General features: G+C 32.8%; 5 protein-coding genes, 1 long non-coding RNA gene and 1 pseudogene across 10 annotated transcripts in view; 2 read left to right on the top strand and 5 right to left on the bottom strand.

Annotated features, from left to right (window-relative positions):
• Positions 1–16,776: 16,776 nt before the first annotated feature.
• On the top strand, positions 16,777–23,354 carry LOC112707011 (homeobox-leucine zipper protein HDG2). 2 transcript variants are annotated; one of them, XM_025758555.3, is made up of 12 exons: positions 16,777–17,272; positions 17,946–18,276; positions 18,785–19,071; positions 19,145–19,262; positions 19,331–19,519; positions 20,009–20,464; positions 20,547–20,648; positions 20,718–21,093; positions 21,184–21,455; positions 21,541–21,636; positions 21,712–22,089; positions 22,869–23,354. In XM_025758555.3, the coding sequence occupies exons 2-11, from the start codon at positions 18,151–18,153 to the stop codon at positions 22,075–22,077; spliced, it is 2,388 nt and encodes a 795-aa protein (XP_025614340.1). In that variant the 5' UTR covers positions 16,777–17,272; positions 17,946–18,150; the 3' UTR covers positions 22,078–22,089; positions 22,869–23,354. The 2 variants fall into 2 exon arrangements, with proteins under 2 accessions (XP_025614340.1, XP_072057205.1); XM_072201104.1 differs by having other exon boundaries at positions 16,798–17,272; positions 17,946–18,288.
• Positions 20,636–27,178, bottom strand: LOC140174834 (uncharacterized). The gene is made up of 2 exons (XR_011864776.1): positions 26,911–27,178; positions 20,636–22,084 (listed from the first exon to the last, which is right to left on the bottom strand). It is a non-coding gene; the product is annotated as an uncharacterized lncRNA (long non-coding RNA).
• Positions 27,179–39,089: 11,911 nt separating this feature from the next.
• On the top strand, positions 39,090–40,780 carry LOC112707010 (uncharacterized). Its single transcript, XM_025758554.2, has 3 exons — positions 39,090–39,397; positions 39,922–40,001; positions 40,335–40,780. The coding sequence occupies exons 1-3, from the start codon at positions 39,284–39,286 to the stop codon at positions 40,411–40,413; spliced, it is 273 nt and encodes a 90-aa protein (XP_025614339.1). The 5' UTR covers positions 39,090–39,283; the 3' UTR covers positions 40,414–40,780.
• Positions 40,781–43,105: 2,325 nt separating this feature from the next.
• On the bottom strand, positions 43,106–46,137 carry LOC112705255 (glutamate receptor 3.4-like; annotated as a pseudogene).
• A 1,545-nt stretch (positions 46,138–47,682) lies between these two features.
• Positions 47,683–52,547, bottom strand: LOC112707008 (glutamate receptor 3.4). Of its 4 annotated transcripts, XM_072201101.1 has the most exons (9): positions 52,138–52,409; positions 51,847–51,911; positions 51,716–51,747; positions 51,251–51,581; positions 49,444–50,780; positions 49,057–49,334; positions 48,925–48,956; positions 48,385–48,794; positions 47,683–48,265 (listed from the first exon to the last, which is right to left on the bottom strand). In XM_072201101.1, the coding sequence occupies exons 4-9, from the start codon at positions 51,567–51,569 to the stop codon at positions 47,822–47,824; spliced, it is 2,820 nt and encodes a 939-aa protein (XP_072057202.1). In that variant the 5' UTR covers positions 51,570–51,581; positions 51,716–51,747; positions 51,847–51,911; positions 52,138–52,409; the 3' UTR covers positions 47,683–47,821. The 4 variants fall into 4 exon arrangements, with proteins under 4 accessions (XP_072057202.1, XP_025614338.1, XP_025614336.1 ...); XM_025758553.3 differs by having other exon boundaries at positions 49,444–50,772; positions 51,716–52,547; XM_025758551.3 differs by lacking the exons at positions 51,716–51,747; positions 51,847–51,911 and having other exon boundaries at positions 52,138–52,542.
• Positions 52,548–62,185: 9,638 nt separating this feature from the next.
• On the bottom strand, positions 62,186–66,972 carry LOC112707007 (glutamate receptor 3.7). The gene is made up of 6 exons (XM_025758549.3): positions 66,074–66,972; positions 64,196–65,538; positions 63,806–64,083; positions 63,578–63,609; positions 62,968–63,374; positions 62,186–62,760 (listed from the first exon to the last, which is right to left on the bottom strand). The coding sequence occupies exons 1-6, from the start codon at positions 66,321–66,323 to the stop codon at positions 62,338–62,340; spliced, it is 2,733 nt and encodes a 910-aa protein (XP_025614334.1). The 5' UTR covers positions 66,324–66,972; the 3' UTR covers positions 62,186–62,337.
• A 3,671-nt stretch (positions 66,973–70,643) lies between these two features.
• LOC112707006 (protein DETOXIFICATION 40) overlaps positions 70,644–72,089 on the bottom strand; it is a 4,671-nt gene continuing 3,225 nt past the window's right edge. The window contains exons 3-5 of the mRNA XM_025758548.3: positions 71,847–71,903; positions 71,110–71,554; positions 70,644–71,009 (exon numbers count right to left, since the gene is read on the bottom strand). Of these exons, the coding sequence (XP_025614333.1) occupies positions 70,944–71,009; positions 71,110–71,554; positions 71,847–71,903 (568 nt within the window). The 3' untranslated portion in view covers positions 70,644–70,943. The remainder of the gene's footprint in view (positions 71,010–71,109; positions 71,555–71,846; positions 71,904–72,089) is intronic.

Here is a 72,089-nt window from a genome sequence, read left to right as displayed (position 1 = left end):
CAGTCCGGTGGCCCAGTCATCATACACAATTAATATTTTGTGTTATTAGTGATAGATGATGACTATTCTTATGTGGAATTTAAGTACTGTAAACCTTAATATTTTGTGTTATTAGTTATTATAAGACTATAAGTTAATGTTTTATGTTTAAAATGCATAAGATTTTAGACTAATACATAATATTGTATTATTTGTATTGATTTAAATATTTGGTGCTATTAGACAATATTAGTATTGATTATAGTTATGCTTTAATTTTAGAGAAGAGTTGGTTCTTGTTATATTTTTCTAGGTGAATTTTACCATGTCAAATAATGGTTGGAGTCTTGAAAACCTGGATATTTTCACATGCTAGCTTATAAGAAGGTATCAAGGTAATGTAATGTTAACTGCCCGGTTTCACCCAATTTTTATCCGGTATAATCGTGGCCCGAAAGTGTATAGACTTCATTGGGTCTATGATCGGATTCGGGTCTAATAACTAGGCTCGGTATATATTTCGGGTCGGATCTGAGTCACATCAAACATGATTTCACCCAACTCATGTACACCTCTAGTATAAAGCATTGCCTATATAAAGGCACATATGCCTTATGTATTTTGTGTGTTCAAAAATAATAAAAAATATGTTATGAGAATTGAAAGGTGTTCTTTGATTTTTTATTCTATAAGTGTTAGTGATTCTGAGAAATAAAAAGATATAATAGCGTTATTTATATGAGTGAGTAATTATAAAATAATCAATATAATGTAGGTATTATACTTACAATAACATACAAACATATAGTATTACAAAAATTTGTTTGGCCAATTGTTTTGTATATTGGAACATTGGCATAGAAATATTGAGTTTTGATTTTAAAGTTACTTTTAAAAAGTTTTTATAATGTTAATTCTATCCTTTTAAATTCTTCTAAATTTAACCTAAATTTTTGGATCACTATTTTTAAAATAATTTAAACAACAAATTTGTTATCTACAACCTTCTTTTCTCAATACTACTGTAATAAAGTCCTCCTCACCTTAGCATCTGATCATTTTCTTCCTCGTCTTGCATCATTTCCTCCTCTTCTTCATTCTTACTTCGTTTTCTTCACACAAATCCAATGAAAATCTGAAATCGCAAAGATTTTATGTCTTTATTTTTTTATATCTACTCTTATATTTTTTTTTTAAATTTATGTTATTAATAAAAAAACAAATTTAATAAATGATCAAAAGACAAATTGACCTACTCACTTTCACGGTCACTATCATCCACTACTACATCTTAATGACAGAAATGGATTGCACTATAAAAAACTTTTAAAATAACAGATAATTTTAGCTAGTAATGAGACATCGATTGTTATTGATATCTAATAGCAACTAATTTTGTGATTGACCAAAATTTTATGTAACCTAAAAAAGTTGGTCGCTAAATAGATTGCTAAATTTATTTAACAATTGATTTAGCAACCAAAATCAAAGTCACCATAATCAAATGCTAAATCGGTTATTAAATAAGAAAATAGTAACAAATTTGGCGATAAAAAAAAGAGTTAGACACTGAAATTTGATGTTGCTAAATCGATGGCTAATTTTATTTGTGATTGATTTAGAGACCAAAAAAAAAATAGACTATAAAAATTATTGATTGTTGAATTTATCGCTAATTTTATTTTTAGTGGTTGATTTAGCAACTAATAAAAAAATCAAGTTATGAAAATTGTTGATCATTAAATTAATTATTAATTTTATTAGCAGCAACATGGGTAGTGACTAACAGAAAAATCATCCTATAAAAATTGCTTGTTGCTAAATCAGTTACTAATTTGACTATCAATAATCAATTTAGCGGTCACTACAAAAATTAGACTATTTTTTTTATTAACAACGGGGATAAACGCCCAAAAAGGAGAAAACTAACCAGAAACTATTCTGGAGTGAACCGTTCCTACAGCATCAGTAAAGAAATGCAAGGAAATACAAGGTGGCAATGAAAAAAAGAAATGACAACCATAGCTTAAACTATGACCAAAAAATCCAATTTATCGGCACAAGAGTTTGCTTCCCTGAATTCATGGTGAAGAGTCCAGCTGCTGAGTCTGTTGCACCTGATTTTTATTACTGATACAAGAGTTCCTACCGAATGTAGGTTACCCAAATCCTGAGAACATAGCTACACTGCTACTGCTGAATCAACCTCAATTTCAACATGGGAATGTCCCAAGTTAATGATTAGTTCAAGGCCGAAGAGTATTCCCCAAAACTCAGCTGCAGTCACAGTGCATGCACCCAAATTCGCACTATAGCAAGCTAAGAACTGACCATTGCTGTCTCTAAGGATACCACCACAAGCTGCTCTGCCATCCTTACTAACTGAGCCATCCGAATTCAGCTTGATAAAAGGAGGAGGAGGTGGCTGCCACTTAATAAGCTTCTCTGCAAAAGTCCCCACTCTTTTCCTAGATCGCATAGACTCAGAATGCGCCCTGTGATAGTCCTGTGCCATATACCAGGCTATTTCATGAATCTTGCTTTCATCTGGGACTCTATCATTATCAAAGACAAAAGTGTTCCTTAAAAACCACAGGAAGTTTAAGGTACTAGTATCAAAATGTTATTGATTTTATTATCTAAAAATGTTATTTATATATCAAAATTAGTTACTAAAATAATTCATTAATGTATTTGTGTATAAATACATGTGTGGTTTAATTTATTTTTAATGTATATTTATATTCCAACATGTATTTTATATTAGTGACTAATTTTAGTATACATATAACATTACTCTTTATTATTAACAATTAATTTAGCGTCAATGAGTAATATCTCAAATGACATAGTCTTCCCGTACTTAATTAAGAGGTTGCGGGTTTGAGTCTCCTATCTTTGATAAAAAAAAAACAATTAATTTAGCGATTAATATAAAAATTAAGATATAAAAATTAGTTGGTCCCACTTATAAAATCAATAGTGAGAGATCACATTTTACTCTTTAAAGTAAAATTCAAACTTTAGAGAATCCAAATCGAAAAATGATTGGTCGTCAAATTGGATACAAAACGACCAACACAAAAATTATAATATGAAACTTTTGGCTCTAAATCGGTGACCAATATCATAATTAATGACTGATTAAGAAAGTAATTGGTTCACCAGCGAAATATTCGACATTGGCCGTCACTAGATCATTGACTATGGTTAATTAGATACCTTAGTCATTAAATATAGAATTAGACTTTATTTTTGACATTCCTTCGACTAAATACTATTCTAAAAAAGTTTATATAATTTAATTTGTCCGTTTTTAAATATGACCGCCAACTCGCCCTTAATTGAAAATCATCGGTCACTGGTAATTATAATTAGGGACTGAAAATCAATTTAAATGACAAAAAATATTTTTCCTACCATCTAACTTCTTTATAATTTTTTTGGTTGCTGAATCAGATGTTTTCTTATTTAAATGACAGCATAATATGATTTTGATGTTGCAGTGATCGTTAAATCGATTTCTAAGAAAATTTAGCAATCAATATTTTTTCGATTCCTATGATTTTGTTATTTATTTTGTTGGTATTATAAATGAAAGAGATACCATAATGACTTTGAACAAGGCAAACGAAGTAACAAACAAAATCTAAAAATATATATTTTTAAGGATGTTATACACATCCATGTAACCATGTAACCAAGTTGGTTCAACACTAAAAAAATTCAATATCATTGAATGAAACGTGAAATACATGCACCCAACACAAACAAAATTGCTCTTGCCCAACGCTTCTTCTCCTTCACGCTTCTTCTTCTTCTTCTTCTTCTTCTTCTTCTTCTTCTTCTTCTTTTCACGCTCGTTTACACACGGAGCGTCTTCTTCTTCATCGCCTTCTTCTTTGTGTTCCTCCTTCTCCTCCTTCTCGCGTTCCTTCTTCTTCACGTATTTTCTCCTTATCGTCATTCTTTTGTTGTTGTTGCTGCTGTATTTTTTGTCTTTTCCTCCTTCTCTCTCTGGTGAAGAAGCAGTAAAAGGTGAGGAAGAAGAGTTTCGAATAATGCAGAATGAACCAAACACAATACTCATGATGAACCGAACACAATACTCATGGTGAACCGAACATAGTACTCATAATGAACCGAACACAATACAATTGTATAATATTGAGTGAACGAACCTTAAATGCTAAACCCTAAACCCTGAACCCTACCGTAAACCCTAAAACCATGAACCCTAAACCCTAGACCCCTAAACCCTCAACCATGAACACGGTGAACCAAAATTAATACACAGGGCGAACCGAAAGTTTGAAACACGCTGAATCCCTGTACACTGAACCCTGAACCCATAAACCCTAAAACCCTAAACCTTGAAATCATATCGTCATTCTTTTGTTGTTGTTGCTACTGTATTTTTTGTCTTTTCCTCTTTCTCTCTCTGGTGAATAAGCAGTAGAAGGTGAGGAAGAAGAGTTTTGAATAGTGCAGAATAAATCGAACACAGTATCCATGGTAACTGAACACAGTACTCAGGATAAACCAAACATAGTACTCATGGTGAATCGAACACAATACAATTGTATAGTATTGAGTGAACGAAACATAATCCATTATATAAAATCAAATTCAAACAGCTTTCTGCAAAATGAACTGAACTCAGTACTCATGGTGAACCGAACACAGTACTCATGGTGAAACAATTGTATAGTACTGAGTGAATGAAACATAAGTCATTATATAAAATCAAATTCAAATAACTCTGCATACAATTTACATATTATCAATTCAATTCAATTCAATTTAATTTAGTACACCTCCTTCCATTTAATTCAATTCAAATTAGCAATTGCAATCCATTCAATTCGATTCAAAATTGAATAATCCAAACTTTGTCAGTTTGATTCGTTTCAGAAGAGTAATCCAAATCGCTCTCCTGATTTGAAGGTGCAGATCGAAGAAGAAAACGAAGAAAAATAGGAAGAAGATAAATGCAACGTAAGCAGATCGAAATAAGAAAACGAGAAGATAAGCGCGACCAGAGGAGAACGACGAAGGCAATGCAGATCAATAAGGAAGAACGCGAGCAGAGAAAAAGAAGAAGGAGGAGGAGGAGGATGAGGAGGTTTACGTTGCAGCAGATGGTTTACGTTGAGCAAAACTTTAGGTTGCAGCACGTTATATATAGCGCGTGTATGACAACCGAGTGAGGGGTGGGAAATGCGCTTGTGAAGGAAATTACTTGGTTAACAACTATGTAAAAAATACATGGATACAGAACTTTTCCGAGCGATATACTTTTAAAAAGGTGAAAATCAAGTGAAGTCGACTTCACATGAAGTTGGTATTTCAGAGTCATTAGATGAAAATTTAGTCAAATAAATTAAATTATCTAACAGTTTTCAATATAAACTTTACATGAAGTTAACTGCAATTGAGTTTTCACATTCTAAAAATACATAAATGAGTAAATATACTATTTATTTTACTTAAAAAAATTCCCGAACTCAAGTTCCCTTAATAATCGAAAGAAGGCCTGTCATTCTAGAACATTTTATGTTTGTCTTTTCCACTGCATAAGATTTGTTTTCTAAAATCCAAAATTTGATTTAATAAGTATAATAGTAGCAATTTTGCTATGGTTGTTACGTGAGAATAAAAGAGTAAAGTGGCAAATAAATTTTTAAAAATTTATATTTAGATAAATTAATTTTTAAAAAAAGGATATCAATAAAATTTTATAAAATAATAAATATAAATATATTATATTTAAATTAATTTTTATGATTAAAATAAAAAAAATTAATTTAAATTAATTTGTTCATATTATTATTTTTAAAAAATTATTAATATTTTTTTAGAGACTAATTTATTAAAAAATAAATTACCAAAAATGTATTTATCATTTTATTTAAACAAAAAGAAAAAAAAAAGAAAATATTAATTTTGGTGAAGGGGGTTTGACCTAAGTCCTAAGCAGCGTTTTGTAGGGTCCCAAGTGGCAAGCATCATCAAGTGTGAAGTGTGAAGAGAGCAGAGTGGTGCAGCTAACAGTTAGGCCAACGCCATTAAGTTGGAGGACCCACATTTCCCATTGGGACTGCGTCCTGCCCTCTCTCTGCGTTCACATTTATTTACCCAACTAAACGCACCCTTTGACTTTCTCTCAAGTAAAACCTTTTCTTTTTATTATTTCCTAAGTAAACCTTGCTTACCACTTCAAATATCAAAACCATTTATTTCCATCTACACTCTACTCTTCAAATAAATTAACATAAAAAATAAAATACAAATATACTATCATATTGGTATCTTTAATTTTATATATCCATGTATTACGCCCATTGTAGCCAAGGAGGGACCATTTCATCACAAGATCAAACCTACGCCTAGACCCCACACCGTTTCACTCTCTTCAATAAAAACCTTCCTTTTCTATTTTCTAGTCCCTTTTAACGGTATATGTGGGTTCGGATATTTCTTCTTTGTAATTTAAAAAGAAAAAAGTAAAACATAGAATCCGGAATTAAAAATAGAGAATAGATGGTGAAGAGGTGCAGGATAAACATGAACGTAGTAAATGGGGGGTTTGAGTTTGGCATGGCAGAGCCAGCTTGCGTGGCTCAGAGGCATTAATATAAGGAAGCAATTTTGCAGGCAAAGAGCGTGTGCTGTGTGATTTCATTTCCATGTCTCTCTTGCCTCTCAATATCAATGGGAATCTTATGATGATTAGGATCACGTTGTAAATTTTACATACATATTCTATCATACCATATGTATTAGATAAATATTATTTATATACTAAAATTAACTGTTAATGTATTTATGCGAGCATAAATAAATATATATATATTATTTAATTTATTTTTAATTAATATTTATTTATATTTTAATATATATTTTATATTAATAATAAATTTTAATAATTAATTTTAATATATATTTAATATAATTATATATGCTAATACTAATATTACTATATTTAAATGAATTTAAAATATTAAAGTCTATAATTATATATAAAAAAATCAACAATAAATTAAGATTATTTTTGTCCTATCTGACTCAATAAATAAAATAGACTATTTTATCTAATTGGATATCAATTCGAATTTCTTGATCTAACTTAAAGAGCAAGTAAATAACTATTTATTATTTCTTATATTAATAACAAAATTTTTTGAACAATGAAGATATTAGCTCTTCTAAACTTTATATAAACAAATTAGTAGATCTGTATTATAGAATATAGCTATCTCAATTAGTTAAAATTTGGGTTAAGTAATCTAAGGTAGGAAAATTGAAATTTTTTTTCGTTCCAACCTTCTTTTTGTTTATAAAATCATTTCTAAGGTTTAACTTACTTTTAAAATCATCATTTTTATCAAAATTTTATTTTTTTATCAAATTATTCTTAATTAAAAAAATATAAAATTAAAAAAAAAAGAAAACGGATTAAAGAGCTCGGGAAGGAAATTACGTTGGGGAAAGGAGGCTTTCAGGGAAGAAGTGGGGGTAAGGAAAAGAGAAGGGAATCCACCGTTGCTACTCCTCGTCATTCGGACTTTGCCGCTACTCCTCGTCGTTCGGTCCTTGTCGCTGTTCCTCAACATCGACGCCAGCAGATCTGTAAGGGTGGACGTCGTGCGCCGCTCGTTGTTTCTGTTTTTCCTCCTCGCTCGGTCGCCGGTCGTCGCTGCTTCTCACTGGTCGCAGCAGCTCCTCGTCCTTCTCGCTGGTCACTCGTCGTTGTTATTGTTCTTTTGCTTCTATTTTTGTTTCTATTATGTTGTTGATTTTATTTCCATTATGCTTCTACTTCTGCTTTTATTATGTTATTGATTTTTTATTATGATTCTTTTATATTGTGGCTTCTAGTTGCTTCTACTTCTGTTTTTGGTTGATTATATTGTTTTATTGTTGTTGTTGCTCTTTTGCTTTTGTTTCTGCTTCTTTCTATGCTTTTGGTTGATTACATTGTTTTATTATTTATTATACAGATTTATTGATCCATTATCTATTTTTTTTTTAATGTTTACTTATTTTATTGTTGTTGCATCTTCTGCTTCTGGTTGATTTTGGAGAAAAAGAGAAAGAATATTTTAGTCCGAAGGACGATTTTAAAACTAAGTTAAACCTTAAGAACAATTTTACAAGCAAAACAAAGTTAAAAACGAAAAAAATTTATAACCAACCAAAATCATACTTAACCTTTAAAATTTTATACTAACAATTCAATAACTTGTGTTCAACTCTCCCTTCTTTCGTTCACTCTAATCTCATGCATCCAAAAGAATAACTTCCCAACATGTAAAACTGTCTAGAGTCACAGGAAAATAAATGCAGTGTTCTAGTGCAGAATTCCCATTATCAACTAATCTGTTATACTAATATCTTTATAAATATCACACACTTCAAATAACATAATTATTCAATTTTTACTTACACTTTATTAAGTACTTGTTAAACGTCGTTTAGTTGAAAAAAAATATTTTTTATTTTTTTAATATGTTTAATAAATTTTTAATAATAAAAATAAAAATACTAAAAAATTAAATTTTTTAAAAAAATTTATAATTTATATTTTTTAAATTTTGTTTAAAAAATATTTTTTACATAATAAATAAACAAAAAATATTTTTATATTATTATACTTAAATATAATTGATAAATAAAAAAATCTTTTTTATAAGATATTCAAATATAAAATTACTTTTATTTTTTGATAAAAATAAAAAAAAACTCAAATTTTTTTCTTATAAACTCAATGAAACAAACTCTAAATATTTACTGACTTTGATATCAAAATCTTTTACAAATATTTTCAACTACCGTCCAAAGACATAGGAAGGAACAACTTCAGACGTTTGGATCATAAATAATCCAAGCCCAATATTTGCATCTCTATTTTATGTAACACTTCAGAACAACTACTATGTTAACAAAATAAATGAACTAATTATCATATATCATTTTTGTTTCCAAACTTTTTTATCCGATCGCATTTTTTATTTACTTTTGTTATCTGTGTGTATGAGTTTTCTTAAGTAATATACGTTCTAGTTTTATTAACATACGTTCTAATTTAGACGTTATACTAATACATATACTCTCAAATATAATTCATGATGATATAGCTTTCATCATCGTGAAGACGCTGACTTAAAGCAAAAAGATCGAATACAATCTTATGTCATATAGCAATTAGGATATGTATTATATTAGCAAATCATTAAAAATGTTTAACTTGTTGTTTTATATACACAATGAATCATAAAGTTAAGTTATACACAACATGCATATCATTACTATGTTCTTATTAATAACAATGCTTCAATATCAGTAGGTAGATACATATATATTGAGAATTAGCTCGAACAACATTCATAAAGTTGGAGATGCTAACACTGATTTGCACCCTAGTTGGGTGTCATGTATGTTTTCCTTGGATTTATATTTATCTTGAATGCCTTTCAACTTTCTTATTTCCAATAAATGCATTATATATACATGTACGTGTTAAGCAATTACTATGTGTTAAGCTCTATATATATACATACACTACAAATGCGTTTCCTCTTTGTTTTTAAATTGAAAACGATATTATATATTGACATATATAGTTGTAATTTAATACCAAAATCATTATTATTTATGGCCAACTTTGAATGTTTGGCTCATTTATTTCACCAAATATATGTCTATAATTATACGTATGATACATTATACTCATATAAGATCAGACACAACATGATGTACATTTTATTATATCTAATTCTTGTCTTAAATTTGGTCACAATAATAAATGTAAAAGTATCATCTTCAATGGCGGATTGACGACATTTATGATGTAATGCAAATATAACACATTAGCATATTGTTAAGTCATGGACATTGGCCCTAGGAAAACTCTCATCTATTTTCTTTTGGATATGTCCGAGTCAAAAAATTCCTCATTGTCATTACTAATTAAATTTCCCAATATTGTTATCCTTTGAAAAAACGTGTATAGAACGATTGAATCTTAAATGCTACTAGTCGGAAGGTTAATTGACACCATCTTTTTATTATTCATGTCGAGAAAATAGAGAGAACTAATTTAATTAATATTAATTAATTTTTTTAATTCTAAGAGTTCTCATCAGTTTGTCGAAGATCTAAGGTTTAAGATTTATAATTTAAAATTTAAAATAAATAAAATAATTTTTAAAAAAATTAACTAATATTAACTGATCTCCTAAACATTACTCTTTCATGTCATATTTCAAGGGATAAGTACTCAACAAGAATGAAAGAGAGGTGAAATGCTACTATATATAAGAGGTCATTTTTTTCCACATAGAATGTGCAGGACAATGAACATGATGGGCAACATGTCTAATTCTAATCGGTAATGCTAGGGAAACAAAAAAAATAGTTAAAATTTGTTTTATTTAGTATTTATTAATTATCGCAATAATTAATGAATGTTAAATAAGATAAGTTATGACTGTTTTTTGGTTGATTTTTTTTTTGTTACCAAACATTTCTGAATTCTAACATAGTTTTAATCACTCTGTCATAAATGCATGTTTTATCCGTTGTTGATTTCCTTTTTACATTTCTTCTTTTCCAAATTTAATAAATAAGATAGTGATGTTGATAATAACAAAAAGTTATAGATTATTTGATTTCTGTTTTTATTTTCTATCATTTTCATATTTTTTAAAAACATTTTTATGAAGTAAATAATGAAAGCATTAAATATTATAAAAAGTAGTGAAGATGAGGTGACATATGGTTAGCTTGCTGAGGTCCCGTTAGCTTTATTATTTTCCTATTTTATAGACTCTTGTGTCTTTTTATTTTCTCTTAATATAAATATTAAAAAAAAGAGTTTTCTCTTTCTGTTTCTTTCATTTTCCATTGTTTGTTATCACCCATCATACAAGCAAAGAGTAAATTATTGAAAACATAGGGTATGTTTGGTTTATATTTATATATTTTATTTTTATTTTTAATATTTTATGTTTCTAAAATTTTATAAAATTTTGTGAAAAAATACAGTAAAAATAATAAAATTTTATTTTATATTTTTATTTCTTATTTTTTTTAAAAACTATAAAAACAAAACTACTAGAATCAAAATAAAAAACAAAAATGCAAACTAAATGTATCCTTGGAAATTGGCCACAAGAATGCATTGTACAATACTTGGATATTTACTTGAAATTAAACATGTTTTAATAATGTGTATTTAAGAAAATAATTCTAGTTATTTTTTATTTATAATAATGTTTAGATTAAAAGTTATATATATATATATATATATATATATATATATATTAAATTTTGGGAAATTAAATGATTATTCATTTTCAAAATTTTACCTTTTCACAAATATTTTTTATTTAAAAAATTTAAACAGTATTACTTTTTAATATTTTTTCCCTTATTCGATAAAAATGTTATGAGTTTGAGACTCGGGAATGTTAGGGCAATTTTATGCTAACAACTTTTAGGTCATTTCAAGCTAAATCACTAGATCCAAAAAATTAACCATTACATATAATATCTATCTAAATGAGGCTGAATATAGAAAAAAAAAGTTCGGAAAAATAATTGGGACAACAATTAAGAAAGAATGAGAAGAGTAACTACTAGTTTAATATTAAGGATGATAAAAAGTTCTTCAATCAAATAAAGTTTCCGACGGTGTGTCATGCATTCATACATGACTCATCACTGTGCGTGTTCAAAGTCAAGGGGTCAATGCTTAATTATATTATTACGTTCACACATGCAAATAAATTCAATTTTACCGCGCAAATTAAAAGATGGCTGATACTATGCAATAATAAAGATTCCTTTAATATAACTAACTTAGATTAATAGTGTGTTCATCACTCGTCCGTTTAAATAAGTGTTGAGAGTTTAAATTTAATTTTGTATATATAGTAATTCATTGGCAAACGACAAATCCTTAAATAGAATTCAGATCTGCAACAAATTAGTCTTTAACCTGTCGAATTCAGAAATAGCTAAACAATAAAAAAATATTTAATATACAGTAATACAAAAGAAATTCCATCTTCCATAAAAATGTAGCAGTACTAATTAACCAGATTTAAACTGATAAGATAAAATGAAAATAAACTTTTTAAGGATGTATACTATTATGTGACAGAAAAATTGTACTGTTTCAATACATAAACTTTTTCATGCATCTAAGATATGTGTACAAAGCTAAATTGGGAGAAACTCTCACGGAGGTCTAGTCAAACAAAAAAAGTGATAGTAAGGTAAATAACACTTAAGAGACAGATTAAGAAAAGAGAGTGGAATAATTAGGGGAGGACAAAATTATTATACTGATTCCAAGCATAGAACAGAGGATCATCAAGAGAAGGTGGAGGTATATATTGTACCAATAAAAAAAAAACTATATTTGTTTTTTGAAATGACTACTATAAAAATGAATCGAGACCATTGGTAATTGTTTATAGTTAGGGTAGGTGTGATAAAGATTAAAATTGGACTCTTAATTAGATGGATATAAAAAGGACTAGTAGAATCTTGAATAATTTTGTGTGGAAAATCTTGTATGGTGATAGAAACAGAAAATGAAGGTGAGAATTGATTATTTGTATTAGTTGATTTTACTATGAGGGATAGCAACTTTAATTCGTGTGAAATAACTATATTGTGTGTTTTTCGTTATACTTCCAATGATTAGAAAAATTTAACATATGCAAGAGGATTTTTGCACAGATCACCAAATATATCCTAACTATTTCAAATCCACAAAAAATTTCTACAACCAATAGAAAGAAAATTGTGTAGTGAACCATAATTTCTGGAAGAATATAAAAAGAATCTATGCATTGTTGTTAAATTTGTGAGAACTTCCGTACAACTTTATAAATTTAGGTTTTTACGAATTTAGGTAGCAAAATCGAATTAATTCGGATACAAACCTTTTTTTAATATAAATTCGGGTAGACTTGGTTGGACTCGCATAAACTCAATCAAAATTACGAGTTTGAACTTGAGTTAGCGAGTTTGCTTTGGGTGTCTTTTGTCTAAAAAATCGTCGTTTTAGTCTAAAATAAAAGAAGAATAACAATCCAGTTCTAATTGGCTCGTCACTTAGATTTCTCTCCCTCTCTGTCGTTCTCTCACTCTCACTTTCTCTATCTATCTCTCTTATTGTCGTGACCTCTGTCCGTCTGTCGTCCGTCGTTCGTCACCACTCGTCTGCGTCTCCAATGTGCCCATGTTGCTCTCTACTCTCTGCCTGAGTTTGCTCTGCTTCTCCTTATTCTCGCTCTCTGTTATGTTATGCTTTGATGCACGTGGAGGTGGAGTATCTATCGTATGCCGCGCTGTCATTGTTTATTGCATTGCCACCATTCGCCGTGTCTTTTGTCCTATCGCATTGTCGTCGTTTGTTTATGCACAACCGCCGGTTGTTTATCTGCACAACTATGTCTGGCTTCTCTATTCCATTAAGGTATTTAAAAGAAAAATTATAGTTATGTATTGAGTTACTATATTTTTTAGTTGTTAATCTATATTACTGTAATTTCATAGTTTTTCTGATATTTTAAAGTTTGAAAACTATAACTTTGTAGTTATTAATTGTTAATGATGTTTTATTGTAATTTTATGGTGAATATAATGATGTTAATGCTATAAAAAATTGAAGATATTGGAGGATTTTAGTTTTAGATTTTTAATTTATTAGAATAGAGGATTTTAGTGTTAAATTTTTAGTTTATTAGAATATTTAATTATTATTTTATTTTTTTATTTTTTTGGTTGTATTATATAAAGGGCTTATTTATGTGTGTTTTATGTTGAACTAAATGCATTATGATAAAAAAATTTAATATTGTAATTGTTGTACTAATGTATCATTTTAATTATTATATGTTTTGAGATTAAAATAGTTAAATTTAAATGTTTATATATATATATATGTATTAAAAAATTCATAACAATTATAAATTTATGAATCGAGTTTAGGCCAATTTCACAAATTTATTTAGACACATGAGTTTGACCACCTTAAATGTATGTAAAATAGAAGAAATACAGTAAGAGAAAGAAGAAGAAAAATCTAATTTGTTTGGACCTTTGTATTTGCTCAGACTTTCTTCTATTGGGTTTTACTTATATATAGTGTTGGGTCTGTTATATATATGGGGAGTGTTAGGGGAACAATGATTATCTTGAACAACATGAACAACCACCAATCAAATACAAGTACATTATACCCTAATTTAATGCTACTCATTAAATTTACTCTTTTAATTCTATTAATTCACATTGTTCACACATTGTTCAAGAATGTTATTAGTTACCTATACTTTTCCTATATGTATAATGAACTTTAATTTTAAGGGGAAACGAGGAGGGGGAGGGGGAAGGAAAAAGGATGCGGGGTGGGGGTGGGGGAAGGGGAGACGGGGAGGGGGAAGGGACGTGGGGTGGGGGTGGGGGTGGGGGTGAGGGCAAGGGGAGGCAGGGAGGGGGAGGGGGAAGGGGAAAGGAGAGAGTGGGAGGACGGCGGCGTTGGTGGTGGTGTTGGTGGTGGTGGTGGTGCTGGTGGTGGTGTTGGTAGAGGTTGTGGCGGTGGTGTTGGTGTTGGTGGTGGTGGTGGTGAAGGAAGTAATTGTGTTGGTAGTAGTGAAGGTATTTTTGTCCAAAAAAATAAAAAGGACGATTTTAATACGAAAAAAACATTAGTCAAATAATCATAAATTATTTATTTATATGCTTAAATAAGTTTTAGGAATTCTAAGGTAAAAAAAAATATAGTCTCGCTATACATACAATTTTTTTTGGCAAAAAAGGTTTAAATAAATTAACCCTAATTTAACAAAATTCACTTACATAATGCACCTGTGAGCCATTTTTCTTCGTATTCCTCCTTCAACTTTTGTATTCCGTATTCCTCCTCCTCCCCCTCCTCCTTTTTCTTTACGTTTCTCCTCATTTTTTTCGTGTTCTTTTTTCTTTGCGTGTTTCATCCTCATCGTCATTCTTTTTATTGTTGCTGTTGTTGCTATATTTTTTTCTCATTCTCTTTCTATTGATTTTGCAACATTATGTATTTTTTTTGTTTGATTTAATTTTGAGAAAATAAAATAAAAAGATGAAAAAAATTAGCAGTAGAAGATGAGGAGGAAAAAGAAAAAGGATTTTAAATTATGCAGAACTTATCAAAATACAAATACATTGAAAAAATTCCAAAATATACCAAAAATTTTTTAAAATACACAGAAAATTTTTCAAAATACACCAAAACGAGAATGGAACAGATTCATCACAATAATAATTCAAATTCAAAACTCCTACACAAAAATTTTGCTACAATGCACAAAAATATTTTTTTAATGCATTTTTTCTTTTTTTTTTTATTTCTTTCTTTCTTTTAGTTGAATGAATGTAGGTTCATTATTTTTCAATTAATTTTACAACATTATGTATTTCTTATTTTTTTATTTAATTTTTTGTTTTTATTTTTGTTAAGAGAGTAAAACAAAAAGAAACTTGAGAAGGTAAAACAAGAAGAAAAAGATGAATAAGAAAAAAAGAAGAAGAAGATGATGATGATAAAAAAGAAGAAGAAGTAGCAGCAGAAAATGAAGAAGAGGAAGCGGAAATATTTTGAATTATTTAAAACTTATCAGATTACAAATACACCGAACAAGTTTTAAAATACACCGAAAGATTTTTAAAATACACCAAAAGTTTTTTAAAATACACCAAAACGAGAATGAAACAGATTCATCAGAATAATAATTCAAATTCAGAGCTTCTACACCAATTTTGCTACAAATGCACAAAAATATTTTCTTTAATGCATTTTTTCTTCTTTTTTTTTTTCTTATATCTTTCTTTTTTTAGTTGAATGAATGTAGGTTCATCTTCTTTCAAGTAATTTTATAGCATTGTGTATTTCTTCTTCTTCTTTGTTTGATTTTTTTGTTGTTATTCTTGTTAAGAGGGTAAAACAAGAAGAAACTTGATAAGGTAAAAGAAAAAGATGAATAAGAAAAAGAAGAAGAAGAAGGTGATGATGATGATGATGATGATGAAAAAGAAGAAGAAGTAGTAGTAAAAGATGAGGAGAGAGAAGAGAAAGAGTTTTAAATTATGTAGAACTTATCAAAATAAAAATACACCGAAATTTTTTAATAATAACACATAAATTTCTTTTTTTTTATACTAAAATTCTGTTACTAATACACCAAAATATTTTTTTAATGATTACGACACAAAACATCACACAAAAATGACTGAATTATCAATAGAAATGTATCCAAAATCAATTTTGGATCAGACAATGTCATCAATATGGTAAAAATTCTACGATAATGATAATAATAACGGTGATAATGAAAACGATAACAACGATACGTATAAAAAGAAGATGACGATATTGACTATAATAATGATAATCATGATAATAAAGATGATAGAGAAGAAGAAGAAAAATAAAAGAAAAAAATTTTAATAAAAAAAAGAGAAAGAAAAAGAGGAGGTGTTGGTGATATTAGTGAATATTAAAGACTTGTTAAATTTATTTTGATTAATTAACTTATATGTAGAGATTTATTAAAAAAAAAAAATAACCCCCAACAACATGGAGAGAACGTATATCATATCATATAGTAGATCATGCGAAAAAGTGAATTCAATATAGAATGGAAGCTAAGTTAAAAAAAAAAAAAAAAAAAAAAAACTAACTGGTTTGGTAGCCGTCATTGGTTGCTCTATCAACTCTCTCCCAATGCCCAAATACATAAAAATAAAAAAAAATAAAAAATAAATATGGGTTCTCTCTCTCTCTCTCTTTCACTTTCTCTCACTAGTCACTAGCAAATTACTACACACCTCTTTCGCACCACCATTTAATGCAATTGCACCATCTCAATACGCTCAGCAATAACTCATCGCTGCCACATTTTTCTCCATCCCCCTCTTTCTCCTCTCTTTCTTCCATCCTTCAATTCAATTCCTTTGTCCTCACTCTTTCTCTCTTCTCCTTCCTCCATGTGAACATCATCTTTTTTTTTCTTCTTCTTCTTTTTCCTACCTTCAACCTTTCTTCACTGCTTACCCTATAACCAACCCTTTTCCATAACTCTCCTCAAAACAACCTTTGTTATCCCTCAAAAGGCTCCCTTTTAAGGCAACAAGCTTCTGCTTATACCCCAAAAGCAGATCTAAATTAACTGCCTTTATCTTCTTATTATACATATATAGCTATAGCTTCCCCAGCAACTACCACACCTCACTGGTAAGTGAGAGTTTCAGATCATTCATTATTATTTTTTCTTCAAACCAAATCGGTGCTGCTGTCTTTGAAATCTTCCTTTTGATTTTTTTTATTTTTTTATTTTTGAGTGAGTTGGTTTCACTCTTGCATATATAGCTAGGGTTGCTAGAATGTGAAAAGGAAACGGTAGGTTTGCTTAAATATAAAGGGAAGCAAGAACTATCCTTGGATTTTTTTTATTTTTTTTTCCCTAGATCTTCGTTGGCCTTATATATTCCCCTTTTTTTTTCTTGTTTTCTTAAACAAAAAGAAATTATTACTGTATTTTCATATCCTGATATGATCCTTTGTGAGTTGATTTTTGTAGTTTCAGAAAATTGTCAACAATAGTACACTTTTCTTCTCTGCATTTTCAGTCACTTATATATATGTCATATATTACATCACATTTCTTTCGGAAATCCTTAGAAACACTCAGAAAAAATTTTAGTCCAACCCTCCTCTACTATCATTAATTTTTCTTCCTTACACATAATTCTCTCACTCTGAAAAAATAGTATAATAAGAAGCCCTTAATTAATACGTCAACGTTTTCTAATTTGCCTAAATTTTATTTTATTTGATCACGTTGCTTATTATTATATATGTTATACATGTTAATATGTTATTATGTTAACTTCATTTTTATCTGTAGTGACGTACGCACATTAGCCTTGCCACACCGCCGTACCAGCTGCAAGAATCTAAAGAGAAATTAAAGGATTCAAACTTGGATCGGAAGCTGAATTCATCGAATTAGTAAAAGGGTCTAAGAAAATCTAACTCTCTAAGCCAATAACAAAATTGTTATTACTATTATTATTGTTGTTGTGTGTTGTTTTGGGGGGTTGTGGAGAAATATGCCAGCCGGTATTATGATTCCGGCGAGAAACATGATGTCATCGATGATCGGAAGGACCAACAATGGAAACAGCCTTGGGGGTGGGTTTGGATCTTCGTCTTCCTCTGGACTCTCTCTTGGCCAGGTTAATTAATTGGTGCGCTTCAATTTTAAATTAATTTAATTAATTAATTAATTAATTAGTCGCTTAATTATTAATTTCAACATCCTTATTCAAAATTTTCGTAACAATTTTCTTGTTCTTGTTTCCCATATTTGATGCTAATTTGACTAGCTACTTGTCTATGTATTATGTCTGGATTCATCACAGTCTACAGCGCCATTTTATTTTCTTTTTTAATTTTTTTTACCAGTTGCAAAATAAACATCCTTCTCGATATTCGTAAAGCGCGTTATCCTTTTCGATTTTCACTGTTTGGAAGCTCAGTTGCTTACCTCAAAAACATAAATCTAGTACTCTAGTCAAACCCCACTCACCACCCAAGTTTTCAGCACAACCATAAACCCTTTTTCACCATTTTTCAACACTAACAAAATAGATAAAGAAAAATAGTAACATTAAAAAAGAAATTAATAAAAGAATAATGACTTAGTGTACTTGTACTATAAACCTCGTATTCTGTTGATGTTAGATTGAGAACCACAACAAGGGTTCGGAGACACATCACCAAAGATCCATGGATATGTTTCAAGCCAACATGATGGAAGGTGGTCAATTGCACCACCACGGCCTCGAGATGGGTCAGAACACGCCGGAGAGCGACGTCCCTAGAATCCGAGAGGACGAGTTCGACAGCGCCACCAAGTCCGGCAGCGAGAACCAAGAAGGTGGCGCCTCCGGCGAGGACCAAGACCCCCGCCCTAACAAGAAGAAGCGTTACCACCGCCACACCCAGCACCAGATCCAGGAAATGGAAGCGTAAGCAGCTGTAAACGATAATCAATTTTATATTCACATTTTTGGATTTATTTATTTATTTTGGTTCCTTTAGATTCTTTAAGGAGTGTCCGCACCCAGATGACAAGCAAAGGAAGGAACTGAGCCGTGAGTTAGGGTTAGAGCCATTGCAAGTGAAGTTTTGGTTCCAGAACAAGCGCACTCAAATGAAGGTAACCACTAACCACGCACTTTCTTTCAAAAGACACGCAAATAAATATACATGTTAATATCCGTGCAGACGCAACATGAGAGGCACGAGAACACGCAGCTAAGGACAGAGAACGAGAAGCTGAGAGCGGATAACATGAGGTATAGGGAGGCTCTTAGCAATGCCTCTTGCCCCAACTGTGGTGGACCAACCGCCATTGGAGAAATGTCTTTTGATGAGCATCACTTGAGGCTTGAAAATGCCAGGCTAAGGGAAGAGGTATACTACATACAATATGCACCTTACCAACAATAACAATCTTCTCTCTGTTTCTTGCTACTTACTATTTGCCAAATAATAATTGTGAAAAACGTGTAATCAAAGTTGAAACCAACAGTTTCCCACTAATTTATCGTGTTAAATTAGTCTGACACGGGAATAAGTGCCTTGCTCTAAATATATACTACACTAGCCACAAGCACAAAGTTATAAACTCGTTTAGAATGGTTAAAAGAACATATTAAATTATCTAACAGTATTTTTTACTTATCAATCTTAGATGAATACAACTGTACATAATTGCATGTAAGTTTACACTTTAAATTAAATAAATTGTTAGTAATTTTAAACACTTGCAATTACAGTATATATTGGTAACAAAACAACATTTCCCCCTCTATCCGACAAACCCTAGATTCAAGAATATATGTAGTTGAAGTTGATGAGACTTGAAGTGTTTAATTTGTGTTTGTTACTTTTGATGTTCAGATTGATCGGATTTCTGCCATTGCTGCAAAGTACGTGGGGAAGCCAGTGGTGAACTACCCACTCCTTTCATCATCCTCAGTTCCAGCACGTCCGTTAGAACTCGGCATTGGTGGTTTCGGTGGGCAAGCGGGCATGGGTGGCGGCGACATGTACGGAGGAGGTGGAGCCGGAGATCTTCTGAGGCCAATAAGTGGGCCCACTGAAGCAGACAAGCCAATGATAATAGAGCTGGCCGTAGCGGCCATGGAGGAGCTGATTGGGATGGCACAGATGGGTGAGCCTCTTTGGTTGACCACACTTGATGGTGCCACCACTGTGCTTAACGAGGATGAATATGTCAGATCTTTCCCCCGTGGAATCGGACCCAAACCTAATGGATTCAAATGTGAGGCTTCACGAGAAACCGCTGTTGTCATCATGAACCATGTTAACCTTGTTGAGATTCTCATGGATGTGGTAATAATACTAATCAATTGCATGTTGAGATTTCTGTCAAGATGCATGATAATAAAAAAAATATTTGTTTTTGTTTGATCAGAACCAATGGTCGACGGTTTTCTCTGGAATAGTTTCAAGAGCGGTGACTCTAGAAGTTCTATCAACAGGGGTAGCAGGAAACTATAACGGTGCCTTGCAAGTGGTATGTGTATATATACATGGATTGAGAGGAGCATGAATGCATATTGTTAATTAATATGTACTGATGCAGATGACGGCGGAGTTACAAGTGCCTTCGCCGCTGGTGCCAACAAGAGAGAGCTATTTCGTAAGGTATTGTAAGCAGCACGCGGACGGCACGTGGGCAGTGGTGGACGTGTCGTTGGACAATTTGCGGCCTAGTCCTTCGGCCAGGTGCAGGAGAAGGCCTTCTGGTTGCTTGATTCAAGAAATGCCCAACGGCTACTCCAAGGTCATATGGGTTGAGCACGTTGAAGTTGATGACAGAGGCGTTCATAGTCTCTATAAGCAGCTTGTTAGCTCTGGTCACGCCTTCGGTGCCAAACGCTGGATTGCAACCTTGGATCGCCAGTGTGAAAGGCTCGCTAGTGCCATGGCAACTAACATTCCCACCGTTGATGTTGGAGGTACGCAAATAATTAATTACAATAATTAAGCCTACATCTACTATTAATAAATAACTTCCTTTTTTTCTTTATTTTTTTGAGAACTAACAGTGATAACAAATCAAGAAGGGAGGAAGAGCATGCTGAAACTGGCGGAGAGAATGGTGATAAGCTTTTGTGCTGGAGTGAGTGCTTCAACGGCGCACACGTGGACAACGCTTTCTGGAACGGGTGCGGATGACGTCAGAGTCATGACACGTAAGAGTGTGGATGACCCTGGAAGGCCACCTGGCATTGTTCTCAGTGCTGCTACTTCTTTCTGGCTCCCAGTACCTCCTAAAAGGGTCTTTGAATTCCTCCGTGACGAGAATTCCAGAAGCGAGGTCACCGTTTTTAACTATCAAATTCAGTTAAAATCTTTCTTCTACTCTTCATGTATGTCTAACTAGCTTTGGAAAAATCAAACAGTGGGACATCCTTTCCAATGGTGGAGTTGTTCAAGAAATGGCACATATTGCTAATGGAAGAGATACTGGAAATTGTGTCTCTCTCCTTCGAGTCAACGTATGTTACGTACTTTGACCTACAATTTACTTTATTTAGTATATATATATTGAAAAATGCTTTTCTTTGTTTCAGAGTGCGAATTCAAGCCAGAGTAACATGTTGATATTGCAAGAGAGTTGCACGGATTCAACTGGGTCATTTGTGATCTATGCCCCAGTGGACATTGTTGCCATGAATGTGGTTCTGAATGGAGGAGATCCTGACTATGTGGCGCTTCTTCCTTCTGGCTTCGCTATTCTTCCGGACGGGACAACGCCGGACGGAGGCAGCGAAGCCGGTGGACATGGTGGTTCTCTCTTAACTGTTGCGTTTCAAATACTGGTTGATTCCGTTCCAACCGCCAAGCTGTCTCTTGGTTCTGTTGCCACTGTTAACAACCTTATTGCTTGCACTGTTGAGAGAATTAAGGCTTCTTTATCTGGAGAAGCTCCTTCATAAAGAAAACCTATGGTATGAACTTGCATTATATTTCTCACCTAATTGACGCCACATAATAAAAATAAAATCACAATCTTTTCTAGAATTTTTGGTACATAATTTGACCATTTCTGATCCATGTTATTTCTTATATCATTTTTGTCCTATTTTCTAAATTCGCCACTAATATGATCAACAAAACATTGATGAAACCTAATTCATGATTTATACGGTTCATTCTTGGTGTTATTGTCCCTTTTTGGTGCTGGAAACTAGGGTTTGAGTGAGAAATATTATGCTCATATGCTAAATTTAAGGTCTATGTGTATATAATATAATAATGGGTTATGTTAGGTAACTAATGATTTTTTTTTAAACAGCTCTAAAATTAGCCCAATCCAAGTAAAACACATCACATTTTCAAATTACTCACCTAAATTTTAATGGAAAAGTCTAAGGACCAACAACTTTTTGTGTTTTTTGGCTAGTATTTAACCATAAAAAAAAAGTGAGTGATTTCTCATCATTGGATGTAATTTCATACCATTAAAAATACTATTGATGACCAATTGATGGTTACAAAATACCAAAGTTGCTGGCCCCTAGCATTCCTCAATCTTAATATTAGAATAACTATCCATACACCTAGTGAATTGAACATCCAAAATATCCATTGTTCAAATTGTTTAATATTTTCATTATCTACATGTACTTTTCCTATAATAATAAACACTTACATTTTCTAATAATGTACATGATCTAACAAATTGGAAGCGTGAATTAATGTCTTTGGTTTAAACCTTGATATGCAGTTGTATTAGAAGAAGGAAAATGGGGGGTGCATTGCATTTTGGAGAAATGATGGAGGAAGGTGTATGTTTGGGAAGTTCGGCTTATACACAAAACAAGCTAAGGAAATGGGGGGAGAAGTCAAGAGCGCACCTTATTGCATGAACCCTTCTTTGCACATCGATCATCACCAACTTTATATGATCAGTGCTTAGAGGATTAAGGTTCGGGAATTGACTTCCCTTGAATATTATTATACCAAACAAGCTATATATCGAGCTAAGAGGCTTCGATTAAGACCTTAATTACTACTTCATTCTCTTCTTCGTTCATCACCTTCTCAAGACAAAACAACATAATTAATATTTTATTCTTAGCTAGGGTTTAATTTTTATTGTTGTTCTTAGCTTTTTTGGATATGTAACTGGCGTCTAGCTTTAACGTACCCCCTCTTATGTTCTTCCTTCTTCACTTGTGCTAATCAATTAATATTATTATTGTTGTTGTTATTTGTGTTTTAGCACTTGCAAGTTTAATGGAAAGCTTGCACCACTACTAAACGGTGGCTAATTTAATTTCTCACATCAATTTCTTCACCTCATTCATATTTTTCTTATTTTATATATATATGGATTTTGAGATGTATGTTGCATTGTTGCTTTCATTAATTTTCCTGGTGTCATGATATTAGTTTCTTAAAAAATATAAACTAATAAAAGCAGACAACATATATAATTAAGTAAGAGTTTTTTTTTTGTTTAATTTTTGGATAAGTCTTTTTTCTCTTTGTTTTATGCTATTTTTTTTTATTTTTAGTGTTTACCAAAAATTAAATTCTAAATCTTTTGGATATAAAATTTTGATGTCATGATACCATTTTTTCTAGAAGTTTAGGTTGATAAATAAAAAATTTCATCATGACTTATTTATCTATTTAATTTTTTAATCCTATGTATATATGGCATATAAACATGTTTAATGTCATATCCCACATCTAGGTGTTGATTTAGAGGCACAAAAGAAAATGTTTAAAGTGTTTTCTTGTAGTGTCAATCTCTCTAACGTAACAGCAGTAAAAGGAGCAAGCTCCCATAAATATGAAAGTATGGGTTGGTTATCAATTTCAACATCAAAATATCAAATGTTCAAATTGACTTGTCTCTGCTTCATATATAATACTGATATTTGCTCCTAAAATGTAGTATGATCCTAGCTTTGTCCATAGATTTTACATCAAGGGAAATGAATAATGTTTCTTTTTTCTATTTTTTTTTATCGTTTGAAAACTGCGTCTAATTTTGTCAAAATTGATTATTGTTATCCAGTAATTGGGAATTGAATTACTTTATTATTTTTCTATATATGTCGCAATAATCAAGCTTATTACTTATATGATTAATTTCTATAAGTAACGTACTTTGATTTGATCGAGATTTTAGGTTCTAGTTGTTTATAAAGATATAGGACACTAAAATAAAAATATAGAAACATAAAATCACGTTTAATAGATTAGATATAAATAGAAATAATATATTTAGACACTGAATTAATGTATTTTGTATCTATTCTAATAGAAAAAATACTAAAATATTAACGAGGAATATAATTTATTTTTTTATTAATTTTTTTATAATTATATTTTTATTATTATTTTTTTTTAATTTTTTAAATAAAAAATAAAAATAAATTAAATTTTCATAATTTATTTTAATTTATCACCGAATAAAATATAAAAATATTAATTTTTGTTTATATATTTTTTGTATCTTATTTTCAATATCTTATTTTATTCTATTCTCATAATCAAAACAAAGCTTTAATGTTGTAGAACTTTATCCATATCCTTGTTAAAGAATCTCTACATGATCACATATAGTTGCGACTAAAACATCTCAACTACTTTGTTTGCTAAGATTCTTGAAAAATATGCACCACCTCAAAGGATTGTTGCGGTATCTATCTGTTTTCAATAATTGCCATCAACATTACATAGATTTCATCTATAAAATTTTACTCTATATATTTTATCACATACTAAACACAACAAACCTTACGTAAAACAATTTAGGAGAATAGTTTGTTGAGATTTTTTTCGGAAGGATTATTGAACACTTTCAATGATATTATATGGATAATATATACTAAGAAAGAACATTGAGTAAAAAACTAAAAATATTTATTAATGCAGTCAATCCTTAACGGTTAACAATCAACTAAATAGGATTTTAAAAAATAAGAGAACGTGGAAAAGAGAGTGTGGGTGAAAAATACAGAAAGAAATAGGTATAAAAAACAAGAGAAAGACCCAAAAATTTAGAATCGAAAAAATTATTGAAAATTAGAGAATGAATTTTTCTCAATTTTCGTGGATAACTTTTCTAAAGATATATTAAAGAGAAAACTGTTTTAATTGTTTAACTTGACAAGATATATAAATAATATATATTTATCACGAAAACAAAAAAGTAATTATATATATATATATGCATTTATACGTTACATCATGAAGAGAGGGGCCTTGATGGCTATAAGGAAAATGAATTAAATGAGGTTGAGAGAAAATGTTATTTTTGTGGAAAAACGAAGTATAGGAAAATGTGAAGTACGAATGAAATGAAGAGAACTCCAAGAAAAGAAGATGATCAAACACTATTATTCGCCGGCCACAGCACGAGGAGGTTCAGACAGAGGGCCAGAACAAGGTTCTGAAAATCGAACCGGTTATCAAACTGCTCTAGCTACTGGTTCACTATTTTCAGGTTCAATCGGTTCGATCGTGGTTGAACCAAAAAAATCGTTTTATAATGAAATAATAAATAAAATATAAATAAACACACTAAAACTATATGATCTTATTAATTTACAAACTCAAAATTTTTTTTAAACTCTCTTAAAATATATGTTTCCAAGCACTTTTGTCATCATCGTCTTCAGCTTTACATTCATCACTAAATTAAAAAATCCACAATCCTAATCCTCTATGATTTCTTTTGAAAAAATAAAATTCTATTCAAGAAGGAAATCACAGCTATAAGTAATTGAGAATATTTGTGAGACTCAACACCAAGATATAGAACAAGTATACAGATAGAGCAGTACTAAACAATCCAATTCTCAATTCCATGAATCATAAATAAAAGGGTATCTAAATATCCACATAATCAATCAAATTTAGCATTAAAAAGCATCAGAAACCAAATTTTGTAGTTAAAGAATGAAGTAAAAAATATTAGAAATGAGAGTGGCTTGAACCACTATCTTCTGCAAAAGAGAAATACACTACCATCATCAACAGCACTCCCAAGACCTCAAACAACAACATCATCTTCATGATTTCCTTGCTCTAAATCAATAACGTGGGACATATGCTGTTTGTTAATTTTTTGAAAGCATCAAGTTGGTTTAAAATTAAAACACAGCAACAAATAATCACCCTAAACTCTGAAATCAATAAATCTATCAACAAAAATTCAAAAATAGTATACTCATAAATTAAAAAACAGCAGCAACAGAGTAACAAACCCATTTTAGCAATAATTTCGACAACACAAAATCAATTTCTTTGATTGATTTCACATTCAGAAAATCACTAATCAATTTCAGAACAGACAGAGCAATAATAATACAATCCAATCATAATATCACAGCAACCCACTACCCAATAATCTCAACAAACAACATCCAAACAATTAATCAACTCTCAAGTTCACAACAAACAACATCCAAAATTATTCAAAATTATTCATAATTAAAGAACAAACAACAAAATCCAGTTCAATAAACAAAGCAAAATCAGTTCAGTTTCAGTAATCACTAATCAGTAAACAACAATTATTAACCAAAGTTCACAGTTCAGTTTAGCAAGATCAGTTGAATGTTGAATCAGTTTACAGTTTCACACTACACAGTTCAAAGAAAAATAAAATAGGGAGACAGAGTTTCAAAGTTTACAGTTTCGGTGTTCATCATGTGACTGTCACAGAGCTTCACCAAATCAAAGATTCAAAGAAATACTCAAATCAAACTCATCAGAAATCAAACAATCATAACTAAAAAAAATATTACCTGGAATTCTGGAAGCTGGAAGGCACCTTCAAGGCTTCAACAGAACATGCAATAGGGAGAGTGGGAGACAGCGAAGGGACGATGGTGAGAGTGAGGCGTTCTCAGTTCTCGACGATGACAGTGAGGTGTTCTCAGTTCTCGACGGCTGCTGCGGTGGCTCTACCCGTGTGAGAGTGAGGCGTTTTCAGTTCTCACTTCTCTGTTCACTTCACCTCTGAAGCAGCTTCAGTGAAGCTCGATGAATGAGAAGCACTGAAGCAAAGAAGGCAATTAGGGATTTGGACATTTGGTAACTGATTTAGCCATTTAGGGTTTCAGAGGCAAAAAACGGCAGCGTTCTGTTGCCAGCTAAAAACCGGCCGGGTCACGGTTCGGTTCGACTGACCGGTTCACCAGTTCAATTCTGATTTTTAGATTTTGCAGTTTTGCTGATTGTCCGAGTCGTTCTTGGGTCTGGTTCACAGTTCGATCGGTTTGACCGGCCGGTTCGAACCGATTTTTAGAACATTGAGCCAGATGAATACAAAAGAACCAAGAAAGGAGACCAAAGACCTAGATTTACATGAAAACGGGTGGACAAAAAATGTGGAAGTAGCTGTGGTAAAAAAATTTAGACTGGTTACAGAAAAGCCTCGTGGGAGGGACAACAATTGCTATTAATTTTAACTCTTTGAAAGATCAGATTACAAAAAACCTACCTCAAGTCATCCAAGTATGAGAACTGAGGGCATACAAAGTTTTACTGACCTTTGATAGTGTGTTAAGCGTTGAACAGACATACACTTTTAAAATGAATAGTCTTCTACAATTTTTCTATAGTGTATGGAGATAGGAGGAATCGGATAGCGAAGTAAAATCAGAAGCGTGTGGTTAGAATATTTTGGAGTTCCGTTGCATGTCTGGTCTGTGGAAATGTTTAAAACCATAGGAGGTCAATGGGATGAAATAGTTGGGTGTGATACGATGACGGAATGGTGTAAATGCTTCAGTGTTGGATGAGTACAAATTGATGCATGTGTTATGGACGTGATCAACGAATGGATACATATTACAATAGGCATCAACGGCTTTGATGTTTTGGTAAAAGAGGTAGGGCGCGAGATATATGGAATAGGTTGTAAGTTGGATAATGATACGCTGATGGAGACACAAGCTGTGAACAACAAAGAAAAAGTAATGTAGGTAACTGTACAGATGCGGCTGTCAGGTCGGTAGGCAAACAAACCTACCGGAATGCGTAGACCAGGCGACTGAACTGCTAATGGCGGTGACTCGAGCGAGTAAAGAAGCTAAGGATGGAATGATAATTTCATAAAGTATTTTAAACAAGTGGATTAATGAAAATTTAAAAGAGAATCATTTTAATTTGGTGACGTACAAATCAAATAATGATGTTATTGAAGGAAGTGCTGATTTTGTGGGGGGGGGGGGGTGCCATAATGAGTAATAAAGAAGATTCGAATGAAACCATATCTTGGATCTTTGACAACTTGAATTGTGTGCTGCAAAGGAGTTCCATAAGGGTAAAAATAATAAACATTAGCATTAAAAAAAGCTAGCCCAAAAATACTAGTAATTACAATATGGGCTATGAAATGCATTTGGCCCAACTGATTCATCAAGCTCAACCTTGAGGGGTGCTGGGGCATGCAAGTTAAGTGGTCCGGGTTGTGTGGAGCACAATAACCTAAGGGAGAGCCGACCCGTTCATAACGCAATAGCTAGAGGAAGGATTCATGGAGGTGGAGGCGCTGAATTAACCTAAGACACACGAACACAACGAGCTGGAAAAAGGCTGAGGGTTGAAACGTGGGAGCCATGGCTTTGTGAACCGTATTGTTTTGGTGAATGACGGGGTTGTGGTTGAGAAGGTTGTGAATGATGGAAGCGACGATGTAGAGGCATTTGGGAATGAGGAAGTCATGGCGGTACCGGCGGAGTTAGAGGATGATAGAATTAGAGGGATTGAAGGGGCTGATAACGCTGAGCTCCTGGCAAATAGAGACTATGGAGATGATGGAGCTGTCGGAGGTAAAAATGGTGGAATCAGGGAGGTTAGCGACGTGGGAACTTTGAGGATATTGATGGGGAAAATGGTTCAGATGGGGAGAACAAGTCTATAAATAAAGCTGAAGACAGAAGTTGGGCAAATAAGGAAGTTGATGTTATTAATGCTGTAAATGGACGTAGTGGATCGAAGGTAGATTGGAGAATGTTGGTGCAGGGTGGGGATGGAGTTGGAGATACTCAAAGGGGGGAAGACGGAGATGAAAATCATGAGGAAATTGCTGACAAAGTTCAACTTTGGAAGAGCAAATGTTGGAAAACAAGAGGACATGTGAAGTAGCAGTAGAGTCTGGTGCAATGTTGTACAACGAAGAAGATGATATCATGGCTATCCTCTAAGCTTAAAATAAAAAAATTTCTCAAAAAAGAATATTGACGAAACAAAAGGTGAAAGTAAGATGGTGCAGACCTAAGAATAAAAATAAGGCGTGTAATAGTCTTTTAAAATGATCTTTAGTTCGTGGAATATTAGGGAGTTGAGAAGGGATGGAAAGTTGAGAATGATAAATGACCTAAAGAATAAATATAGGCTGAATATATTAGGTTTGATTGAGATTAAAAGGCATGTAGTGACGAAGTTTGATGTAGCAAGTTTTTAGGAGTGTGATAGTGCTGGGTGGGAATATGTTGAGTCTGAATGTCTGATGGTGCATCGGGTGGGTTGTTGTTAACATGGGATGAAATAATTTTTAAAATGAGTAATTATTATAAAGGGGAGAGATGGTTGTGTATGGAAGGGATCATAATAAAGAATAATTTCAACTATGCTTTTTTCTTGGTTTATGGTGCTCATACTAGAGATGAGAAACTTGTTGTGTGGAAGGAGTTGAGCTATACAACTGGATTATGCTAGGTCCCTTGTTGCTTCATGGAAAACTTTAATGAAATTGTACAAGTAGAGGAAAGAAAAGGTATTGCTAGCTTAATAGTATCTGCTGAAGAATTCAAGAATTGGATACAAGATATGCGCTTGGTGGACTTACCACTTAAATGACTGTAAGTTTACTTGGTTTAGAGGTTGTTCCTGCAGTCGGATTGATAGACTTCTGGTTAGTCTGGAATGGGTTGAGGAGTTCCTAGAGATTCGCTTAAGAGTTAGACCAAGAGGCTTGTCAGATCACTGCTCGATGATAGTGGAAGATACAAGGTTAGAATGTGGACCTAGACCGTTCCAGAGCCTAGACTCATGGTTTACACATGAAGGTTTTCTAAGAATGGTTAAAGAGGAATGAAAGGGATTATGGGAGATACATTTCATAGATAAATTGATGACCTTGACGATTCTTCTGGGGAGATGGCACAGAGACAATTTTGGCGACATGAATAAGAAAATTATGAAGTTTGAGAAAGAGATCAAGAAGATAGATGACATGGTAAGCAATGTGGTATATGATGGAATGGTGGAGGTAAGAAGACAGGCGTTAGTGACTTGTTATGAGAAGTAGTTTGTGAGAAAATAATTACACTGGAAACAGATGTTGCGATCCCGACTCGCGAAGGACATGGACAAAAACACCAGGTACTTCCACAACATAGCTTTAACAAGAAGGAGGAATAACAGGATTGATGCGCTGGTAATTAATGGAAGGTTAGTAAGAAATCAAGCAAGAATAAAAATTGCTATCAGAGAGTTTTACAAAAAATTATATCATCAGGAAGAGTCTCATATGGTGGGTTTTAGGGATGGACTGGTGGATATGATAGTTGAAGAGGATTCTGCGGCTTTGGAGGTGTTGCCGTCAGTTGAGGAGATTAGAGATGCAGTGTGCGACTGTGAATCATCTAGAGCACCAAGAAGTGTTGGGTACAACCTGAACTTCATTAAGAAGTGCTAGGATGAGAAATTTAAGAGTGGCAATATGCAACCTACCCGCGGGTACCCAACTCGACCCCACCCGGTCGGGTAGGGTTGCCAACCCTATCCGCAGCAGGTAGGATAGGGTGCGGGTAAGGTTCTCGTACGGGTCGGGTAGGGTGCGGGTTCAACTTCAACCCTACCTGACCAACTCACACCCTATATATGTATATATTATATACTTATATAAAAATATATTTCAAGGAAATGTTGAACCAAAACCTCTCACTAAATGCAAAAGATCCTTAGCCACTAAAAAAAGACTATGAATTGATAATTTAATACTTTTTTTTTTACATAAAAGTTAGTTCTATTTTAAATTATCATCAACTTATATAATAATATTGCATCTTTTTTGTAACCCATGGGTAGGGTTGGGTACTCGCGGGTTAAGAACAGGTAGGATTAGGGTTGAGATATTCTCAATCCATCGGTAGGGTCGTAGAGTTGAGTTATATAAAAATCTCAATCCGCAGGTAGGGTTAGGGTTGGCTCCAAACCCTATCCTACCATACTCATTGCCACCCCTAGATGAGATTTGGGTTAAGTTCATGGCAGCTGTGTTACCGACAGACATCTAGGTTACCGACAGATTCTAATATCACATGGGTTGCATTGGCAACAAAGTTCATTGGGGCTAAGGAGATTAAGGGCCTTGGACCAATTAGCATGGTTGGTTGTGTGCATAAGGTAATTTTTAAGGTATTGGTTAGGAGGATGAGATCAGTTATGCCAGGCTTGGTTGGAGAAACTCATAGTGCATTTGTTAAAGGTCGGAAAATACATGATGAGGCTCTTATTGCTTATGAAACTGTAGATTGGCCTAAAATAAGAAAAAAGGAAGCGGCAATAATTAAGCTGCATTTTTAAAAGGCATATGATAGAGTCAAGTGGAGCTTTGTGGACATTGTTCTGCAGAAGATGGGTTTTGGGCGAAGGTGAAGGGAGTGGGTTATGGAGTGTGTCGGCACAACTTCTATGTCGGTGTTGATAAATGGTTCACCAACGAAGCCGTTTAAGATGGAAATAGGTCTGAGATAAGGTGATCTTCTATCTCCATTCTTTTTTGTACTTATTGTTAATTTCCTACATAGAATGATTGAAAAGTCAGTTAGAAACGGCTGGATATCTACATTATTTGTTGGGAGAGACAATATAGAATTGTCACATCTTCCGTTTATTGATGAGACTGTGTTGTTTTGTCTGCTAGAGGAGGAGAGTATTAAGAACTACAAGAGGCTTCTATGATGCTTTAAGTTGATGTCGATGTTAAGTATCAATTTTGACAAAGTCAGTTTGATCCCAATCAATTGTGAACAACAGTGGGTTCAAAGTATTTGCAGTTTGTTAGGGGTGTAGGGAAGGTACTCTTCCGATCAGATACCTTGAAATTTATTTAGGAGCTAACCCGAGGTTGGTCAAGACTTGGTAGCCAATTATAGACAAAGTGGAGGAGAAGCTCAGCTTATGAAAATCTAAGGTACTCAACAAAGTGGGAAAGTTGATACTCATCAAAGCAGTATTAAATAACCAGTCGATATATTATTTAAGCTTATATAAGATATTGAAGGCTGTTACGGAGAAACTTATTTCATTACAGAGAAGCTTCTTGTGGAGTAAAGAGGATGGAAGGAATGGTTTGGATTTGCTTAGATCAGAAGTGGTCTAAGCTCCAAAAAAGTTAGCTGGGTTAAGAGTAAAAAATGCAATGGTTCATAACACAGCACACTTGTTTAAGTTGTGGTGGAGGTTTTCAAAGGAGGAGTGTTCGTTGTGGAAGAAGGTGGTATGCTCTTGTAATAATCTCTCCCCCTAATGAACTATTATCCACCCTGACATTAGCTACTAGAGGTGGTCCATGGAAGGATATTTGTCAGCTACAGATAAAAGATCAACATATAAGAGACAAGATGATAACTGGCTTGTCCATGGAGATTGGTGATGACAGAAGAACTCATTTTTGGAAAGATGTCTGGCTAAGTTGTGGTCCTCTGAAAGACAGGTTTCCACTTTCCAAGGCTCTTCTCAGTTAAAATTTGAAACTTGACAAGTTAAAAAAAACTTGTCAAGCATTAAAATTTTTTTTTAATGGACAAAACTGAGATAATCTATAAGCCCGATCCATGCAGCAACATAAAATTAAATACATTCCGTTTGAATTGGGATTTTCTCCATCATGATTATGATTCTAAATATTGTGAAAAAATGATTACAATAATTATTCTGGGACAATTTATTTGTGAAAATGTATGCCTATCTCAAACAAAAAATGGACTAGAACTAAAATTAAAATCGGGACAAGTTTTAAAAAGAATCTGTCATAGGGGTTTATGGGTTATAGGATGGGTTAGAGTGGATTTGGAACTTCCAATGGAGGCGTGAGCTATTCCAATGGGAGTTGGAAATTGTGAATCAATTACACGATACTTTGAGGCCGGTTAAACTAGCTTTTGACATATAGGATAGAGTTGTCTGGAAGTTTGACAGGCAAGGTGTATTTTCTACTAACTCTTTTGTGCATGTATTATAGGTGAAAATACTTCCAAATGAGTATGATGGTTGGAACTATCAACGAAAAAAGAGGTAAGTCTTGTACAAGGACTCAGTTTTATCTTCTCCAATTATGATGGTTGGAAGTATCCTAGGAAAGAAATTTGTGGTGGAGGAAGACTTTTCCAACTCGAAAGATTGCTGGTACAGTAAAGAGGAGGAATAGAGTAAACCTTTCGATCCTTGTCCATTAATTCTCTGTGTCTAAGAATGAATGACGAATGGTTTAAGCCATGGAATGCAGCTTTAATGGTGAAAAATCTTTGAAAAGAAAGTCACGTTTGCATTCATGGAGCAACGTCTTTATCATAGAGATTGGGTGAATAAGAAAACAATAAAAGTCAAAGATATAAATCGCGACTACTTCCTGGTGCACTTTTCAGAATAAGAAGATTATCCTCATGCTCTCCTTGGATATCCATGGATAATTCTTGGGCATTACCTGATCGTTCAACGTTGAAGGCCTTTTTTCCTATCCTCGGAAAGTATGGGAAATAACGTTGCAGTGTAAGTCAGAATTTCTAATTTGCCGATTGAGTCGTATAACCACCACTTTCTATGGAGGGTTGACTCGGTTATTAGTCATATGCTGAAGATTGATCAAACTACATTCATTTACTCTAAAAGAAGGCTCGTATGGATTTGCATTGTAAAATTTTTCTGACAAGAAAGTTAGTTCCTAAAATCTCTATTCTAAGCAACAATCTTAATATTAAATACGAAGGTTTGCACCTTATATGCTTCTTATGTGACAAATATGACCACAAGACAGAACTGTGCTTTAAAGTCATCGTCACTAAAATTCAGCAATCGAATTTAGTTGCCGCATCCAGCTAAGGAGGAGATGGACTAGTGAAGAGAGGGACCAGTTCTTTGATGGAAACTATTATTCAAGAAAGTCCCAATTCGGGAGAGAAAGTTAAGGCCGAGCAAAGTCTCTCCCGTTTTGGGGTCTTGGATGATGGTCAAATGACCAATTAGAGAGAAGCAAGAAAATATTTTGATTGAAAATAAAGAACAATTTTGAATAAAGAATGATACTCGAATAAGGCGAGTGCTAAAGGAAATCCTATCAATAGTAAAGAGATCGTGTTTTGATATCGTAAATGAAGAGAGCTGAGGGGTGAATCTAATAGTAATGAAGACGTACGTGTACAAGGTATTCATATTGAAACTGTGCAAGATGGGCCACACCAAATCAAGCCCAAATAGAAGACCAAACAAGTAAGCTTGAGATTAGTAAAACCTTGCGGCCTACTACGGGAAAAAACTCCCAAGAGTCCAAAAAGGCCTCTTTCATAAAGATTGGGCCTATTATGCTCAAGAAGGGGTTCAAGTCCAAATAGAAGAACTTGGATATCTATTTCAAAATGCTAAACTCCAAAAAATGAATGAGATCTCCTCTCTAAAATTCAAGAGTCCATACGCGAAGAAGATGGAGATGGATATGCTTGCTAGAATCAGGGATCTCGAAGCAATAATGGGATTCGTCTTAATTATGACTTGTTACTTGATTGCCAGTAATGGCATTCTATGATTGAAAAGTGCTGGTTAATTTTGTTTATCGTATTCTATTGTTTTCGAAGCTTTGCCATGCTTTCTCCATAAAAAATGATGAATCAATATAATGCTAATATGAATAATAATGACTTGATTGTAATAAATAATAATGACTTTTTTAATTTAAATAAACGAAATTAATTATTTATTCAATTAAATAGATTTTTAAATTTTTATTATTTTAAATATTTAAGCATAATTTCGTCGACAGCAAAATCCACTCCATAAATATTGCTGATGTTCTTTCGCGATAAACATGATTTTCTTTTGCGATTTCGCTACTAATATCAGCAATATTTATTAAATTCAATCCTCACAGAATTTGCGGATAGTAACAGCGCAATCAATTTAATCTTTGATTTTGCTCTTTGTGCTAGCGAAATTATGCTTAAATATTTAAAATGGTAAAGAACTAAAAATCTATTTAATTTAGTAAATAATTAATTTTATTTATTTAAATAAAAAAATCAAAATAATAACCCTTTTTGGTTTTCAGGTCCACTATAGGAAAAATAATTGAATCTCTTAATTAGATGTTAGATGTACATGTTTTAGTTAATTTTACTTAAAATGTCACAAACATGATTTTTAAGGGCAAAATAACATAAAAAGTGAAGAGTTGATTAAATTAGTCAACACATTTACATATCGATTTTATTTTATTCTTCCTTTATTTGTTTAGGTCAACGAATGTACTTGTATTGTTGACTTTTTAAGAAGTGGTTACTTCTTTTTTTGAATTTTTTATTTTTATCCTACTAAGTCTAGTATTTTATAATAGATATTATTTTAACATTAGTATTTTTTAACTAAAAATAAAGAACAATTTCAAAAACGCAAGAATAGATTTTGACTAAAAATAAAGAACAATTTCTAAAAAAAATGACGCTCAAATAAGACGAGTACTAAAAAAATCCTATCAATAGTAAAGAAGAGATATCGTATTTTGATATCCTAAATGAAGAGCGCTGAGGAATGAATCTGATAGTAACGAGGACCTACGTGTATAAAATATCCATGTTAAAATTATGCAAGATGGACCGCATCTAAAATAAGTCGAAATAAAAGACTAAACAAGTAAGTTTGAGGTTAGAAAAATCTTCAGCCTACTATGAAAAAAGATCCCAAGGATCCAAAAAGGCTTCTTCCATAAAGATTAGGCTTATCATGTTCAAGAAGGAGTTCAATTCCAAACAGAAGAATCTAGAAAAGGTATCTATATCAAATGCTAAACCCAAAAAAATGAATGAGAACTTCTTTCTAAAATTCAAGAATCCATATATGAAGGAGATGGAGATGGACATGGATATGCTTGCTAGAATGAGGGATCCCTAGAAGCAACAATGAAAAGCCTTTGACTTTATTATGCCTTATTACTTGAATGTAATTGCACTCTATAGTTGAGAAGTGTCGGTTAATTCTTTTTATTTTGTGATTTTCGAAGTCTTATCCCACTTTTTTCATAAAAAAATAAAATAATATAATGCTAATATGAATAATAATGATTTGATTGTAATAAATAATAACAATTTTTTATTTAAATAAACAAAATTAATTATTTATTCAATTAAAAAGATTTTTAAATTTTTATTATTTTAAACATTTAAGCATAATTTTGCTGGCACAAAGAGCAAAATCAAAGATTACATTGATTATACTGTTATTCGCAGAAAATCTGCTCCATAAATATCGCTGATTTTTTGTTCGCGACAAACAAGATTTTCTTTCGCGATTTCGCTACCAGTATCAGTAATATTTATTAAATTCACTACTTGCAAACTTCGCTGATAGTAACAGTGTAATCCATATAATCCTTGATTTCACTTCTTCTATCAGCGAAATCATGCTTAAATATTTAAAATGGTAAAAAATAAAAAATTTATTTAATTTAGTAAATAATTAATTTTATTTATTTAAATAAAAAAGCAAAATAATAACCCTTTTTGTTTTCCATGTATATTATAGGGTGAAGAATTGAATCTCTTAATTAAATATTAGGTGTGTATATTTAAGTTAATTTTACTTAAAATGTCACAAACATGATTTTAAGCTAAAAATAACGTAAAAAGTGAAGAGTTGTTTAGATACGTCAACACATTTATATATGTCGATTTTACTTTATTCTTCTTTTATTTGTTTAGGTTAACGAATATACTTATATTATTGACATTTTCAGAAGTGGTTCCTTCTTTGATTTTTTTTTATCCTACTAACTCTATTATTTTATAATAGATATTATTTTAATATTAGTATTTTTTAACCTTGGATGATGGTCAAACGACCAATTAGAAAGAAATAAGAAAAAATTTTGACTGAAAATAAAGAATAATTTGAAAAAAGAATGACACTTGAATAAGGCAAGTGCTAAAAAAAATCCTATCAATAATAAAGAAGAGAAATTGCATTATCTATATTCTAAAGTTTAGTATTCCTTTTTTTAGCCATTTACATCAATAGTTCTTATTACTCTCTTGTCTGAATCAAATCCCATTTGAATACACAAAATAGTTAAGAAAAAAGAGAATAATAATATATTGAAATTTTGGTTAGCATATACAGGTTTATAGTTTAGGTCTAGGCATGGTCTATTGATATCTTGAACGAAGAGATCTAAGGGGTGAATCTAATAGTAATGAGAACGTACGTGTACAAGGTACTCATGTTAAAACCATGCAAGATGGGTCGCATCCAAAATAAGCCTAAATAAAAGACCAAACAAATAAACTTGAGGTTAGAAAAACCTTACGGTCTGTTACGGAAAATATTTTATGGGTTAAAAAAGGTATTTTCTATAAAGATTGGGTCTATCATACTCAAGAAGAGGTTTCAAGTCCAAATAGAAGAATTCAAAATGGTATCTATCTCAAATGTAAATCCCAAAACATAAATAAAAAGTCCTCTCTAAAACTCAAGAATCCATACGTGCGGGAGATGGAGCTGGATATGCTTGTCAGAATAAAGGATCTGAGGAAGCGACAATGAAAAGTCTTCGACTTTATTATACCTTGTTACTTGATTGTAATGGCACTCTATAGTTGAGAAGTGCTGGTTAATTTTGTTTTTCTTGTCTTGTTATTTTGGGGGTTTTATTTCGCTTTTTTCATTAAAAAAATGATAAATCAATATAATGTTAATATGAATAATAATGACTTGATTGTAATAAATAATAGTATTTTTTTATTTAAATAAAGAAAATCAATTATTTATTCAATTAAAGAGATTTTTAGATTTTTATTATTTTAAATATTTAAGCATAATTTTACTGGTACAAAAAAACGAAATTAAAGATTACATTGATCGCGTTGTTATTGACAGCGAAATTCGTTCTATAAGTATCACTGATTTTCTTTTATAATAAACAAGATCTTATTTTGCGATTTCGCTACCAGCATCAGCGAAATTTATTGAATTCAATCCTTGCGGCATTTGCTGATAGTAACGAGGCAATCCATATATTCCTTGATTTCGCTCTTTGTACCAGCAAAATCATGCTTAAATATTTAAAGCAATAAAAAATTAAAATCCTATTTAATTGAGTAAATAATTAATTTTATTTATTTAAATAAAAAAGGAATAACCTTTTTTATTTTTCATGTACACTATAGGAACAATAATTGAATCTCTTAATTAGGTACTTAATGTGTATATTTGAGTTAATTTTATTTAAAATAGCACACACATAATTTTTAAGGGCAAAATAACATAAAAAGTGAAGAATTATTTAGATACCTCAACCCATTTACATGTCGATTTTATTTTATTCTTCTTTTATTTGTTTAGATCATGGAATGTATTTGTATTATTTACCTTTTAAGAAGTGATTCATTCTTTGGATTTTTTTTAATCCTACTAAGTCTAGAATTTTATAATAGATATTATTTAACACTACTATTTTTTAATAGTTAATATATGTGTTCATTTTATTAATTAAAAATAACTTAAATATATAATTAATTAATAATAACTATATTTTTATATAAATATTAAAAATATTTGATATATGAATAACATCACATTTTTTTATTTTCTATGATATTTCTCAACCTAAAAGATTAATGAATAATTCATTGCGGATAATTTTATTTAAAAGTTTGCTATTAGCCAATAAATTATTATATACATAGAATAAAATTCGAACTTCGACACTCTTTTAAAATATTTATTATTTTTTGGTCTTGCTCTTCCTTCAAGATGGGCCTGGCCCACTTAGTATTTTTTGTTGTTAAACTTATTGGGGCCAAGTTGTAAAGGTAGGCCCATTTAGTCCAAATCAAGGAGCAGAACGAACCGGTAGAGAGTAGCTCCAGGGACAGGTTCAGTTGAATTGCACAGAAGAAGAAGATGAGCGAGCCGAGGCCAGTGCCGAGGAGAGAGAGTCCATGGGGAATCACCGGAGAGGGTCATCGTGAACCCAAAGCTCACCGATGTAACGACCGTGTTGAAGATGTCGTTCAGGTGAAACCCCCTTCATCAATTTCAACTCTATTTTTCCAATTGTCTTCTTTCCTTTCAAAGTCGCTTCATTTGTGTTCCAAAGTTTCTTTTTTTGTGAGGAACATTTCGTAATTTGGTGTTTTGGACATGTTGATTGTATTCTTGCGATAAGGTTCCAATGAGGGCGTGTGATTTTTTTTTTTAGTCATGGTTGTTTAGTTTCATTTCGTGGAATTTTGCCCTGAGAAAATTGTAATTGATCCCTAAGTTTCAGTTTTAATAGTGACAATGGAAGCATTCTTGCCACTAACATGAAACTTTCTAAATTATGTCTCAATGTCTCAATTAGTAAAATCTGTGGAAATCTCATTAGAACACAAGATAGAGGAGAGAAATATGCAAATATATATATATATATATAACCTATTAGAATGGTCATGATGGAATGACTCATGGGATTTAAGTTTTCAGGTCTTTGGTTATTTCACTTGTTATCTTTATTTAGTTGGTATAAACTTGCTGTTATCATTTTACAAATTGTGCAGGCTTGTTTTGAGGGGAACCCATTTAAGACAGTTCCAGGGCCTTTCAAGCTCTTCTGGAAATGCATGCGTTCTAAACCTGGGTGAGTATTATTATTATCATCTATCTATGTTGGAATATGGATATCTTTACTACTGAATGTTGTGAATTAGTTCAACATTCAATTTCAACATATACATGTCTATGTGGTATATACTATTACTATATTACATTAGTTATGCCATAAGTTCTTGAAACCTAGAGAGTTAGTCATTATTAGAATCATATCAACTATTTCTTCATTGCTCATACAATGAAGCTGGCAATTTTATTGCGGGCAGGAGTTTTCCTAACTCTCAAATAGCCCGAAAACTTTTCCAATTACATTTTTGCGAGTGTTCTGTCATGTTGCTTATGACAGTTTTGGATTTTGCAGCGAGGAACCAACAGAGCCATTTACCTATCTGGATTTGGAACCTCCAAAGAGAGAGGAGAAACCTGTAAAAGTTGAGTAATTCCACTCCTACAAATCCCTTTGGTTTTCAACTTCATTCCTCAACATGGATGGTTTTTATGCAGATCATATGTAACTAAACCTATGTTTGTTATTTTGCTATGCAAAATAGGTATCCTGTGCATCTTGTTCTGAAGTATATGTTGGCATGTTGCTTGTCCAATAAAAAACATGGCCACTTGCATTGTTGAAATAACTTACAATAATTTCTTGATCACATGTTTATTGTTATAATCGCCACAAATTGCATGTTTGTTACATAGAATGTAAATTCCTAGTGTTTGCCACTCCTTGCTCTACCATTTGCTGTAAAATTAAAATGATAAAACATACCTCTTTCCTAAGGAATGATAATGTTGTCTTTCAAACTTCTAAGTTTCCTTTTTATTCGATTAGAACATTGAGTTAATTTTGAAATCTTTGGAATAGAACGAAAAGAAGTGGATATTTTGGATAAATTTATGTATAATTCTTTTATATTATTGGCAGTTCAATTAAGCTGGCAATAATATTAATAGACTATATCTTGCACTTTCCCTTGGGCCAAATTTAAATTCTAAGAGAATGATAGACTACTCTAGCTAACTCAAATGATTGTATGATGAAAAATGTATTGCCAATTATAAATATTAAATAAAATGTCATACCAAATACAAAGCATATATGAAATAATTAAGGGAAGTACAGGGTCCTTTTTCTTTTAATTAAAAAAAAAAAAGCTTATGCTTTCCCAGAAATGATAAACAAACAAGCTTTTCAGCTGAAAAACAAGACAATATCATGCATAGGTTGTAAGCATGTTCCCATAAAAAACATGTGGAATGGGCGACTGGCCATATTGTTTATTTAGATGTATAATTTTAACGTAACTTTTATAATTATTGGCGGATGAGACCTATGCGGAATTCTTTAATAATGCATAATTATATATTTATTTTTGCAGATTTGTGTATCTAACAGTTATTGTAATTATCTTCCTTTAAACAACAAAGAAAAAATATCTTTAAAAAATAAGGAGCAAACTGGCGGCATCTCTATAGGATAATTATTTAGGTTTAGTTAATCAGTGTCTTAAGAACTTATATTAATATTATTATTAATAAAAAAATGCAAATTTATTTTAATAAATATATAAATAAATATATTAAAAATTTAAGTTTTGTATGTTTTTTTTTTATATATAAAAACGTGTTAACATGTATGAGAACACTATTAGCTAAACTTAATTATAATACAGAACTCATTAACCAATATAAAATCTTAATAATGTGAATGTGGTTGATGAGATACAAAGATTCCTCTAAAAATTACTAGCTTTGATGGTAGCTGAGGCCTGAGGGTCTACATCTATAGGATAAGATCATTAAACTTAATTTGCTGTATTATATATTCATATTGCAAGAGAGAATAATTTGTTACCGATTAAGGGCTAATACTCTTAGATAAACCAAATTATATCCAAAAGGTTTAACCCTTTGAATAATGTTCCTTATAATAATATAAAAGTGGTGTTTTGTAGGGAAAATATATTTTTTGTAAAATTTTAAAAAATATTTTTAAATTTTATTTTATTTTAATTTTGTATCACAAATTTTGATTTGCATTAAATATATCCCTTAATTACTACTTCATTAACAATGTTACAAAAATATTTGTAATTAAAATTAGATAAGGACTATTTAGCAATTGTTAAAAAATTTAAAAAACGTGTTTTATTATGGGACCATTTAATAATCTAAACATTTTGAGACTATCGAATCCAATGCCCTTTAACATGAGAAATTAGCTTTTAGTTATCAAACATTATTGTTAAACTAGAGTGAGACCTGCGCAATACGGGATAGATTATTTATATTATATAGTATATTTTAATAAATGTTATATTAAAAATATTTTAGAGAATATATTATAAATAGATTTTAAATTTATTTATTTTTAAAAAAGACATAAGTTATTTATATTAGAGTTATACAAAACTGCATTTTTATTTTTTTTTCATTTTTCGATTTGCATTCATGGCTACACTTTGTCTTTTCTTGTGGTTTTTTTTGTTTGTAAATAATTAAAAAAATAAATGAATGAAAATGAAAAACATATAAAAATGTTATATTAAATTTAAGGAATTTTTGACGATTAGTATGAGAGATTAAGAAATGAAGAGTAGTAAGAGTCTTAATATGTATAAATCGTAGAATTTGAATATTTGTAACTGAAATTTTTTATAATTATTATTATGACACTTTTAATGTATGTTAATTGCATTTAATTAGTACATGACATTTCAATTGAATAATAATAGATAAGAATTTTTTGTTTTAATTTTTTTAAAACATTTGACTAAATAATAATTGGTTGATTTTTATCTTTTGCCAAGTCATTAGAATTGCTGATGTGACATCATTAACAAAAAAAGATGACTTAAACTCATTGTGGAGAGAATTGGTATCAACTTTTATATATTATAAATAGAATAGATAGATAAATAGATTGGTCTTAATATTTTTTAAAATTAATTGTCAAAAATATATTTAATATAAATAAAATTTTTTTGGAACAAAATTAAAATAAAATAAAATTTACAAATATTTTTAAAATTTTTAACAAATTTCAACGATAAAAAAATATTTTTTACCCTAATCTATATCTTAGCATCTATTATATTCCTCAGAATAGAAGCCGACGAAAAATAAAACTAAGAGAAATTCTTTTTGTGACCATTTTTATAATTGTATAACAAAAGTAAGAGAAGTAATACAAAGTAGAATAGACAAATTTTCAAGGTTGATACAGGGCTAGGAGTTAGATTGATTCACCACTAAACTTGCACTTTTATCACTCTTGTGCTTAAGTATCTCTTTAATTTCTGCTTCTCTCTTATCCACAAATTCAATCAAGTCCTTGAAACTAGCAATTTTGATTTTAGGCCTTGTTGATTGAATTTCTTCATCATCTGATTGCTTAGCCTTTGGTCTGAATTTGGAGTACTGACAAAAGAATACAATCAAAGCAAGGAAGCATGCAATGCCACATACAAGGAAGAGGCCCCAGAAACTTCTCAGTGAGAGTTGATTCGAGTTCTCATCTGAGTTGCATAGCGCAATCCTGGTTTGAAAGCCATTTGTCATGGATCTTTTCCAGCTCCCCATTTTCCGAGAGTCGAAGAATTGTTGCTGATAAATCATCAACAAAAGGAGAATGAATCCCCCTGAAATGCCTGTGATTAAATTAACAATCATGAGAATAAGATACTTACTTAACACGCAAGTAATATTCGCTAGCTTCTGATCACTTTTTTCCTTCACAAAATCTTGAAAGTATAAAACAGAAATCGGTGGTGCCCTATTAACAACCTTCCTTCAATTGGAGTTATAGAACAGTTCTAATACTAAGAAAATGTTGATACACAAAAAACTTTGGAAACTGAAAACAGACATGCATATGAAGATACTTACAAATCCCCAACCACTTTTAGTGAACTCTTGCCCTACAATCCTGAACTGACAGTTAGTATTGGACATGAAAAGCTGAATATAAGGAAGCTCATCAACAATGGCCATAACACCTCCATCTTTCGGTCTGCGCTGAAGGGCATTAAGACATGCATCTTGGTCTTTCAGTGTAACTATCCTTGATGGTGATATTTTGAGTTCATTGATCAAATACTTTCTCGCGAATGAGCCTTCTTGAATTCCAATTGGTTGAGTACTAGAGATCAAGCTATCGATTCCTACGATGATGGATGTTAGGCTAGCTGTATAGTTTGAATTGATAATCAAAACCACCCAAAGCCATATGATTAGTACCAATTTTCCAAGAGCACTCACAGGTTTTTCTTCTGTGGTAGGTCAATGGAGCAAGAAACCAAGTCAAAATTTTTTACTATGAAAGATACAAGAAAAAATAAAAAAGAATGAGAATTTTTGGAGTAACATACTGTGTGAGAAGAACATTGTTGAGAAACTAATCCTGCAAAAGTTCAGAGGAACTTATCTCAGCATAAGATATTACTTGAGGTTTAAGCAACCTGTGGAATGGTTTGAAAATATTAAATATACTAACCAACAGACAGTTACAACTTGTTCACTTGGCGAACCACGAAACTCCTCGTTGTGCCGGTGCTCAAGAATCCACACGAAGAATCCCACAAAGAGAAATAATGCACCAATAACTAACCACATTTCAGCAGTGAATGGATGGAGAAAAGACCAAGGGCTAGACTTGTTCTCATTAACAGCTACAAGAACAACCAGCCCTGATTCCATGAAAGGCTGAGTAAAATCCACAATCTTTACTCTGCTTGTTACAATTGTAATATCTGCAACAACTACATCAAATTTCTGAACAAGTACCAAATCAACAAAACTAAATGCTGGCATAAATAACAGGACCACTAAATTAGGCTGCAAAATAAACTTGGAAACTTACATTTTGTGCAACCTGATTCACAAGGTCACTGTAATCTGGATTACTATCACCATCTCCATAGAGTATATATTGTTGCGGAACAGGATAAGGTAACAAGTTGATTGCTGCTTCAAAGACATCAATGCAATAGCCTCTTCTCCTTAGAAACAATCTCGGTGTAGCGTATCCGGTTAGGCACTGCAATTCTCAGAGGCTTTCTATTGTTGGGAAATACCCATCCTTTTGATGTATCTGTAGTCTCTCCAGGCCATATAACACTGTAAAGGCGCTGGCTACTTGTCAAAGTGTTAGGTGGTTTCAAATACAAGATTTCAGGAGCTATAATTGATAGACTAGAGTAATTAGACCAATAACCGATTCTTCGTCTGATGATATCATATGCCGGGTGAATCAGATTTTTATCTGTATCAAACTTAAATAGTCCATTCACACCAGTGAAGTTCATTCTCAAAATTGTCTGTAGAAACTTATCACCTTGATCAAACACGCGAAGCAAAGAAAAGTTGAACATGCTTGCATTTGTGCCATGCAACTGAGTGTCAAAGGAGAAAGATATGTCTCCACCTTCATTGAGAAAAGCATCGAGAAATGTGCTGCTAACCAAACAGAATCATATCCATATAGTGCATAAGAGTTTATGCGTGCAGTTAAATTTTTGTATCGGCTCTTCAACTGGGAGATGAAACTCTTCTTAAAATCAGTATCAGGTGTGTGATGCCTCAAAGCAACAACACCTTGCAGGAGGTTGGTTGTGTCATCATTAACTGCCGGCTCCATAGAATCCAGCACAGAAGGAAGCCAATCCGTTGCAATCCACATATAGCCACTACTAATCATTCCAAGCTTGTTGGCAATATCAAAAATTGACAAGCCAGAATCAGGATTAACATGCAGCACATAGATGCGAGATTCCATCAAGTTCACATGATTCAACAAGTCACTGATGTCACTCATTGCAGCTCCAGGAGGAAATGCAGCCTTATAAGATATCTTGGCACGCTTCTTAGCAAGGGCATTGCCTAACACTGAAATTCCATTTCTTCCATTGTCATCATCTACATAAATAGCTATTACCTCCCTCCACTGATAATAATCAACCAATTCAGCAATTGCATACATCTGGAAACAGTCACTTGGCATGGTGCGGATGAAATATGGATACTGGAGTGATGATAGAGAAGGGTCTGTCGCAAATGAGAGCAGAGGAACATGGAGTTCATTAACCACATTAGAGATGAGATGAGCTATTCCAGATGATTGTGGACCAATTACAGCAACTACATCATTCTCCATCAACTGCAAAGCTACATCATCAACAAAATAAACAAACAAAGCTTGTTCACTTCTTTTTCATATACCAAAAAAAATAAAATTAAAAAGTGCAACAGAGTTGACAATTAGTACTAATAAACATGATCCACTCAAACGCTTTCATCACTGCTGTTACATTAGATTCTATTGAAATGAGATACTAACATGTTAATGATAAATTGGGAATATTTTCTAGCTTCAGGTTTCTGTTAACCAAATCATTGCCTTGAATTCAAGATCTCTTGTTAAGCAAGCACAGCGCACTCCTTCAGCTAAACCATGTGTTTGTTGGTATCTACTTTCTCTTGTTTATATACATATATGGTAATTCATACGCAAAAAACTGAACCTGATTATGCAATCAATGATATATTTTCTGTGAAGAATATGGTCCAAGGTGGCACACATATAGCTTCAATCGCAACTAATTGAAGGGGAAAAAAATGGAGTACAAAGAAATAATAATAAGTTACTACTCCTATAATTGGTTTCTAAAAGGTTCGGAAATACCTTCTGCTATTCCAAGAAACCTGCTGCAATCTGTATCATGCAAGACAAGTTCAAGTTTAGTGTAAGGGAGAATGCTTGTGTTGGCATTAACATCATCAATAGCATCAAGTATTGCAGGTCTAGCTGTTCTTCCAATGACAGAGTTGACAGTAAAGAGTGCTCCAATTCTCAAAACATTTGGTTTAGGATCAACAATAGAATCTGCAAAGGTAGTTCCTTTTCACAGTAAAGAGACATGGTAATAAAGAAGGGCCACCGTGGAAATAGTAACACTAATCTTCCTTGCTTTATATTATAGTGGATAATAATCGATGAAAATAAAAACAGAATTATTAATTAACATAAGAATTGGATAGTCTTCAAGAAACTGTCATTACTCTGCAGAAGTACCAAAATAAGATTTCTGAAGTTTCTCACTTTTTTTCTGGAATAATAATGCTGAAATGAAGTTTGATATTGTCTTGTGCAAATTTTATATTCTAGGAGAAATTGTAGACTCTACCTAACTAATAGTGTTGTATGTTGATGAAAATTATATATAAAAATACTTACTTAACAAGGCCTTATCCCATTAAGTCGAGTCGGCTACATAGATCAAAGACGTCATTGTATCGTGTCATGCATTGAGATGCGACATTGTTTTGTGTTAGTTGTCGCAGGTCTAACACAGCCCTATATGGATCCAAATAATGTTTAAAGAATAAACTTTGCTTTTACCGGAAAAAGGATAAACAAATCATGTTTGCAGTTGAAAAACAAGACAATATCATGCATAGTTCAGCATGTTACGATAGAAAACATGTGAAATAGCCATATTTTTTAGATTAATTTTTTTCAGTTTTAAGAGTACAAGTTGAAATTATTTAACGGTTTAAGGAGTCTTGCAGAATTTAATAATAGTAGTGTGTGATATTATATAGAAAAGTTGAATGCAGTTGCTGCATCTTATTTTCAAGAGGAAACAGTTTGCTACATATTAAGGGTTTGCATAAACAAACAAAATTATTAACACTTAGAGCTATAATTTCCAGAGCAAAAAGGAAAAGCTAAACTTTTTATATATTTCAGTGTAGACAAATTTGTGTCACTAATAGTTACTATGGTATAACAAAAATAGGATGGTTAAAGGAGTTACCAACCAAAACTAAATGTACATGGTTAACTTAGGAGGGTGATGAACTAGATTGCTCATCTAGACTCTGGCTTCTTCTCCTTTTACTATTCCTAAGTCTCTCTTTGATTTCTTTTTCTTTGGTATCCACAAATTCCATCAAGTCCTTGAAACTAGTACTTTTGAGGTTCCTTCTAGGAGGCCTTGGTTGAATTTCCACATCAACTTGTTCAGGATCAGGGCTAAATCTGGTGTATTGACAGAACACTCTAACAAAGAATACAACCAAAGAAAGGAAGCATGCAATGCCACATATGAGAAAGAGGCCCCAGAAGCTACTCAGAGACAGTTTATTTGAGTCTTCAACATTGAGTTGCGCAGTGCAGTCTCGCTTCAAAAGCCATTTGTCATGGATCTTTTGCAGTTCCCCGTTCTCCGAAAGTTGAAGGATGGCAGTTGACAAATCAACAGCAAGCGGTGAATCCCTTTGGAATGCCTGTGATCCCATTTGAAAATAATGACATCAGAATAAGATAATCTTACAAGAAAACTTGGCATAAATTTAAGGAGTGTAAAAAACTATAGACATGCATATGAAGAATTGAGGATACTTACAAATCCCCAACCACTTTTAGTGAACTCCTGTCCAACTGTTCTGAACTTACAGTTGGTATTGGACATGAAGAGCTGAATATAAGGAAGCTCATCAACAATGGCCACAACCCCTCCATTCCTTGGTCCGCGTTCAAGGGCATCAACATATGCCTCCATATTTTTCAGTGTAACTATCCTAGATGGTGCTATGTTGAGTTCATCTGTCAGATACTTTTTCGCAAAAGATCCTTCTTGGATTCCAATTGGTTGAGTACCTGAGATCAAGCTGTCAATTCCTTCAATCTGTGATGAAAGTTGCTGCACTGTGAGGATGGATGTTAAGCTAGCTGTGTAGCTTGAATTGATGATTAAAACCACCCAAAGCCATATGAGTAGAACCAATCGACCGAGTGCACTCACAGTGTTCTCTCCTGTGCAAGGTGAAAAGCAGAGAAGATAGAAGTCAGAGTTCTCAAACCATGAATGATACAAAACATATAAGGAGTGTTACAACAGAAAATGGAAAATAAGAAATAGAAGTGAGAAATTTGAGGAACATACTGTGTGAGAAAAACATTGTTGAGAAACTAAACCTGCACAAGAGGAACTGCTCTCAGCACAAGAGAACATTTGAGCCTAAATAAGATGCAAGATTTATCTGAAAAGGCTTTAAAATGATCAAAACATACTAACCAACACACTGTTATAATTTGTTTCCTTGGAGGACCGCGGAATTCTTCATTGTGCCGGTGCTCAAGAATCCACACGACGGCTCCCACGAAGAGAAAGAATGCACCAGTAACTAACCACATTTTAGTGGTGAATGGCTTTAGAAAGGACCAAGGGCTTGACTTGATTTCCTTAACAGGAACAACAACCACCAGCCCTGATTCCATGTAAGGCTGAGTAAAATCCACAATCCTTGTCCTGTTGGTGACAATTGTAATATCTCCAACAACTGCATCAAAGTTCTGAAAAAAAGGAAAGGACTAAGTTAACATAACTACAACCTCAAGATAGCTACTTAGATTAAGAAATATGATTAATAAATTAAGCCGAAAATTAGACTAAGAAACTTACATTTTGTGCAACCTGATATGCAAGGTCATCATAGCTGGGATTTCTATCACCATGACCATATAATATATATTCTGTTGGAACAGGATAAGGCAACAACTTTATGGCTGCTTCAAAGACATCAATGCAATAGCCTTTTACCCCAGGAGGGTTCTTGTCCTTACCAACAAACTCCAAATAGCTTACTCTATTAGGCACTGCGATTCTCAATGGTTTCCCATTGTTTGGGAATACCCATCCCCTTGGTGTAACTGTTGTTTCTCCAGGCCATATAACACTATATAGGTGTTGGTTGCTTGCCGAAGCGTTAGGTGGTTTCAGATACAAAATTTCAGGAGCTATAACTGAGAGACCAGAATAATTAGACCAATAACCAATCCTACGAGTTCCAAACCCGCCGATATTCATGATATCATAAGCTGGATGAATCAAATTCTTATCCATACCAAACTGAACTGGGCCACTCACACCAGTGAAGTTTGTTTTCAGAATTGTCTGAAGAAACTTATCACCGCCGTCAAACACACGGAGTGCTGAAAAATGCAACATACTTGAATTTGTGTCTTGCAACTTAGGATCCGAGGAGAAAGATATGTTTCCACCTTCATTGAGAAAAGTATCCAGAGCACGCGCTGCTAACCAAACAGAATCGTATGCATAGAATGCATAAGAATTGAAGCCTGCAGTCTCATTGTTCTTTCTGCTCTTCAGATTTGAGATGAAACTCTTCTTAAGATCAGTGTCAGGCGTGTGATGCCGCAGAGCAACAACTCCTTGTAGTATATTAAGGGTGTCAGTGTTAACCTGCTCCATAGAATCCAGCACAGAAGGAAGCCAATCTGTTGCAATCCACACATAGCCACTAGTCATCATCCCAATCTTTTTGGCAAGTGCAAAAATTGACAAGCCAGAATCAGGATTAACATGCAGCACATAAACACGTGATTCCATCAGGTTCACCTGATTCAACAAGTCACTGATATTACTCATGGGGGCTCCAGGAGGGAATGCAGCCTTGTAAGATATCTTGGCACGTTTCTTAGCAAGTGCATCGCCCAACACTGAAATTCCATTTCTTCCATTGTCATCATCTACAAAGATAGCTATTACCTCCCTCCACCTATAGTGATCAACCAAGTCTGCAATTGCATACATCTGGAAATAGTCATCTGGCGTGGTGCGGATGAAATATGGATACTGGAGTGACACTAGAGCAGGGTCTGTCGCGAATGAAAGAAGAGGCATGTGGAGTTCATTAGCCACATGAGAGATGACATGAGCTATTCCAGATGATTGTGGACCAATTGCAGCAACCACTTCATTCTCCATCAACTGCAGAGCTACATGATCAACAAAATCAATCAAATTCCCTTTTCACACACCCAAAATGCAAGAGAACGTGTACTATCTAAACATATATAGTCCACAGAAACTCCTCTCTGGTTTCTGTCCTATGAGAACAATGAAATACTAAGATGTTATAAATTGATTCTTATCCACAAAGATGGCCACACAAATGGGGAAACGATTGATTATGCATACACTATTTTTTGGAAGAATATACATTTAACATGCAATGAAACACATACTACTGCATAGCATAATGTGAATTAACAAGCATAGACATTTAGGCAAATTCACTGTAATACGATTTTTTTTTCTTTTTTGATATGGTAATTCATAAAGTTACAAAACCCGAATAAGAAGCTATAGAACATGTTTTATTTGATTGCCAGGGTCCATAACAAGACAATTACAGTTTCAACAAAAGAAATGCAGCTTGAAACTACTGAGAAGTTTCGGAAAATACCTTCCACGGTTCCAAGAAACCCGCTGCAATTTGTATCATGCAACATAATTTCAAGTTTAGTCGAACGAAGGATGCTTTTGTTAGCATTAACATCATCAATAGCAGCCAATACACCAGCTTTAGCAGATCTTCCAATGACAGAATTCAAAGTAAACAGCACCCCAATTTTCAAAACTCTTGGACTCGAAGAAGAAACGGTAGCGTTTCCAATGGTAGCTCCTGTCCTCCCCACCACTTCTACTGGAATCCAGAAGCAGAAAACAAAGAGGAACAACACCATCACCATGCTGCCATGCCTTGTAAATAAGTGCACCTCCATTTTTGAGAGAACCTGTTATCAAACCAGCATCAAAACAAAGCACATGTCATGTGCCAACCAGTTTCAGGAGCAGCACAAAGAGGAACATCAACACATGACAAGAATAATCATAACCAGAATGAGGCAAACAAAAACGATATATTTACCTAGAACCAACAACTTCAGAGGAATTTAAGAACTTCCACATTTGCAGCAAGGAAAACAAGATTCATCACTCAAGAGAAGAAAAAACATTGTATCAGCAATTTGAAGTTAAAAAAATAAGATACACCCTTACCCAGATGAAAAAGATATGATATTCAGCATATCCAGACTTCAAGCCTTATTTAAATATATATGTTACTATCACAAGTAATAATAACCCAATCAAGCTCAGTTATTCAGACAATAAAACAAACACTTAAAAGGCAGAAAAACCATACATAAAATATTGGGGTGTGTTTGTAAAGTGGAGACCCACATGCCTAGTATATATAATTGTCAATTTGAGAAAAGAAACAATATAATATGCAACATAACAGAAAACCTTGAGAACAAGTTAAAGAAGATATAGGGTATCTGAGATTACCTCAATACCACACTTAACAGAAGATAAAGAGCTTTGTAGCTAGCTAATTGCAACTTGCAAGAGTTATGAACTCATTACATCACTGAAAGAAGCTACAATGTTCCAAGATCAAAGCAAAGAATCATTTACAAAGCTTTCAAAGTTTCAGGCATCAACCAGTGCCTTAATTATCACTTCAGTTTTACCTCATATTATGCACATGAAAGAATCAAATGACTAGAGCAATTTAACAAAGTACAAAATGTTAAAAAAAATATCATTCAGATTCAGACATCGTTGGTAGGTACTAGGTACCCCAACCAAAAGTGTCTTTATCTGTAATATCTTGAATTTGTAACAGTCAGTAGATTATCTTTTGGTTCCCAAAAAATATCCCATGCCCTTTCATTATTTGCCAAAATATTGTATAGGATATAAACACTCCAAAATTTGTCCTTTTCTAAGTTGATCAAATTCTTGGTCACAAAGAACAAACATTTCTTGGTCAGATTCATGAACGTCACTTTATATGGTAATAATTTTCATGTAACACATGTTCAAAGTAGTTTTAATATGTATATATACACTGTGGCCATTATCCAAAGTTCACAAAAAGAGAATTTTAGAAAATGATGCAAGATAATGATTTCAGTAAAATACCATATTATTACAATCATAAAATGTAAAACAATATATAAATTCTTATTTGATTATATATATATATACGTGAATGTGAGTTTACTTATTAGTCCTTGCAAGGTAACGTGGCATATATTTTATGAATCATGTATAACATATGGTTATATAGAAAATTAATTTTTATTAGCATCAAGCATATTTGTTAACTTTTGTATTGCTGAATTGAAATAAGTCAAACAATAACACGTCATTATAAACCCAAATGTCGTAGTTATAGCCCTTAATTGAAGTATGAAACGATAATTAAAAGTTAAAATATTAGTTCAGTTCTGTCAACATTAAAGTAAAATAAAATTAAAAAAAGCGTTTAAACTGCTTTATTCTTATCATCACCTGATTCAATCTAATTGTTCGAGATTCATTAATTCAAATATTTATATTTCGTACTAAAATTTTTTTTAAAGGAAAAAAAATTCCTGACAGCTAAAGTTAGGATTGCAAATAACGTATCACCGAATTTGAATGAATTTTACATGCACCTTCTTGTAACAACCATACAATATACAATTTTTGTTATGTTATTATATTTATTTCAAAGTAAGGAATTGATTCCAAACTAGTGATACCGGTTGGTCACACATCGATATTAATAGTTTATGTATGGTCGTTTAAAGTTTAATAATTAACTAGATTTAGATTGACATCCGTACAATGGCAATGTGATAAATTAATGATAGTATAAAATATATTTTAATAAATATTATATTATTTAAAAATTAATTAAATTATAAATAAATTAATATTAAATTTGATGTATTTTTATTTAATATTTTATAATACAAAAATTTTGTATATTAAAATTGTATAAAGTTATATTTTTATTTTTTGTTTTTATTTTTGTATTTGTTTTAATTGACGGATTCAATCTTTTTCTGTGATGTTTATTTATTTTTTATTTTTAATTGATGTTAGACTTGTCTTTTTTTGATATATTCCTGTGAAGATATATTCTTTTTAAACTGTTAACTTGTATATATTTTTTATTATCTTTTTTATTCCATCTTTGTATGTATGATTTTTATTTGAAGATGTGTTTTGGATTCGTTTACTTTTCTTTTTTCTTAATCTCTTAATTGGTATGTATGTTATCTTAGATCAGATGATATTAGTGTTGGTGAAGTTGGTTCCTATAATTAATAAAGAATATAAACGAGCAATATAAATGATGTTTTGAATAAATGAAATCTTTTTTAGTATTACCTATTAGATTTGTTATAATAGGAGTTGAGTTTCAAATTTTTTTTTTGTTGAGACAAATATCTTAGTAACAGTTTATTGTAAAGTATCTTTTTTAAAGTTAAAATCATTTACTATAAGTACGAGGCTATATAAATTCTTCAATTGAGATGATGCTTTAGTGTCATTGGTGACTTAGAGTATAATTAGATTTGAGGCAGTTGTGTTTAATACTTTTTTATCAAATAGTACAAAAGTTATTTGGTAGTCCTGTTCAGCAATTTAAGTTCAAGCAGCAGTATATCAACCACAAAATGATCAAGGAAATCATGCACTTCAGAATGAAGTAAAAATCAAATATCAATGTGTATGTAATCTGAATGGAATGAACAATAACTTCCCCTTTCGAGTGAGGGACACACTCCTCAATGATAACAATTCATAATTTCTTACCATTCCTCTATTCTCTGCTTCCTTTTTATCATTTTCTCTCTCTAAGTTGTTACGTAACTAACTCAATACTACCTCTAATTTTATTACTCTACTGTGCCCTTATTTTAAAGTTCATAATCCTTCATCCACGCTAGCTGTTTCTTCACCCGTTTGTCCCTCTGCTCAGCTGCTGGTTTATCTAGCCCAATTACTATCTCATCACTTTCAGTTTGCTGTATTGGGTCGGGAGTAGCAGCTGTTAATGGGCTCGTATCAATTACTCCCCCCATGACAATGACCTTGTCCTCAAGGTCTTCATTAGGAAACATTTTAGTAAGTTCGACCCAATTTACCCAAGTAGCTTCCTCTCTCGGGGTACCTTCCCATTCTACAAGCACTTGCACTTCTCTAACATTTTCGTCTGATTGGGAGACACGACTATCAATAATGGCAGCAGGCACAGGTTCAAACGGTAATGATGGGGGTAGCTAATGGATGCTCGTATCACTAGAGACCTCGCCCTTGTACTCCTTCAACAAAGATACATGAAAAACAGGATGAATTGCGCTACCAGTAAGAAGTTCCAGTTTGTAAGCAACCACACCTACTTTTTGTAGCACCTTGAAAGGTCCATAGAACCGCTTTCCAAGCTTCAAATTTCCACGGTTAATTACTGAACCTTGGCGATATGGTTGGAGCTTGAGGAGGACCCAATCACCCACATTGAAACTCTTCTCGCGCCTATGTTTATCAGCTTGGCGTTTCATGCGATCCTGGGCAACCTTCAAGTGATAATGAAGTTCCATATCGAGAATTTCTCTCGCACGCAACATGTCCTCAACATTCTGAACAGTTGCAGTGTGGTTTATGTAACCTGGAATGAGACGAGCAGTGAAACCATACAAAGCCTCATGGGGTGACATCCCAATGGTGGAATGAAAAGATGTGTTGTAACAGTATTCAGCCCAGGAAAGGTAAGCAGACCACTTAGAAGGGTAAGAGTGAGAGAACACACACAAATACTGCTCAATAGTGCGATTAACTACCTCAGTCTGACCATCCGTTTGTGGGTGGTAAGCTGTGCTAAACAGAAGTTTGGTTCCACAGTTCTGAAGTAATTGCTTCCAAAATCGGCTCAAAAATAGTGGGTCACGATCGGATACAATTGTCGCAAGAAACCCATGAAGTCGTACCACAACATTTACAAATTTCTGGGCCACCATCTTGGCTGTGAATCCGGTCTTTAAGGGAGCTGTGCGAGTTGTTTTGCTAAACCTATCAACCACAACCAGTAACGCTGTAAACCCAGCAGAAGGAGGTAACCGGGTGATGAAATCTATGCTAATGTCTTCCCATGGTCTCATCGGCACTGGGAGTGGCTATAACAACCCTTGCGGCTTTGCAGTGATATATTTAGTACATTGACAATCCGGGCAATGATTCACAAATCGAATCACATCTTGCCGCATTCCTGGCCAAAAGAAGAGCTCACCTAACCCCTTATATGTCTTTAATATTCTCCCATGCCCGGCTGTCACCGTCGTATGAAACTGGTGTAGAAGAAAGTCTCTGAGGTTATCAATTTGGGAAACCCAAATCTTACCACGATATAAAAGAAGACCATCTCGGAAGGTATAGTTCGAGGAGATGTCACCCGTGTGCAATTGCTCCTTTAGGATTAACAGTTCTTCCACTTCTTGGTTGGCCTTCAAGAGGGCTGGAATGATTGAGGCTTGGATAGTAGTGAAGGTTTGGAATTGGACTCTATCCATTTCTTCTTGCTGCCTTGATAGCGCGTCCGCTGCTTTGTCAAATTTTCCAGGTCTATATTTGATGTCAAAATCGTAACCTAGTAATTTGGAGAGGTAGTGTTGTTGTTCGGGGGTAAGGATTACCTGCGTCATAAGCTCCCGAAGACCTTGATGATCTGTTTTAATAGTGAACTTGCGGCCTAAAAGATAATGCCGCCATTTCGCTACTACCTGTGTCACAGCATATAGCTCTCGCACATAAGCCGAAGCCTGTGCCATGCGTAACCCCATTTTCTTACTGAAATACGCTATAGGATGGCCTCCTTGTGATAGAACTACCCCTATGCCGGTGCCTGACGCATCCGTTTTGACCACAAATTCTTTGGAAAAATCAGGGAGTGCGAGTACGGGAGTGTGCATCATAATGTTTTTCAACTGATGGAATGCTTGATCTGTAGCAACTGTCCACTGGAAGGCATTCTTTTTCAACAGCTCCGTTAGTGGGAAAGCTAACTAGGCATACCCTGCCACAAACTTCCGATAATACCCTGTCAACCCCAGGAATCCGTGCAATTATTTCAGATTCGTGGGTTTTGGCCAAGCAAGAACAGCCTCAAGTTTCGCTGGATCCACTTTCACCCCTTCCCCTGTGATCACATGGCCCAAATATTCTACTTGTTGTTGGGCAAAGGAACATTTAGATTGTTTAGCAAAGAGCTGGTTCTCACGCAGCACTTGTAAAGTGAGGGACAAGTGCTCTAGATGTTCCTCCTTACTCCTGCTATATACCAATATGTCATCAAAAAATACTGCCATGAAACGCCTCAAGAATGGCTAAAAAATACGATTCATGGTTGCCTGAAAGGTGGAAGGTGCATTCGTAAGTCCGAATGGCATCACCACAAACTCGTAATGGCCGATGTGCATTCGAAAGGCAGTTTTATCAATGTCCTCCTCCTTCATGCAAATCTGGTGGTAGCCACTGCGTAGGTCAATCTTAGAGAAATAGATGGCACCGTGCAGTTCATTTAAGATTTCATCAATAGTAGGGATAGGAAACTTATCTTTTACTGTAATGGAGTTGAGAGCTCGGTAATCGACACAGAAACGCCACCATCCATCCTTCTTTCTGACTAGCAGTACTGGACTAGAGAAAGCGCTTTGGCTATTGCGAATAATCCCTGTACTCAGCATTTCTTCCACAAGCCTCTCCATTTCTTCTTTCTGGAAATGGGGATAACGGTACGGTCGTATACTCACCGGTGCAGAGCCAGAAATTAGATGAATATGGTGATCGATTTCGCGTTGCGACGGCAATTTGCTGGGCTCCTCAAAGACTTCTGAGAATTCAGTAAGAACCCCTTGAACACTTTCATCTTCCAAGGCAGCTTGTGGTGTGGAATCAGTATTGGTAACCTCTAAATGGAACATGAAGACAATAGTGTTGCTCGCATTGAGCTTCTTAAGCTCTCTGAAATAAAGATTAGCATCCTTCAGTAGCCGCTCACCTTGGAACACTACCCATTTACCCATGATTTTAAACTTCATGAATAATTCCATGTAGTTAATCCTAATTGTCCCTAACAGCATCATCCATAAGACAATATCAGCACCCTTTAAGTCCAGTACATAAGTATTAATCGCAAAATTATACCCTTGAACTGTTAGTGCCAAGTTCTTGCACATTGCTCCGCAATGAATAGAATCACCGTTACCCACCATCACTTGTAGAGCATGAGTTGGACTGAGCGACAAATTCAACTTCTTGGCTACAGACCCTTTTAGAAAGTTATGAGTACTTCCACCATCAATAAGGATCATCAATTGTCGGTTAGAGTGGGTACCACGGACTCTGAGCATTTCCAGGTGAAATTCCCCTGCGAGTGCATTCAAACTAATCTTGGGTGGTTGTTCATCCCCTTCTCCAGCGTCGTCGGAATCAGATTCTGGCTCTACCACTACTATATGAGGCTCTTGCATCAGTTCCTGTAATTCCTTTTCCCCCACTAGGAGTTGCAATAATGATTTGCAGCGGTGACCGGGACTGTACTTGTCGTCACAATAATAACAAAGTCCCTTTTCCCAGCGTGCACGTATATCGGCACTGGTGAGTCTCTTGACCGGTGGGGTTTGTGGTGCGGTGGGAGAAGAATTGGTTGAGGGGGTGGGGGGAACGAATGGTTTGAAGAGGTGACTGTGTGAGTGATAGGTTTCTGAAGTTGGGAAATCGGGTGTAGAGTTCGGTTGGGTGCAAACCGATTCGGTGGCCCAAATGAGGAGTTTGATTTGCTGCTATTGTTTTTTGTGAGGCCCAATGTTACTGCATGTTTCTGCTCATGCAGTTTGGCAAGAGAGACAGCTTGGATATAGGAATTGGGTCGGGCCAGAAGCAACTCGCACTTCAGGTGCTCTTGGAGCCCAGTAGTAAACAGAGCCACAATCCACTCTTCACTCAGCCCTGTCACACGGTTGCTCAGTTCTTCGAATTGACACTGATACTCTTCCACTGACCCACCTTGCTTCAATTCCTTGAGAGCTGTTCTTGGATCATAGAACACGTTCTTGCCAAAGCGAGCATTCAGCGCCTCAAGGAATGAGTCCCAGGTGTACGCAATATTATTGTTGACTCCCCAGCGATACCATGCATAGGCGGCACCCACCAGATGGAAGGATAGTACCCGAATCCTTTGTTCAATTGGAATGTTAAAGGTCTCCAAGTATTGCCTTACCCAGAAAACCCAATCCTCTACTCCATCTCCTTCGAACATAGGAAGGTCGGCCACCTTCAATTTCCGGGGCCATTGTGGTTCTCCATCCAAATTAACAGATCCCGAGCCTTCCACCACATCATCTCTAGCAAAACTGGGATCGCCACTAGTTGCCTTCAGTTTCATACCCTCACGGAGCAGCTTTTCAATAGCACGCAGTGATGAATCCATCGCTGTAAGTTGATGTTGCGTCCCTGCTATCCGTTCGTTCGCCTCCACCAAACCACGGCTCAGCATCGCTATCTCATGCTTATTGGAGAGTGTTAATTCTTCTAGTCGGGATAATCGAGTTCCTTCCGTCATCTTGGGTATCTCTCAACGAGAGCACCAATTGGTAGTCCTGTTCAGCAATTTAAGTTCAAGCAGCAGTATATCAACCACAAAATGATCAAGAAAATCATGCAGTTCAGAATGAAGTAAAAATCAAATATCAATGTGTATGTAATCTGAATGGAGTGAACAATAATTTCCCCTTTCGAGTGAGGGACACACTCCTCAATGATAACAATTTATAATTTCTTACCACTCCTCTGTTCTCTGCCTTCCTTTTTATCCTTTTCTCTCTCTAAGTTGTTACGTAACTAACTCAATACTACCTCTAATTTTATTACTCTATTGCGTTCTTATTTTAAAGTTCATAATCCTTCATCCACGCTGGCTGTTTCTTCACCCGTTTGTCCCTCTGCTCAGCTGCTGGTTTATCTGGCCCAATTACTATCTCATCACTTTTAGTTTGCTGTATTGGGCCGGGAGTAGCAGCTGTTAATGGGCTCGTATCATTATTGTAGCACTTTGATTTGTAACTTTTAATTTAATTTTGAATATGTAATAATTATTGAGTTAGTAATTTATAATTTGATAAAATTTTATATGATAAGTATAATTTGATGGAATTTGGTAGAATTTTTTATAATTTGAATATGTAATATTTTTTTATATTGTAACACAAAACTTTATTTTTCATATTTTTTTTGTAGATTTTTTTATATCTACTTGTTTTTCTTCTTTTAGTGTATACAGATTTTTAATGACATCTATAATAGTAAGAATAATAAAAATTTTTATAATTTGAATTTATAATAACTCTTTGTGTTGTAGTACGAAAATTTTATTTTTCATATTTTTTGTAGATTTTTCTTTGATATTTATTTGTTTTTCTTCTCTTAGTGCATACAGATAACATCTATAATAGTAAGAATAAATTTTTTTAGAATATTTATTGGCTTATATATATATATATATATATATATATATATATATATATATATATATATATATATATATATTGCATAAATTAATTTTAATAAAAATAATTTAAATAGAATAAAATAAAAATATCTATTAATATTTTTTTAAATTTTTTCTATTAGATAATATTTTGAGTGATACAAATTTAGAATAGTATTAAAAAAAGATCAAAATTAATTTTTTGATTTAAATAGCATATTAAAATAAATATAACTATAAGGATCTTAAAAAAATATAAATAACAAAAGTAATAAGAATTTTTTTTCGTAAATTTGTTTTAAAATAATAATAAATATTTTTATTTTGTAAACATCTAATAGAATACTTTTAAGTAGATAAAATTTTTTTTATTTGTTAGTGTAAATATTTTTTATAGACGAATCACGAATTGTAAAATGAAGTAATAGTTTTAAAACTTAAAAATCTTATGTATGATATATAAGTAGGCCAAATATTATTATATTTTAAGGTAAATTTTATTATTTTACTAAAAGTTGATTCGTTAATTTTTTAAAATTTTTTCATATAATTAAAATTGATGATGTAGCATTATTAAAAATATATATAATTTAAATCTAATATATAAAAAATTAGTATTAATTTTTATATAATAAAAATAGATAAATAGATAGATGATACTGATCTTTACTCTTGCCAATAGATTGTTAATGATGGTATCTTTCATTATTTTCTTTTCTTCTTTGATGTCTTTTCTTTGCTTTTTCTTTTTCAGGATCTTGGAAGATAATTGCGTATTTCTTTCTCCCTGCTTTTTAATTAAAGTTGATTTATACATTTCTTAATAAATAAACTTTAAATCATTCTGATATGGATCCATGTTCTTCAATAAATATTAAATAGGCATTTAAAAGGGGCTAACTAAATGGGAAAGAAAAAGAATAAAAAATTAACTATAATGTCAGTTAACTTGAACAATTTTTTAAAAAATTAAGATTTTGGATTAAGATTAGCGTGATAAAATTAGGATTAACACAACATAATTCTTTTTTTTTTTTTCAAATGAACTATTTCTCTAGTTGTGCATGGTTATTTAAATAATTATTAAACTTTATTAAAAATATAAATAATCAAAAGAAAGAAATTATAGTATATTAGTATTATTCTTTATCTCCATTAATTCTCAATTTTTTTAATTTTTTCAATTAATAATAGAGAGTATAATAAATAAAATTAATTCATAACTTTTTGAAATTAAAAAGCGATATTTAATTTACAACAAAAGAGAAAAAAAGAAGAAGAGGGGAGTAACATTTTAAAAACAAGAAGAAAAGTTAGTTGACACAAAATATAAAGTGTGAACTTATATACCAATAATTACAAATTGAGTGTTAGCTTAAGCACCACAAAATTTATTCACCTCAGACAAGTGGGTCCAAATTGAGGGAAAAGGGATAAAGACAACACATGAACCATATTTTTGTCATTTGACACAAAATGCGACACTGTAGATAGAGTTGTCTGATTGGTTCCCGCATTACATATTCACATTTTGATTTACTTGCTCCACTCTAATTTTTATGAGCACATGCCTGTAGGACCCTTGGTTTTTCTCTTATAGTTTTAGGGTAGACTTCAAATTTCTAGTCAATAGCCTATGTAATATTAATAATTGCTTGATTATTTTTGGTACATAAATGAACCTAATCATATCATATAATATAAGGTAGATTTTAGTACGACTACGTGACGGTAATTTTCATAGTTATGATATTTTAAAAAAACATTATTAAAATATAAAAAATATTACTTTAATTTTAATATTTATATAACTAACATAGTTATATAACATAATCATACTGAATTGGCTATAAAAAATGGAGAAAATCTTATTCTGAGAAATTATGAAAGAAAAGTCTATGTTTTGATGAAACTACTACAAGATTATAACAATTGCATTTGATTCATGCGTTGACATCATTATTACTTGAAAAGAAAAATCACATGTTAGTAGAGTAACACTTCTTAGTACTAGTATACATGGCCAACATTATATTATTTTATTTTATTCTTTGGAACAGATTATTGTTACTATACATAGATTAGAAAGCTTCTGAGTGTATGAGTTTACTAAAACCTACAAATTTTATGAATCACTTTTAGCAGCAGAACCATGAACCAATACTCTCTTATCTGACTTGAGGTTCAGGATTGTCACATTGAGTGAACATTTTCTTTATGGCCTCTTCTTTTTCATCAATGAAGTTGAAGAAGTTAAGGAGAACCTGGGAACAATGGCTGCTGGTCTTTGATGGTTCCGACGATGAGGCGACAGCAATGTCCTTTTCCCGTCGTTTGAAGCGAGCGTATTGGCGAATCGCTCGCAGAAGAAACACCAAAAGCGAGGCGAGTGTGACAACACCACATGACAGATACAGACCCCAAAAACTAATTAAGTGAAGTTGGTCAGGCTTGGAGTTGCTTGTTGTTTTTTCAGAGCAACCCATCTTGCAGAGCCACTTGTCATGTATCTTCTGGAGCTCTCCGCTCTCGGCGAGTTTTAGAATAGCCGTGGACATGTCGAGGGCGAGAGGAGACTCTTTTTGGAAAGCCTGATTCAATGTTAAAATATGTCAGGAAATGACACAAATAGTCATAACAGATTTTCAAAGAACCAAATGACTAAAATGCAGTTCTGTATAGTCCTACAAGTCTCTGCTTCAAACTAGAGTTTAAGAATTTGAACATTATGTATGGGACAAAAAGGTTTCATGATAGAATGTTTGGTTCTACCATGCATATAATCATTTTGAACTTACAAATCCCCAACTGCTTTTGGTAAATGGCTGTCCAATGATACCGAACCCAGTTTCTTTTGACAGAAATAACTCCACGTAAGGAAGCTCATCGATGATAGCCGCCACCCCTCCATTAGAGGGCCCCTTCTTCAGAGCTTTAGCATATTCCTCCGGAGAGCCTAGCTGAACAAGTCTTGATTTTGATATATAAAGACTATCCGTGAGATAGCTGTAAGCGAAAGATCCTACTTGGTATCCTATGGGCCAATTGCTCGCAATCAAGCTATCGATTCCTGTGATGGGCGATGAGAGCTGCTCCACTGTAAGAATTGAAGTCAAGCTTGCTGTATAGCTAGCAGTGATCACCATCAATAGGAAAAGCCAGACTATCATCACCATTTTGGATAGCGAGCTTACCGTCCGTTCCTCTGATTTCATGAAAATTTTAAAAGACCATCAGATCAAAGTGTAATTCATATACCTTAAATATCATTTTACCATTATAGCAAGAAAGCCTCAGAAAATATTCATAACTATTTATCTTTTCTGTGGTTTTTTATTTAGAAACTACACAGTCTATACAGGATCACAGAATTGGATATACAAAAGTGAAAGAGAAAGATTTTCTTACGGTTTGTCTTGAACAGTGTTGAGAGGCTGAACCTGAAAAACAAATAACAACAAGGAGTTATTAGAATCTAAAACACAAGGTGAATAGTGGAATATATATATTGCTGCATCAAATTTCATAAACAAAGTCTTAAAAGTTAATTGAATCACACTGAACTAACACTTGTAGGTGTAAACATAGCAAATCAATGGGGGGAAATTCAGAAATAATTTTAGTTTAAAGGCTTACATAAACGCTGTCACCAGTTGTCTCTTAGGAGGACCACGGAAGTCATCATTGACTCGGTGCTCAAGAATCCATATAACCACTCCAATCATCACGAATGAAGCAGCCGTAGCACACCACATATCTGCTGTGAATGGTTGGAGAAACACCCAAGCATTTGATCTTGCATTGTCGACAGGAGCCACTATAACAAGGCCAGTTGTTGCATAAGGCTGAGAAAAATCCACATATTGTGTACGGTTCGTCACAATTGCAATGTCGCCGACAACTGCATCATATACCTGAAACAAACTTCCAATCATAAACAAGGATATAGAAAACATCAAAACATTCTTTATAACCAGGAAAACCAAAATCACTGCCTATATAAAGGAAATATGCAAATTATCTTACACTGTCAGCAACATTTTTCACGAGTTCATCATAGCTTGGATTTGATTTACCATTCCCAACAGGGATGAAACGGTAAGGAACATCATATGGAATAAATTCCAGGGTCTTGTTGAAGACATCAATGCAGTACCCTAGAATTTGATGATCCTTCACAGTCACAAATTCAACAAAACTTGCTCTACGTGGTACTCCAATTCTCAGTGGTCTTCCATTATCAGCAATCACCCAGCCGCGGGGTCTTTCTGTCCCTCCACCAGGCCAAGTAATATTGCCAAGCTTATGATCTTGAGTTAACCTTTTACATTTCTTAGTCTTAAGATTTTCAGCGGGGATGACTGAAAAGCCTGAGCAATTAGACCAATAACCAACCGTAGTCATTGCACTCTGATTGATATTTATAACATCATAACCACCACTTATGATATTCCTGTTTGAATTAAACTGAACTCGACCACTCACACCAGTAAAATTTGACTGTAATAATATACTGCCCAGATCAGATCCACTAGCAAGGATTTTGAGCTTGTCAAGCTGAAGATCATTTCCTTGTGTGTGAGATGGCTTATTCTCGTGATTAACTACAAAGGTAATATTATTATGCAATCTAATGAATCTGTCAATTGATCGCGCAACTGCCCATATTGTATCATAAGCATAGTATCCATAGGCATTCAAACTACCATTTGGCATACCTTTATGTGCATTTCTCCATTTTGAAACGAAACCTCTCTTCTTTCGGGAATCTGGAATATGCTGACGAAAACCAACAACCCCTTGGAGAACACTGAGAGAGGTCTGATTCACTGTGGAGAAAGAATCTAAGGTAGCAAAGAGCCAATCAGTGACTAGCCAAACATAGTCTTTGGTCATCATTTTAAGTTTGTTGGCAATATTGAAAAATCTCAGTTTTGGATCCAGGTTGATATGAACAACATACACACGAGGACCAAACAATTTGGATTGGTTCAGCAAAGTGGTGATTTCATTTGGATCAAACTGAATACTCAAAGGTAGCTTATGAGCAATTTTCAATCTCCTATTTTCAAGTTCATCCCTCAAAGCCGACATTCCATTTCTTCCATAATCATCATCCAAGTATACAGCAATGACCTCCTTCCATTCATTGAATTCAATTAGATCAGCTACCGCAATCATCTGCTCCAAGTCGCTTTGTATAGTACGAAAAAAGTAAGGGAACTGAAGGGAGGACAGGGTAGGATCAGTGGCACCATATGAGACAAGAGGCACATGGAGAGCATCAGCAATTTGAGATACCATATGAGCTATAGAAGACGACTGTGGACCAACCATTGCTACAATCCCTTCCTCGAGTGCCTGAAAAGCTGTATACAGAGGTTCAATTCAGGTAATGTAAATTTACAAGAACTTCCTGTTAAAGTTGATCCATATGCATCCAGTGAACAATGTCTATAAACTGAAGTCTGAGTAATTAAAAAACCAGTGAAGCAAAATGAGAAATCAACAAGAACTACCTCATTAAGTAATAAGCTGCTGTTAAAAAGCAAATTATATTAATTAAGGTAGAAATGAATGTGATAATGTCACAAATACCTATAAGCCTATAACCAAGTATGCAAGAAGGTAGTAATATGCATCATGAAACATCATAAAACAGAACAATAAACCTTGGATATTGACTGAGAATTTTAGAAGCAGAAGTCAACAACATTAAGAACCTCACGGCATTCAAACTTAGAATTGTCTAAAAGGGACATCACTTAATCATGTGAAATGTTTCCTAAGCAATTAATTGTTACATGACATATGCTAGAAAACCAAACTACTTGACGAATCATTTAAATTCAAAACAAAAATAGAAATACTATAAACAAGGTGCTCAAGGATCAAGCTTGCCACCTCCAATAGCTCCCAGAAAGACACTGCAGGCAGCATCCTTCATTATCAAGTTGAGGTGGGTGCCATTGAGGACTCTAGGGTCAGCATTGACATCATCAACGGCCATTTTCATGGCCACCTTTGCAGCTCTACCTATGACCGAATCGAAGGTGAAGACTGCACCAATGTTCACACTTGCAGGCCTACTGCAGAAAATACCACCACAAAAGATGGTCCAAATCACAAGGTGGGAAACAACAAACGACTTCATATTTTGTAGCACACAAAAATTCAAGCCAACCCCACCAAACTTTTCACCATAAAGACTCAAACTTGTGGTCACCCAGAATCTGAAAACACCAGAAAACTCATAGGGATGGAAGAAAAATCACATTTTGATGGGTTCCCAGATGAATTTAGCTGGTAAAGGAACTAGAAATGAAGTAAGAGCAAAAGAAGAAACCCAGGTTCATGAATGAGCATGGTTCCAACCCAGAAATGGTGGTACAAGAAAGGAAAATTAAAAAGGGGTGCTAAATTGGACAGAATATGTTCACTTGAAGAAGGAAAACTTTAAAAAAGGAAAGAATATGTGACAAGTCAAAGCTTTGAATCAAATATTAATGGCTTTGTGATGGAAAAAATATGGACAATGTGAAAAGAATGAGACTCGTGGGCATGGTGAGGGTTGCCATCTGCAAAGAGATTATTTTGGTGGCTATGAAGACTGAAGAGGTAACAGCAACAGTTCAAATTAGAAGTCAACCAAGTCAACATAGTTAGTAATAGGTATTAGGATACGTATGAGTTTAAGTTTTACATCAAATAATAATAATTGTTTTGGTTTTTCGCTTGCACAAAGTTTTAACTTTTAAACATGAAGATAGTAGAAATAAAAAATTTTCACAATATATTTATACGGGTCATAAGATTTTAAATTTTTTATATATTAGATGTATTGGAATCTTCAAAGTTTTATATATTTTATTTGAAAACGTAGTTTTGAAAAAAAAAATTAACATTTATCTTTTAAGACTTTTCTTACCAATTATAATGATTTATAATGATACTATGGCAATTTAAGCATACGCCGAATATAATATACAATATAGTGTTAGGGTAAAAAATTTGTATACAGTACAAAATTATGTGAAATGTACAAAAAAAAAAAAGCAATATAACTATACAATAATATTTAGAAGATAATAAAATAGTCTAAAATTATTTTATTTAATATTTATTAATTATTATTAAAATACTTATAAAATTTTAAACATAATAAATATATAATTATAAATGTTATATATATAAAATTGTAGATATTATATTATATAAGATAATTTTAATTATTATCTTCTTAGTATTAACCATAAATATATCAATGATTTGTAAAAATATGAGAATAACTAAAAATTGTCAGAGACAAATTCTATTTGTTTTAAATTTTCAAAAATTAAATTTTGTAGAGTAAATTTATTTTTTTCTAATTACAATACTCAGAGAATGAATTATAAGCCAAATTTATAATTAAAGAATGAAAAATATTAGAGGTTATTATTTTTTATCAGCAACTAATCTTTGAACTTTTTTCTTAAAAAATTGCTTAAATATTTTATTAGTTTGTCTCTCTAAATATATTTTTCAAAAAAAATCCAACAATTTTTTTTAATTTTTTAAATGAATTTCATTTTCAACAGAATGTCTCTAATTCAGTAATTCCTTATATTGGTGAAAATCATCATAAAACATAAACACAGTAAATATGCAAATTATGTATATTTGTAAAATAATTATGAAAAGTAATATTATAAATTATTAAATAATTGAATCAAACATATTGTTTTATCTAATTATTCGTAATATTATTTTTATGTGACAGTTAAAATATCCGCTTAGAATAAAATGCTTGCACAAGTGGGAATGGAATGCAGTGGGTAGGATGAAATGGAGTGGTGCACAAAAGAGAAAATTAAGGAGCACATTTAAGAAGATATGATGTAGAGTTTACACAAGTAAATCTCACACTATCAAATGACAATACAAAAAAATATATATCTCTCATCTTAGTCATCTCATGTCTTTAAAGTATGTAGAGTGGGGGGTCATTAGTTTACTTTGTAACTTATTGGACATCACTCTCTTAATAAAAGTGAGATTATTAAATTTTAATGGCCATTAGATAAATTGGTAATTATAAATAATTTAAACAAAAGTATAATAGTACTGATAAAAGCAACAAAATTGATGCCAATCGTGAACTATATTATCGACAAATAATGTACAGAACACATTCTTTAACACATGCTTGCCATAGAAGTTAATTGAACTGATTCTCAAAGAAAAAGAAAAGGGAAAGTAATTATTTTATATTGAAAAAGATTTAGTATTGATAGATTCTCTGTCATAGTAATAAATCCAAGACAAACTAGATTAACCGAAATCTAATAAACACTATCTTGATACAGATCGACAGTTCAGAAATTTTAAATTAAAAAATAACCCCCCCCTTTTAATATTTAAATATAAACAACCTTTGTAGACATTTTTATTTATTTATTTCTAATTGTTTGAAGGTGAGTTGGACACCAAGTGAAATCGATTACTAAAGCAATACCATACTATAATATATAACATTAATATAATATAAAATATATGACATCGGAATTCTTAGTGCAGCAAAGAGAGCTGCCTCCTAAAAATGATGAATTCCTCGCTTCATTTAATTAAACCTCGTGAAGACTAAAATGGTTACCATTATATTCTCCATAGGTTGCAAGAATATTGCCAATTTTTATTTCAAATTAAAAAAATTGTTGTTTATTTTACGATCCTTATTTCACTTACCCTAATGATTATATATCAACCACCTATATAAATTTTTGTCTCATCACCTTCTTATAGGTTCCAATTTCCATCACTGTCACCCTTCTCTTTCATACCTTCAATTCCATTTTCCACTACGTACCCATACTTCACATTCATTCACTCTCCACTGGACTCACTGCCACGAATCTTCCTTCAACAACCCTAGTAAATATATTAATTAATTAGTAGTTAACTTCTCACATATTTATAAGACCATGACCACCGCATACATGTATATGTACTATTGCACTATATTAAACTGAAACTGACCACTCACTATTGTAATAATATGCTGACAAAATCAGAATTTAGACCCACCAGACAAAGACACTGAGTTTGAATGTATTTATTATGAAGCTTTTAATTTCTATGCATTGTCATTTATTTTTTATAAATATTTAATTTAATTAGGTCCTGTTATAACTTTTTATCGCCTTATCTCAAAAAAATAAAAATCTATCTAGTATCAACTCGGTGAATGATAGTACATAAAGAAACATAAAACTCTCTTCTCACTTTTAAAATGTCTTATTCTTATCTATAGTGGATTTCGGAGCTAGAAATTAGTTGCCTGATATATAAACGGGACACCACCTAATAGAACCCCCCAAAAGAAAAAATGACTAAAATTACCCAACTAGTTTTTTAATTTGCAAATTATAGAACTTTTTATTTTAATTATGTTAGGTGTATACTAAAATTAATTATTAGTATAAAATTAATATTAAAATATAAAATATATATTAAAATTAAGTTAAACAATATATATTTATAATATATAATAACTAATTTTAATATACAAATATTCTTGTATTTTTTTATTTTTTTTTTGGTAGTTAAAATGGGGCTTAAAAGCCCAGCAGAAAATTACATATCAAAAATAAAACGGGGTCTGGAGGCCCCTCTACAATCATCATCTAGCAGATTTGGTAGGGTGGGTCATAGGTGGTTCGCCCGTTTATTGTGCTTTGGGTCCTTTGTGAGCCTGGCACCGTCCAAAAAAAAAGATTTGGGAAATCGAGATTTTTTTTTGATAAAAAAGGACCAACCAACAACTAGCCCACATAGGTTAAGAATATTGTTTATGGTATCAAACACAAGTTATCTTAGGACCAAAAAAAAAAAACACAAGTTATCTTAGTTGAACAATGCGGGCCCAGCAGGAGACAATCTTGTTTTTGGACGGAAGCAGGAGACAATCTCAAGTAACGACATTAAACTTCCCACTGAAAACACAATAATAAAAGCCCAAATATCGACCCAAACGCCCAATATAGCCCAATCAAAGGGAAAAAAAAAGGGGGAAACGTATGATCCTTTATTTATTCTTTTTCTACCTTGCTTTATAGACTTCATTATAAATTATGAAATAGCTAAGGTTGAGTTTGTTTAGATTTTAGAAGGATAGGACATAGAAAAATAAAATTATGTTTGACAAATGAGATATAGATAGAAATTTTATACTAAATTAGTGTATTTTGTATTTATTCTAACAGAAAAGACATTGAGACACTGAGATACACAATAGGACACATAGTCACAAACATGTTTGGCAAATAAAACATAGACAGAGACTTTGTATTTAGAGATATATAAATTATTTTTTATTTTTTCTTTCATTATGTTTTTTAATTTTTTATAGTTATATTTTTTTATTATTATATCTTTAAAAAAATAAAAATAAATTAAATTTGCGTAATTTGTTTCAATTTATCACTAAACAGAATACAAGAACACTAATTTTTATATCTTTATTCTTTGTGTCTTGTTCTCAGTGTTTTGCCTTATCCTGTTTTCAGAACCAAACACAGTAATAAAAAGACATATATATAATAGTCTATACATATCACTAATTATTTTTAATTGGCTTTTTTATTTTAGAAAGAAAAATAATTAAAGGGCATACAATTAGGCTCACTAGAGTCCAGCCCAAAAAAAATTAATTAAAGGATATAAAATTAAGGTCACTAGAGAGTCTAGCCCCACTTAAATCCATGAGAAAGAAGTTAAGTGCTTCAAAATTATTTCAGTCAAGAATTGGCTTATTCTTCTCCACCTCCCATTTGCTCAACCTCTTAGCTGCTTCTTCTACCTACAAATCACAATTAGCCAAATAATAATAGTATTATTATTATTACCACTATAACGGAAGGATAAGAATTATTGCAGAGGTAGTAGTGGTATTTGATTACCTCTTTATGCCAATTGGTTCGAAATGTGACCCACACCAAAATAATTGTTTGCATTGCGGTTCCACCTAACATTCCCAGCCATATTCCCTTAGCACCAAAATTGAAATAGAAACCGAGAAGGGCACCCAATGGGATACCAACTCCATAATAGCAACCAACATTGACATATGCCACAAATGTTTGCCATCCACATCCAACAGCCACCCCTGAGAGTACGGGCTGAATGCCATTCAAGACAATGGCAAATGAAAGGAGAGGGCAAAGATCAGATACAGCAGCAGCCACCTCTTCCCCTTCAGTGAAGGCATAGCTAATCACATCCCTCAGTGCAAGTATCACAAGTCCCGCAATCACTGATATTATGAATGAAATAATTGTCACAACCACCACTGAGAATGATGCTGATCTTGGATTTGATGCTCCCAGTTCATTGCTCACCCTCACGCTGCTTAAACATTAATTCATTACATTTCTAAAATGAATAAATAGCTATTTTAGAACTCAAAAGGATCTGATTTTGACAAAACGAACTTCAACTTTTGTTTGTAACACAATGAATCTCAAGTGTGAACTTCCTTTGACAAAATGACTTAATCCTTAATTTAGTCCATTTTGTCAAAAAGAGTTAATATTTAAGAATTTATTCTCCCAAAAACAGAAATTAAAATTTATTTTGTCAAAATTATAATTTTTCGAATGTGAAAATGAGTAGTAGTATATGGATCTAGATAACAAACCTGGCAGCTGCGTTGAATCCAACAGATATCATGAACACCCACCCGGATATTGTGGTACTGCAGTTTAATCATTTCAAGAAACATGTGAATAAACTAATGGGCCATTGACCTAGCTACGTACTAGTCAAAAGTAAAAAATGGTGGCTGCTTTACTAACTTGAAGAGCAAATTAACACCAGAGATAATATTTGCTTTTTGTATGTTAATTATTGACATAATTAACATGTGTGGTTTCAGAATATG

Source organism: Arachis hypogaea, chromosome 8 (genome assembly GCF_003086295.3).
Source record: "Arachis hypogaea cultivar Tifrunner chromosome 8, arahy.Tifrunner.gnm2.J5K5, whole genome shotgun sequence".
In the NCBI taxonomy this organism is placed as follows: Eukaryota; Viridiplantae; Streptophyta; class Magnoliopsida; order Fabales; family Fabaceae; genus Arachis; species Arachis hypogaea.
This window is presented reverse-complemented; position numbering and strand designations above follow the sequence as displayed.

Bases quoted from the DNA above. Each gene is read 5' to 3' on its own strand.
- LOC112707007 (XM_025758549.3), bottom strand. From the start codon at position 66,323: ATGAAGTCGTTTGTTGTTTCCCACCTTGTGATTTGGACCATCTTTTGT. The intron at 64,084-64,195 runs GTAAGATAATTT...AGTTTGTTTCAG, and splicing joins TGAAAAATGTTGCTGACAGT to GTATATGATGCAGTTGTCGG. The intron at 62,761-62,967 runs GTAAGTTCAAAA...ACATTGAATCAG, and splicing joins CCAAAAGCAGTTGGGGATTT to GCTTTCCAAAAAGAGTCTCC.
- LOC112707011 (XM_025758555.3), top strand. From the start codon at position 18,151: ATGCCAGCCGGTATTATGATTCCGGCGAGAAACATGATGTCATCGATG. The intron at 18,277-18,784 runs GTTAATTAATTG...TGTTGATGTTAG, and splicing joins CTGGACTCTCTCTTGGCCAG to ATTGAGAACCACAACAAGGG. The intron at 21,637-21,711 runs GTATGTTACGTA...TCTTTGTTTCAG, and splicing joins TCTCTCTCCTTCGAGTCAAC to AGTGCGAATTCAAGCCAGAG.
- LOC112707008 (XM_025758551.3), bottom strand. From the start codon at position 51,569: ATGGAGGTGCACTTATTTACAAGGCATGGCAGCATGGTGATGGTGTTG. The intron at 48,957-49,056 runs GTTAGTATGTTT...CCTCTTGTGCAG, and splicing joins CAAATTATAACAGTGTGTTG to GTTTAGTTTCTCAACAATGT. The intron at 48,795-48,924 runs GTATGTTCCTCA...CACCTTGCACAG, and splicing joins AACAATGTTTTTCTCACACA to GAGAGAACACTGTGAGTGCA.
- LOC112707010 (XM_025758554.2), top strand. From the start codon at position 39,284: ATGAGCGAGCCGAGGCCAGTGCCGAGGAGAGAGAGTCCATGGGGAATC. The intron at 39,398-39,921 runs GTGAAACCCCCT...CAAATTGTGCAG, and splicing joins GTGTTGAAGATGTCGTTCAG to GCTTGTTTTGAGGGGAACCC. The intron at 40,002-40,334 runs GTGAGTATTATT...TGGATTTTGCAG, and splicing joins TGCATGCGTTCTAAACCTGG to CGAGGAACCAACAGAGCCAT.